This window comes from Perna viridis, chromosome 1 (genome assembly GCF_037379345.1).
Source record: "Perna viridis isolate PV_CMFRI_1.1 ecotype Kerala chromosome 1, ASM3737934v1, whole genome shotgun sequence".
NCBI lineage: Eukaryota > Metazoa > Mollusca > Bivalvia > Mytilida > Mytilidae > Perna > Perna viridis.
The window spans coordinates 16,868,420-16,919,724 of record NC_142445.1 but is presented as its reverse complement, the minus strand read 5'-3'; the positions used below and the strand labels follow the sequence as shown (position 1 = coordinate 16,919,724).

General features: G+C 33.0%; 3 protein-coding genes across 7 annotated transcripts; 2 read left to right on the top strand and 1 right to left on the bottom strand.

Annotated features, from left to right (window-relative positions):
- Positions 1-11,238: 11,238 nt before the first annotated feature.
- LOC148627509 (galanin receptor 2b-like) lies at positions 11,239-31,152 on the bottom strand. 4 transcript variants are annotated; one of them, XM_088574157.1, is made up of 2 exons: positions 26,328-26,486; positions 11,239-13,052 (listed from the first exon to the last, which is right to left on the bottom strand). In XM_088574157.1, exons 1-2 carry the CDS (start codon positions 26,330-26,332, stop codon positions 11,699-11,701), a joined length of 1,359 nt encoding a protein of 452 aa, XP_088430283.1. In that variant the 5' UTR covers positions 26,333-26,486; the 3' UTR covers positions 11,239-11,698. The 4 variants fall into 4 exon arrangements, with proteins under 4 accessions (XP_088430283.1, XP_088430279.1, XP_088430291.1 ...); XM_088574153.1 differs by lacking the exon at positions 26,328-26,486 and adding an exon at positions 16,913-17,002; XM_088574165.1 differs by lacking the exon at positions 26,328-26,486 and adding an exon at positions 13,940-14,457.
- A 3,973-nt stretch (positions 31,153-35,125) lies between these two features.
- On the top strand, positions 35,126-51,058 carry LOC148627507 (peroxisome assembly protein 26-like). Of its 2 annotated transcripts, none has more exons than XM_088574144.1 (5): positions 35,126-35,315; positions 44,705-44,845; positions 45,562-45,887; positions 47,056-47,190; positions 49,077-51,058. In XM_088574144.1, the coding sequence occupies exons 1-5, from the start codon at positions 35,146-35,148 to the stop codon at positions 49,175-49,177; spliced, it is 873 nt and encodes a 290-aa protein (XP_088430270.1). In that variant the 5' UTR covers positions 35,126-35,145; the 3' UTR covers positions 49,178-51,058. The 2 variants fall into 2 exon arrangements, with proteins under 2 accessions (XP_088430270.1, XP_088430268.1); XM_088574142.1 differs by having other exon boundaries at positions 35,126-35,330.
- On the top strand, positions 36,168-39,780 carry LOC148627508 (uncharacterized). Its single transcript, XM_088574135.1, has 2 exons — positions 36,168-36,543; positions 37,670-39,780. Exons 1-2 carry the CDS (start codon positions 36,224-36,226, stop codon positions 39,636-39,638), a joined length of 2,289 nt encoding a protein of 762 aa, XP_088430261.1. The 5' UTR covers positions 36,168-36,223; the 3' UTR covers positions 39,639-39,780.
- Positions 51,059-51,305: the final 247 nt, after the last annotated feature.

Below are 51,305 nucleotides of genomic sequence, written 5' to 3'. Positions count from 1 at the left end.
ACTTTTAACTGGGTGTAGCAGAACATTCAGATAATTAAAGGGTGTTCAACCCAGCTCCCCATTCCATCCCAACCCGCCCCCAAATAAAAACAAAAAAAACGACTGGATCATCAATCACAAACAAACAGAAAATGACATTTTCACACATTTAGAACGTGTCGATGTAAACCTCCCCCTTTTTATGTGTAAAAACACCTGCACCCGAAGTATGCGGATTGACCTTCTCCCTTAGTCTCCCGGCGTTTCCCATTTGATAAACAAATCTTTGTACAGTTGTTAAGAAGAAAAATACATGCAAGTTCGATTTTGAGCTAGTTAAAAAATATTTTTCGAGTTAACAAAACATCTTTTTGATAACCTACTTGAAAGCATTATTGGGCGTAATTCAACAAGAAATTTCCCAGAATAATAGAACTAAATGCTTCGTATTTTCTCGCCATTCCACCCATTAAAAAATACGACCGAACAAGTCCCAGCTTGGGGGTTGTTCACGTGTTTGTACATACATATAAAAAGGGTGGTTACGGAGTGAATGTACATCTGAAAAAACTCTAAAGTCTGAAAAAAAAATCGATACTTTGAAAATAATCGATATCAAGGAGCAGGGCTTTAATGTCTCTTCTGCGTCTTGATATTGTATGAGAGTCTTCAACTATGAAAAAACGTTAAAACACTCAAATCAGACCAAGAAGGTCCCCTTAGCGTGCAGATAAGCGGAATTCTTGATAACATATAAATCGAGGTTACTCTCTTGCTGCCCACTGGCCATGGAGTGAAAATTTGGGCGAAGTCTCAGGATAACCAGCTAATAGCACCAGGGTTACAGGTAGAGACTACTAATCTTGAATTAATTGATCGCTGCAAAAATGCGTCATTGACGAAACACATGTCTGGAGTAGTCAGATTGTTTATTGCAAGTGTATTTTAATAAAGTTTGTTTTTTTTTCCTCAAGGGCCATATCAACTTTTAAAGTCTTCATTTTGCGTTTGTCGGTGTCGCCATCGTCGTCGTAAAACATCAGCTCCCCATACCCCTGGGTCAAATTAAACCTGGGACCTATAAAACAGCTTCTTAGTCCCAGATCAAACCAATTTTTCCAGGCAAGTGAATTGGCATGATGATATAAAATTTTGCTCCGCTGCGCGCGCAAAAAAACAAAAAAAAACAAAAAACAATTCAAAAAGAAAACCAAGTCCCCTGAAAGGTTAATGGTTAACTCCTCTTTAGATGGTAGATGATCGTAAATCTTTTGCAACGATTACTCATTTTGTTTGGATCCGTCAAATTAGTACTTTGTCCAAACTTTGCTCAATCGACCGTGATTTCGCGGGCATCCTCTAGTTGTAAGTTAAATCTTCTATAGATTGTTGTTTAGTCGACTCAATATGTTCATATTCCATACGTCTTTTTTACAACTGACATTGCTTCAAGAGTAAAAGAAGCTGTCTTCGCATTTTTTATGTTATATATATGTATATGTTTTGCTTTGTTTTGTTTTTTGTTTGTTTTTTGTTTTAGGTTATAGACCAGTGACTGACATTACGGAAGTAAAAGGTAAATACAGATTTTAAGAGCCATTCATATCAGCATTATTACTGTAGTCATTGTGCTCTTTAAATGATGCATTAGGTTGAAGATAATTTGTTTTGTATTTTAAACCAAATTTCAGTTTTTCTATCCTGTCTCTTAGATCTTGTAAATTAAATATTACGACGGAGAATAAGTACATGTTTATCAAAATATATGCGTCTTCTATCCTGTTTAAAAATATGATAGAATAAAAAGATGGCTTGGATTGTTTTTAGTTGAATTCGACTAAATTGTTTTACTCATTTCATTTCTTTCCCAAGTTGGATACAGCACTTAAAGGGATTTTTTCTCAAAAAATGCGACTTCTGAAAGAGATAACGTTGATCAGATTTTGTTTTACTTTATGTCGCTTTTGTGCATGATTCTTATGCAAACCTGTATTGAATGCTTCCTCTACGGCATCAAACATGTCAAATTATAAAATTAAGCTGGATCAAACAATAATTTAAAACCGTACATATGCCTTTACAATATACTGATTTTTAGGAGTTATATACATGCTTTCACAAATATTGCTTTTTTCCAATGTAAACTTACCCCAAAAATTAAAAATTCAGTAGTCAGTAGAATAAGTACTTTCCACGACATATTTTCGTCGGAATGTACAATTATTTTTATCGCATGATATAACCCCTGCAATCAAAAGTTTATCTCGTTTGTAAATAGAGATGACCACCTTATGTCACGGTGTTAAAAGGTTATAACTGTCAGTTTCATCCTAAAACATGTTGCCCTGTGTTAATGTCATATCAGCTTATGACTAATGTTGATTAATTTTGTTCATTAAAGATTTGAAATTGCCCTAATAAAAATATAAAACTTTGTTTATCATTTTAATTAAAATTATAATTACAGCGTGGTGTAACATGTAATTATACAATTTGACAAAATCCACTCTATATTGTCAATAGAAATATAGGATTACAGTATCTGTATACCTATATATTAAGACGTAATCTCGTATCAGAATACGTTATACAAAGTAGATGTAATGATAGTTTAGAGTGTATTAGAATATTTATCGCACAAGATTCCATTTAGATTATCTTGTACTAAACAAGCTTTTGGGGGAGAGATGGGATTATGTAATTGTGATAAACAATACTGCCTCTTTCTTTTAAACTTAAAGTTTGCTTAAACTTTAGTAAGAAGGCTTAAGAGTGATAAAAAGGTTTTACGGGAAGGTGAGAATTACGTTGCACTACTTCAATCATTTAATGCAGAAAAAAAACGTCCACACCTCAAGATAAAGCAAATACAAACAAGTTCGATTAGAGTAATTCAAAAACTATATGTGAGCAAAGAGAACTACAAAAGCAATGTATGAAGTACTTAAAATAAGAAGAAAGTAAAAACTAAATATCAAGCTACAAGATTTATTTGATACATTTGATAATAGGCAAGATGTGTGACTGATACATTATGTACAAACTTGCGAGTTTGGTTGATCAGAAAAAAATATAAATAAATCGTCGGTCAACAATTCTATGTAAATTATTTCATATGTATTTTATAGTATTTACGTTGTTTATCAAGGTATGGGAATATGAGGTATAATATTACTATTTTTATGAAAGGGTTAGGATTTAATTCTAACGAGATATGGGATATAGGATAACGGTTTGTAAGGAACTGTGGGATATAGGATAACGGTTTGTAAGAAACTGTGGGATATAGGATAACGATTTGTAGGCAACTGTGGGTCATAGGATATTCAAAACGGGTTGTAGGCAACTGTGGGATATAGGATAACGGTTTGTAGGCAACTGTGGGATATAGGATATTCAAAACCGTTTGTAGGCAACTGTGGGATATAGGTGCTATTAGCTGGTTATCCTGAAACTTCGCCCAAGTTTTCACTCCATGGTCAGTGGGCAGCAAGAGGGTAACCTTGAGTTTTTTATTTTATCAAGAGTTCTGCTTGTGTGCACGTTATAGAGGGCCTTCTTGATCTGGTTTGAGGGTGTTAACGTTTTTTTCATTGATGAAGACCGTCATACAACATCGAGACGCAGAAGAAGCATTAAAGCCCTGTCTTTGATATCGGTTATTTTCAATGTACCGTGCGAGTTTTTTTCAGACACACATTCACTCCGTAACCACCCTTTATATGTATATACAAATATGTGATCAACCCCCAAACTGGGACTTGTTCGCTCATAATTTTGTAATGGTTGAATTGGCGAGAAAAGTCAAAAGGGGACCTTCTAGCATTTTGTCCCATTATTCTGCGAAATTTCCTGTTAGTTATCAAAGAATTACACCCAATTGTGCTTTCAAGTAGGTTATCAAAGTGGTCTTTTGCTAACTCGAAAAATATATTTTTTTATATAGCTTAAAATCGATCTTGCGTGTATTTTTGTGCTTAACAACTGTACAAAGTTTTGTTTATCAAATGGAAAACGCCGGGAGACGAACGGACAGACAGACTGACACTTAACTTTTCTTACCATGATTAAACCACCTATAGTGACACCCTCTTTATTAATACGTTATTAATTCTTCTAATTATTGATATTAATAAATGATTTAATAATATGTTAATCAATATGTACAAATATTTATTAACGTGTTAATAAATTATTTATTGATATCAATATTTATTTATTAACGTGTGAATAAATATGTTATTTTTACAGTCAAACCTCGGTAGCTCGAACTCCAAGGGACCATTGAAATATGTGTTCGAGTTATCGGGAGTTCAAGAAATTGAAGTCCGTATATTTCCGGATTTCTTTCGTTGCCGGTCCGAGTTTGACTTTATCATTAGAAATTGCTTACTTTCTCCGAAGTTGTGTTAGTTCGTGGGTCTTTTTCATTCGCTTTCAGAAGATTGTGTTGATTTGTGGACAATAAAAATGCTGTGTTTTCTTTTAAAAACGTCCAGAGTGCGGGTTCATTGGTCAATAATTTGTTTTCATCAGATTTTAATTCATGGTTTCATCATACTGACTTCTCGAACTTCAATCAGTTTTATCAAAACTACCTTATTAGTGATGACTTAAATATTACCTGTAATTAACTAAAAAGACACTGATTAATGATAGGGTTTCAGTTTTTCACACCTTTTATTACCCAAGCTGACGAGTTCGAGTTAGTGAGGTTTATTCTCCGAGATTTATTACCGAACGGACCGACTAGTCTGTTCGAGTTTTCGAGAAATCGAAGTTCGAGAAATCCAAGGTTATTTATATTGATTATATAGGGGAAAATTTTGGTACTTTGAATTGTGTTCGAGAAATATTGGGTGTTCGAGCCATCCGAGTTCGAGCGAGTGAATTTCGACTGTATTAATATGAATAAATAGGTAATAAATTCCAAACTTGTTATAGGGGTTTATCAGTCATGTCAGTTTACACATAAAAAGGTGGAGGGTCCGGACTTCGGGCGCAGATGTTTACACATAGAAGGGGGAAAGTTTATTTCGACATGTTCTACGTCTTTCCATGTCTGGACAGTTTTGCACCCCAGAAAATGGCGGATGTCGTTTAATTAAGCAAAATAATGAACGTACAATACTCGTGTAACACATGTACACTTAATCCGGGCAGTACGTCGATTGTGCATGTGCGAAAGCCTATTATAACACATTGACCAACGATGGTCTCCGAATTGGGATATTTTCCCAAAAATTCGCGTTTTTCGTAGAGATTTCAAAGACAAATTTAGGAATTAACACATATTTATATTTGATATGTGTGTTTTTGCCCTTTTGATAATAGCTGGAAGTTAAGGAAAATCATCAAACCAGGGCTATAACTCGTTTTTTTTTCGGTTATCGACCCCGGGCTGGTAACCGTTTTTTAGTTCTGGTTATTGATCATGATATGACATGCGCATATCCGGTATAAACTGCAGACGAGAGACAAACAACAATGGAAGAACAGAGGGGAGAGGATCGTTTCCTTCCCGTGTCAGATGAAGACACAATAGCGTTTGTTAATGAAATGAAAAATAACAACACTAAAAGGAAGACCGTGAGCGATATGAAGATTCTGACAGACTGGCTAAAATACAGCAGGAACTCCGCGCAGTGAGTGACATACCGACACAAGAACTTGACCACATTTTAGTCATTTTTTTATAGAGTACACTAAAAAAAACCCAAGGAATATAAACCAGACACCATTCATTAAGGCCATCCATTCGTCAATCAAGCCATCTGATGTGCATTTTAATGCAACTAACCGGGCACAGAAATGTCGCGTCCGTTAACGAATACAGTAGTGCATCACTTCAACAACAGCAGGATTTGAGTAGCATTCTTATTGATGTTGGATCTGGTTTAGCTACCAATAACCCAGAAACCGTTTCACGTGCAAATTTACAAATTGTACCAAGTCAATATGCTCCAGCAAATGTTCAAAATCCTGAAATCGCCGTTCCAAATGTTACGGATGATGTCTTAATGAACCAGTGATTGAGTATGCACCTGACGAGGCAGGCGATAATATACAATTGCGGCCCTCTGAGGAGAAATAAATAGAATAAATCCTTTACTATGTAAGGTATAAAGAAAGGCATTATTATACCTTACATAATAAAGGATTAATTCTGTTGGATGAAATATAATCACGTGACATAGATTAATTTGGATATTTTTTGTTTTAATCGCAAGAAAGGTTGAATAACCCCCAAAAATTCATGCCATCATTGAATAACCCTATTATTCACCGGTGAATGAACCATCAAAAATACATGAGCAGGTGAATAACCCATCTTTAGTATGCATTTTTGTCAGTCCTTTGTTTGTTAGGTATAATAAAACAATTACGGCACACTAATTCGGTTAATTTCCAAAATTGTTAACCTCACTAAAGTTATTTCCCTCGGGCTTAAGTCCTCAGAGAAATAACCCAAGTTCGGGTTATGACAATTTTGAATATTCACCTCCTCAGAGGGCCGTAATTGTATAATGTGACATTGCTCTTGATGCAGTAAGGAGCTCATTTAATGAAATTGAAAAAAATCGTAATAATAATGACATAAATATAATAACCTCTAAGGTTCTGGGGTCCAAGTTCACTATTTTGCCAAATGTTTCTATTGGAAATGTCACAAGTAACATTTACAGCTCTGATAAGTAACTAATAATTAATGAAAAGTGTTAACTTTGTATTTATTAATTTGAAGTTGAGAAAAGCTATTGTGATTTCTTGTTTTGTTGAATATATATAATTACATTTGTTGATTTTTTAAATTGTTAATCACAATGCATTTCTATTTAAAACCAGATGTGGATGGCCTTGATAATGGAGTCTCGTGCTGATACCAGGGCGATATGGAAGATGCCATGTAATAATCTATAAGTACACAACACAACATTTATACCTCATATCAGAAATATATTCGGCCTTGTATGGTTTTAGAGGAGTTGCGGCTAAAGAAATCGGTCTTTTCCTTAGTAGTATAGATAGCGTTCCGAGCGGCTGTAAGCAGATTTAAAAAAATGTTATTTGTATGCGTATAAATATAGAAACTTCCACATAAAAAATGCTTCTTTTCAACCACAATAGTTTTTTTTTCTTTTACTCACGCCTCGAGTATGGATATAGTAAGGAACAATCCTTAGCAGTTGGGACAATAGTCTGGTCTGTCATTTGATATCAATTATTCTAAGAATGTGACGTCAATCTTATAAATTCTCGGTCAATAGCGAACTTTCTTGCGAAAGCCTTAAATCACAATTAATGGGATACGTGATTTAGTATCAATCAATGCATCTGTCTTGAGCAATTATTGATATCTTTAAGATAAAAATGCAACTATAACTAGAGTTATGGATCATCATCAAAATCTCTTAGTACAATTATTCTTGTCACGTACATTATCATTAATCGTAGTTAAAGAGGAGAACGGACACTATGCAGACTTGATATTTCAACAGCGCAAAGGTTCATATTGTAGGCTATATGCCTTATAAATAAGCAAACGGTTCGGTCCAAGCCTATTTGATTTGGATACGATCTACCTTGATTGGGTAGCTATCATTTAAAATCTAACAAATACTAAGTACCGTATTATGTTTGTGTAGTTTCCTTGTGTAAAATTTTGTTCCTGTACTATCTGAAGTTTTTTTTACATTTTAAATTGTATAACGTCGGAACAATTTAACTGTATTCAATTTCTTGCGGTGATTTGAAGGACATTGGAACATGCACTCTGCAACGACAGGCACATGCACGAATATGCCTAATATTGATAACCAAAAGTTTAAACAATACAAATTTTATTTACTCTTTGAAACTACATTGTTTTGATGTTAGAGCATGCGAGGTCACCATCTCATTTTAACTAATTCATATTCAAAATTAGACGATTTATTATTATATTAAACATTATTTTGACATAAATTCTTCAAGATTACTAGACCACCAATGATCTTATGTGATATCATTGGGTATTTTTAAAAACATGCACTGAGACAATTAAATGCACAATATCATAATAGACACTGAGTATATGGACAGATGTACTGGATAGATATGTATACGTATAAATATGAGATTACATGCTCTACAAGAAAATAAGATATAGAATGTCTTTAACATGCATGCATACAGCTGTTGTTCAGAATGCCAATGTCGGTTCATGAAAACGTCAACATAAAATTCATGGCGTAAAGTACACAAAAATGCATTCTTCGTTCATTATAGTTTTTAGTAAGTTACATGCTGTAACTGATTTTAATCATAACTCGGTCATTAAATATGATTCCCATCCATTTACATCTCAATTTGCAGCTGTGTAACTACCACACTACCGGCAAACAGCATGAATAAATACAATTTAAGAAGTTCCGTTTAAATCTGTCGTTAATGTAGCTTCAAACGTTTAGTAGAGAAGAAGAAACAAAATGGATTAAGATTATTATACTTATATATTATATAACAGTATTAACAGACCGTAAGACATGCAAGTCTCAGATCAAAATACTTTACAATACCTATCTATACCTTTGATTTTGTCTGTATTGGTTTCCTCTTCTAGCAACATGAAATAAAAAAAGACTTCAAATAAAAAGAATAAAAAGAATAATTAAGAACTTATTAAGTGTGTAAGTTTAAAAAAATTACCATGTTTTTTTTTTAATTATGGTCTAATTCTAATAGACTAAAGTTCGTCTTACTTGTTTTACTAAGTACTTCTTAGTTCCTTGTGGCTGTGTGCTACCTGTTCGTTGTCTTTTGTTCTTTTAAAGTCCATGGTTGTGCTTTTTCCGCGGATAGCCCCTCGTAATTATCAATCGGTTTTTCTACGTTGTCTTCAACATATTTTATGAGCGTATAAAAGTTGACTTCTTGGTTGTACTTACACGTTTTGATACACGGACATCTCGTTGCTTTATCATCAGGTTCGTTGCCTCATTGATTTATTCCTGGTTTTGATATCTCATTGTTTTTATGACTGTTTTCGTTAAATCTTGTTGCTTTCTTAACTGATTTCGTTATCCCTCAGTTTTATGACTGATTTCGTTATTGTTTTTTTTTATGGCTGGGTTTGGTGTCCTATTTTTTCTGGTTTCATTATCTCATTGTTATTATGGCTGCGTTCGTTAAATCTTGTTGCTTTCCTAGCTGATTTTGTTATCTTGTTGTTTTATGACTTGTTTCGTTATAATACTGTTTTTATGACTGGTTTAGTTGACTTGTTGATTTATGGCTGGTTTCGTTGTTTCATCGTTTTTATGGCTGGTTTCGTTGTTTCTTTGTCTTTATGGCTGGGTTTATTGTCTTATTGTTTATTGGTTGTGTATCTCATTCTGTCTTCATCTTTTTTGTCAACTTCTGCCTTTGAGGGAGTTGATAAAGCTTTAAAGGGTGATTTGCTGGTGAAATTCTCTCAACGCCCGATGTAGGTTACAGACCACCAATTCAACCAATGAGCATTTGGAACGTACGCAAAAATAGTCCTACGCAGAAATTACCCCTATTCCTCATAGTGCTGTGAAAAAAGTTCTCATCTTATTTAAAAAAATTAAACAGTTTCTGATAGGAAAAACATTTCTGTACATTTTATAGGTGCATTTTGCTTCTTGTGATGTGAAGCCTAATCTCCATAATGATTTTTAAATATACCCCTATCTTGTGAAAACACTGGGATTTCCCATGCTATTTATAGACCTTTCACTTCCGGTGACCAGTACTGCACTGCAAGTCTGCTAACCCCACATGCCATTCTGGGGATTGTGAGCTGACATATGTAGAATCATGCTGATATAAAGTCCTCTGCAGGTTAAAGTTAAGGTAAAGTCCAGAGAAGCCATTGAATATTGTGAAATTAGCATAGAAGCCTATGGGAAGTGGAATTAGTGGTTTTTAGCCTGTATGGCGGAACGTGCGGTTTACAAGATTTGACGGTTCGGAATTCAAATATAATTCATGTGATAAACAAATATCTAATTAAAACGTTGTCTCTTATAAAAACCCAACCACTTTTCAAGATGTATGAATAAATTATAACTATTTTACTTCGGTTCAATGCAAAATGTGGATGTCCTAGCTATTTCAATATAGGGGGTAATCCAATCCATTTCTATAAAATGTATATATAGTTCCCAAATCCCATTATACTTCTTATATGTATATTACTTAGTGTGTCTGGGACTGTATTTCGACGCAGATCTCCTACTGTCTTACCCGATGCCATTAGAGGTTCTCTTATCGTAAACGCTATCAAGTCATACATCATGTACTAATGTTCACACTTTAGATTTACTTATATACGAGGAAGTATCATTCGGTAAATGAAAGCCATATCTTGTATAGCCTAGTTGGCAGAATGGTCTAGAGCGTTGGACTTAGTGCAGGCAATGTTGCCATATATGTCAAAGCAGAGAAGGGGTTCGCATTCCGCTGAGGGAGCAACCGAATTTGCATCATACCTAATCTCGTTATATTGAATACTGAATTAAAGTCAAGCTCTTTGCGATGTTCTAGCTATATATATACAACCATTTAATTGTATTGAAACTTACTGCCAAATAGTAAAAATGTGGTTACAATTATTTTAATCCTAAGTAAAGGAACAAAATATTGTATCAACATCTTCCACGTGTTCATTACATACTCGGAAAGACATGGCTACAATGCGTAATTATTTCGAATTACGGTGCTAATACATTCATCAATTTCTTCAGTGCGTTGATTATTCTGTAAATTTTGCTTCAATGCTCAATAAATCGAAATAAAAAGACTTCAAATTTCACTTTAATTATGTTTAAGAAGTCTGGAAGTTTACATGCTGCCAAAATATGTGGAAATTTAATGAGTTTTTCGCCTTTGTGATCATTCTGAATGAAAGTTCATGTACTGCATATTAGAAATTCTCTTGCTGCATGCAAATAAAATAAGCTGCAACCGGTTTGATTTAATTCAGTTATTTTATAGTCGCTTTTATAGGCAATTGAGATGGTAAATATACCCGTTAGTGGCGTGATATCGGTATTCCAGAAGAAGCAAAAAACACCGATTTTACTTTTTTATCCGAAACAGTAACATATGATTGATTGAGTCATTGGTTACATGAAATTTGGATGAAAACAATCAGAAAAGAAACTGCTTTGAACAACTACAAAAAAAGACACTATGAACCAGACCTTTTTTTAAATGAATTCAATTTATGAGTGTGATTAATTCCAACAGTTCTAATAATATTTACAGATCTCCAGTACTTGTATTGTCTTATTCTCTTCCCTTATTGTAAGGAACAATTCCAATACTTAGTAAATAGACCAACAATCAGTTTTAATGAATTTTAATTACAAAATGTAAATACCAACCCTGCGACACTGTTTGCTTATCCTTATATCAACGATTCGAATACTTGTTACCGGTATTTAATGTACACGGAATATGACCACCTTGTACAGATGCGATGGATTAAAACTGTCAAGTTCAGGGGTAAAACATAGCACTGTTGTATAGAAAGCTATGGTGAAATGAAATGTTTGCATTTAAAATATTTAATCAATGACATTTGTAAACAAAAACTTAAAAACATTACGATATAAATATTAATTTTTTCAATAATCTTTCAAATACGATTTCTTAAAGTTTGACGCTTTATCTCTTAAGATGCACATGACAAGTACAATCGATTTTAGTGCTACAAATAAGAGCATTCAGTAACCCGCTTATTGCTTGTGAGGGTAACCCGTATAGAATCGCTTGCGATGGCAAGTGAAGTGTTTGCCATACAAACACAAGACTTCTTAGAGGTAGTCTTTGATATGATAGAACTGAGTCGCTGAAGATTAAGTTCACTTGGCTTTGACAATATTGTTAGTCCTGTGTCTGTCAAATCCGTCTTAAAATTATTGTTAGATTCACTGTTTGATGAAGAAGAACTGTCTACGTCAAATATTGTATTATGATTCCCGTTCAAATGATCCCTCGGCTTTGCGAATGGGGTGTGAAGTACTGTGCTCCGATGGTATAGACTTTGTCTAAGTTTTGTTTTGCCATAGAAACACGTTGTTGCTAATTCTTTGAGCCCAAGTCTGAATCGGTGACCTGTCACTAGGTACACGAAAAAGTTTACACATTTATTTGTATAAAGCATGTAAAACGTCAGAGAAAACACAAAATGTGTTGTTGTAGTTTGATAAAAACTAGAATCGTACCCGAAAACAAACAACTGGACTGAAAATGGAAATGTCAACACGAGCAACACTATAGATTCTCCGATGAGCATAGGTGTGATTGTTTGAACTTGTTTATTCCCTCGCACTGACGACCGGTCAAACTGTAATTTCTCTACCGAGTTGAGAATTTCTCTATGTGATGATAACCAAATGGACCGGATAAGAATAATGTTGCTTACAAACATGAGAATAAAACAAATAACTAGGAACGATAAGTGCAGCCAAGGCCAAATGTTCTTCCAGAAAAATTTGTAAGTTTCCGACGCAGGAAAAACATCACACAATCTTTCACTCCTATCCTCTTCCACCATATCGGAGCCAATGAAAAAATGAAACTCTTTGGCGACTGTTATCACTGATACTGTTACTAATGCTAATTTAGCTCTGCTAAATGTATTCAAATTATTTTTCTTTAAAGGAAACTTAATGGCAATTGCCCTATCTATTGTCATTGCAGTAGCAATTAAAATTCCCAAGTCACAATTTCCCCAGCCGTAGAAATCTAAGAACTTACACAAGTAACGAGTTTTCTCCCTTGAATACAAATCAAACGTGACATGAAACCAATGCGTTGTCATTGAAATCAATAAACTAAATATATCGTTGACGGCTCCGCCAATCATATAAACGGATGACGGTTGATAACGGAAATATCGCGTCCTCATCACCAACAGAACAAGAACGTTGCATGCTACACCGACGATAATGAGAATGGGAGGATAGTATACATCTATCCCATGAGTCAATGATTGATACTGGTTATCCCTTTCCGTCACATTCATTGAGACTCCACCAGTCGATGATGCGTTCAATATTCTGAAAAAGAAATGAGACATTGGATAAAATACTTGTCACCCTATACCCATTTTGAACATTGACACTATCAAGATACAGTTTCAGCGCTTGCTCCGTTCTTGAAAGTACGTGCAAAAACGAATACGTTCACTTTTCCTGATTATAATAGCACCCTTCGATAAATACCATAAATAATGGCCTTCGGCATTGCCTCGAATAAATGAAGCAACCCATCGGTGCCTAATATTGCATTCGATTAGATACATATGTAACAGTGCTATACTAAAAAAAAATAAAACAGACTAATTGGTACGTTAAAAACCTTTACCCTCCCAAGTAGAAGAAAAAGTTTTGCAAACAGCAACGTTAATGGCGTCTTATAACAAACAAGGGTAAAGGTACCACGATAAGTTAACGTGAAAATATAAATAAGCATACAAGATGTTACAAGCCTGACCAGAAGCTTGTTTACATCTCGGCGGTAAACATTTACTATTTTATTTCTAATGTTTACTTTTACTCTTTGTTGAATTATATTACTCGCTTTGTTGCTGCCGTTACTGAATTGGTGAAACTAAGCACATGGTAACTACAGTCGTAAATTAATACTATTTATCGTGAACACTGTTGTTCACTTCTGTTTTGGATACAAAATTTAACTATACACGTTTTATGATCGAACTCATTGATTGGATTTTATCTCTGCTTGTTTATTTGTTAATGTTTTTTTTTCATTAAGGATTACTAAGAATACATGTATAGTAATTGTCACTTAATTAACGAAATACAGAAATCAAGCTCCGCTAAAAATCACAAACTTATATAAAAAATTCGTAACCCTCTTACTGTATGATATGTATTAACAAAATGAAATTTTAATAGAGAGATTGAAAGAAAACAAAACTTACCGAAAACAAAACTATATTCCAAAAACCGACAAATACATGAAGTGACAACACAATAAATTTTCTTAAGTCTCTTTATAAGATTCCTAAGTTGAGTAATGCTGATATAATTATTACAAGTAACATCATCAACTGAATAATTAAATTCAATCAAACGTCAATGACATCGATTGGTCGTTCGATATAAACTTCTGTGAATTAGATATGGGGAACCGAATGAATCCTGTTAGAAACAATAGTCCAAATGTTTAATTGATATCTCAATTTATTTTTGCGACGCAAAAAAGTTTTAATTGATTGGTGCACTGTTGATACGTTGTCTGGCTTCAATAAAACGTTCTATCAAAAGTAGAAAAGGTTTGCTCAGAACTAAAACTTGGTTATCTAAGAGGATGAAGAATCACTGTGGTGTCTGATGTGATTGGAGTGTGCGGTATCAGTAGGAGAATCCCTTCACTTCTAAGGTGCTACTTGAGCATATGCTCGGATATTAAAACCCGTATTTGTAGTTTGACGTTCAATCCATCGACTACGTCAAACTTTGGAAGCAAAAAATTACATTATATAAATAAAACAGACCAAATCGTTTAATCATCCTTTGATGAACAATTTATAGGCTTACGGTGACATTTTTTTTTCATCTTAATCCAACCTTAAAGAAATTATATCCACATTTATTGAGATTATTTGGAAACCAATAAAACTTGCTTCAATTGCAAAATTGACCTTAATTTTCAAAGAGAAAGATTGAAAATATTCTGCATAAAAAATTAGATGGTACCCAATTGTCATGTTCATCTTTTATATTTGTTGATATAACTAAGACTAGCGGTAACGTGTTTGCGTCCTAATAACGTATATAACAAAATGATATACGAAAGTGTCCGTTCCAGGAAATTGTAAATTGACGAGTTTAAATCTTTACCAAACTTTAAAGTCAGAAACATTGTTTTTTCCTCTTCTTTTTCATTAACCTTTAAGCAATGGCGTACAATAATTGCTATAGGACTTCTTTTGTCCGTTATCTTCAAACATTAACAGTAATATTTGAGAGCAACAACCCAATTAGTCCCCTCTATGAAAACTTAGTGAAAAGAAAAACAATGCATTTTTTTTACAAACTTATATATAAAAATATCCAATATGTCAAGCCGCAGTATGTTAATGTATTCGACAACATGAAAATTAAAAAAAATATGTATTTTCATCCAAGTTATCCTTCCCTAAGTATTATATTCATTTTACTTTTGAAATGACTTTTTTCGTACCTGTCTCATCACATCCTGACCCAAAAAATAACAATACAAACTAATGTGACCACGGACCCCTAGCAAGAAAAGACACATCCATGGAAATGGTTATGTTTTTATCCTAACACTGTTGACCTTGATCTTAGAGCAGATGCCCTTGGATTCTTTCACATTAGAACTGGCCAAGCCATTGGTACAAACGCTGATCTGGCAGGATGGTCACAAAATAAACACTAAACAAAATAAAACACTTCAAATTGTATCCATCCTCAAGGTAGATTGAATATCATTGCACACGGCTAGATATGAGAAAAGAAAATAAATAACTAAATCAACTAGGACCAGTTCAAACAAATAATCTGAAGAATACTTCATGAAACCATTACCATAATCAAACAAACAATTTTGCATTTATTTCCTGGAAAAGCGAATAAATTCTAGCTGTTTGTGAAATAGAGACGAAAAATCCATTAGAATTGTACGATTATTAGATGGCATCAACCAGTTATAGGACGAAAATCTTGATTGCCTTCGACAATTTAACCCGTAAATCTTTAAAATCCGTCATAATCAAGAAGTCACGAGTTGTCACAACCGGCTGAATTATTTGTTCTGAACAGTCGTTCAAAATAATACCCCAGTAAGACAAACACATGCATATACAGGTAGATGCATATGTTGTTTCGAAGAAGTTGGGCAAAGAAGCTCCGAATAACAACGTAAGGACGAATTATGCTAAAATAATAATTCATAACTAACTTGCTCGTAAAAGCAGGTAGTTCACAAGGTTCAAAACATTTTAGTTTTCTCAATCCTGTTCGCCGATAAAAAAATATCGAATTCTATTTCATGAGAAGAAACATTGTGAAATGTCAACTGGCTCTCCCTTATTGCATTGACAAGAAAATAACTCAAAGTATCTTCTTGTTGATAACTTTACTAATGCATTTTTAAAGTCTTTCTGGTCTAAAACAATATTTTTTTTAAATTACACGAATTGATTACAGTTCAACAAGTTCATGAGCAATTTGCAATTCGATTGGTAAAAACCACTGTAATTGCGGTATGCAATACATTAATTGGCATAATTAAGACAAAGCATGTTTATTAAACAAGCAGCAACTACTGGAATACGATCAATTTAAGTAAGCCGAGGATTAAGAGAGATTTTGAGAGAAAAAAATGTGAATAGCATTCATTGTCGCAAAGCAGGCTCTTTATTAGCCCAAACATTCAAGGACAGTGCATTTTGTACACGTATAGGTAAACTGCTTATAGATATTCAGTATGCTTGTACTATGTTTCCTCAAATTTAACTTTAATATTTACCAAGTAAAACATAGGAATGAGTACTTTATCCTTTTACTTTAATGCCCAAAACACTTAAAATTAATGTCTGCATGTACTTGTCTCCCGTTTTTTTAATACCAAATAAATAAGAACAAGGCTTATAGGATTTATAGTGCACTTGTAATTTGAAGATTTGATGATTTATTTTCTTATTATTTTATCTTTGCCGATTATTTCTAAGTTTACATATCTCTGTATAAAGCATTCTCTTCAACATTGATAATTGACAAACTGAACTTTTTGACAATTAGCCACCTATTCTTATCGAAATAGTTTAACAAGTAGGTTGAAACGACCAGCATAAGATACTAGAGCTGTCCTGCTACTAGTTACGACAATCGAATACTAGTATTTGTAATACCATAATATTACTTACTGTCTGGACTCGTACGATCCAAAGAATAGCAGTAACATCTAGTAAATTAAAGTTTTAAGTAAATATCTTTGAATTCAATATTCTTTACGAACGATTTATGCAATAAATAAAGTTGAACAACAAATATACTCAGTTAATTTCATTGTCATACGACTTATAATACAATCCATGTTAGACAAAATTCTGTATGGAATTATCTGACCAGTGTAACTCACATTTGTAACAAAACAATTGAATATTCATATATTCATGAACATTCTAAAGCAGTATAATATATAGCTATGTTATGATATTAGGATTGCCGACCAGAACCTGCTATACAAATAACAAGAAGAGTACTTCATAATCAAACATACAGATGAACATTTGTTACTTGTTTGTGTGAAACGTGTCCAAGACCTTGATGGACTTGAGAAGTAGAGTCCATTACAGGGTATCCGGATCTTATCTGATGTCCGCGCTGTTTCATCCTCGGTGCATTTAGATTCTTTAAACTAGTTAGTGGACAAATATCTCCAACGCGAATGATGATTCAGCTAAGTAGAAAAGGTTATGTGAGATGCTCTCTAATGTCCAAACAGATGGTACTGCTGATATGACACTTCGGTAGTGTCCTTCAACGATGGCGTTCGCCAAAACCTTGCATTGTTCCATCAAATTTTAGTCAAATGCAAAAGGTTTTACGATCGGTCCTTCATGGATTTTCACAATGTGTATTAGAGGAAACCTTACCTCTCTTTTTAAAAAGGAAACAAAGAATAAAACGAATGAAGGATATTATTACGATATTGAAACAAAATATTGGAAATAAAAGAAAGAATGCAAACAATGCAAATTTTGTATTAAAACAAACATAAAGAAAAAACTAAAAGCAAACAAAAACTTGTCCAAAAATTAGAAACCTTCAATCATTTCAAGTCACATATTCAGACCATTTTATCCTGGTTATAATTTTACAAATACATCGACATTGCAGAATTTTAGCAAAACCTTAAATGCATTTTATTTGGTTCACACTGCAATGGACAATTTTACATTGCCATTTCTTACTAGAAACATTAGAAGTGTTATTTAAGACATTATTGAACTCTAGTACAGCATTTGCCATCTAGAACCTGCTATACAAATAAATACTTCATAAGGACTCTTCAAAATAATCAACGTCCAAACAAACAATTCAAAATGTTTCCTTGAAATTCCAATCGCTACATAATAGCACTGGGTTCATGTCAAATAGATACCTATTGAATATCGCCAATTCGAAATATAAATTTACAGCTATGTATTCGCACGGTGATGATGACAAAGGATAAATAGCAAAATACGAAATGATTTAATTTACCTGAACAAAACTAAGGACTTTTGTTTGCTTGTTTTTCTTCCTTTTCGATGGACACCATAATTGAATTAAACACCATATGCAGTCGCTGTTTTATTTGGTTTTATAACAATATTTTGATTTATTCATTGAAAACATATATTTACCACAAAAAGCAACCGGAAGTCTGTATGCTCTTGACTTCAGTGACAAAATACGTTTATAAGCTGAATGGCCGATATGGGATGTCCGTTTCCAAATGACAAGCAAGCGCCATCAATTATAGTCCTCTTTAACATGCAAATGTTGAGTGTCTCGCAAGAAGCAGGGATATTTTTTGCTCATTTTTCTCGATCAACTGAGATCACTATCATTTTTATCCACAGTTTTCCCCTTGTTTGTAACTTCGGTATTGTCTTTCCTTTTCATGAAATATAGTTGTTTTACAACATTCAGTGTGGATACAAGTTGCTTTTCCGAAACCATATTATGACCATTACATGTTCCGCGCACAATTCGTGACTGCAATACTTTGCGAAAATATATACTAAATTATTATTCGAAAAAAATTCGTCACAACTCCATCCGATTTGTACCTTTCTTTGAATACAAATAACCGGTATAGACCTTACTACTGAATCCGGTGAATGTAGACACTATTACAAATATTAGTATCGAATCCCTACGCTCTATAACACATTCCCAGTAGAGTAGAGAACGAAGGTCCTGTTTAAGTAAAGTAACACTGTACGGATAAATAATCAACGCTTACTGGTCTGAATTAATGACACAACGAAAACACGGTCAACATATTTCGATTACATGAAGATTCCTCACCTGAGGGAATTATTTTACTCTTTTTCGCAGAGTACGTTCTTTTCGATCAACGATGCACAACGATTCGGTACGAGGAAAACTGATTTAATTGTTTCCGCATGTAAGAGTATATTCAAGGAGTGGAATTGAACAAACACACAACATGATACTGAAGAGAAGTGAGTGCTTGCCTAAGAGTGTCTTAATTGAACATAGCAACCAATATGGTAATATGAGGACATGCCTGCACAGGGTTTACAATAGATACGATAACGTAACCGTGTCCGATGCAACAGGGTTACGAATACAACCCGGTAGTCGCATAGACGCAACAATGTTTTTCGAATGCAAACAAATAACTAGCACGAATTGCATGTATATATTTATATATACAGAACTTTATCTAAATGCATAATAATTATATTTTTCAATTACTTTTCAATTTTACCCCTGTGTTCGAATTCAAATATTGAAATTCATGCAAGTAAATTGATTAATCAAAGCGCCGGTGGCGCTGAACCTCGGACGTCATGTGATATTTTTAGGCATTTTAAAAAATTTATAATCCGCTGATAGTAATTTGCTCTAACTGTATTTCCAAAAAGATAAATGATAAATTATTTACAACGGGATCAGCGCTTTCACCACTACTAGAACTACACATCCACACAATACTGATGATTCAAAATTTCAATTTAAATTTCGTTTTTAATTTCTTTCTCAATGTAATCTTGACAACCTATTTTTAGTTTTTAACGTAGCCAATCACATGGAATCCATATATGGATATCAAAAGCATTACTAAAATATGGTTCAAACTGCTATATATGTAATTGAATTTTTTTTGACAATCAATCATGTAAATTATAATTTCAATCTTATACTGTAAACACGGGCAATGTATATATATGATATAATCAATTTGAAACATTTCAATATTCATTCGCCAGATCTCTTTCGCCTTGGAAGTACTTTTAAGGCGGTTATCGACCGGAAGTCCTTTGGATTGACATCAGATGGTTTTAAGACTCAGAAGTCACATAACTTCCAAGTAAAAACTAAAGACAATGGACAATATATAGAATTGACATCGTTGCTTCAGCTAGGAGATAATTCGACTGTCTTTGTGGATATAAACCACTAAAATCCTCAAAAATCTTTTGAAACATAGTGTTAGCCAATCACTTGCACTATATGAGTGACACTGCCAATCAGCTGACTGTTCCTATACTTGGTTTAATTTTCGTTTTCGTGCTAACATATATACTCAATACTGATAGACCCGGTTTTTACTCGTGTGTAATACATGACGGACTGAGGTGTTTCTTGGCTATCGTTTTGGGTCTTTCACGGACGATGTAAAGCATCAAAGCGTTAACACAGTCGCCGGGCGTAGTCAAACCCGTGAATATGGGTCATTGTGTATTCGGGGAAATTAGTTATCATGTGACCACATTCATTCATTAAATTCATTAAAATTAATGCATTATCACGTGATTTAATGTCGATCGGTGACCTAGTGATTCAATTTGTAATATGCACGATATATGCAGCGTTGTACAGCCTGCATCAGCATTTGCTGAATCTTTGACCCAGTAAAATACTTTTTTGGGATAAAATCGACATTTTCCAGTGCATGTAAGACAGATATTGGTACAAGGCCGAAAAAAATAATGTTATGTTTCCGAGTCTTACTATGAGAAGTTACCTATTAAGTTCGACTTTGGTTACGGTTGAATGATTTTTACGGAAGTTGGACTTGGACTTAGAAAATTTCAGTGAATTTACAGTTTTCCTCACTTTTTTTGCGGGGGGGGGGACATTGGTACGCTGTTCTTTATTTTCATTTGATATTTTTGAAATGAAATAAGTCATAAAGATACAATGAAAACCAAATATGCAAAGACTAAACATGTAATAGACTTAGTCCACAGCCTAATCCCTTTTTGAAATATTGATTTTGAAGTGTTAATTGTGAATCAGTACCGACGGATTTACCCTTAAAGTCCTTTATATATCGGTATTGTATTTTTGTTTCATAAGAATTTCGAATGTTTTTCATTTGAATATTTTCGATGAGTACATGACTGTAAGTGGGAAATTTTTCCATTTTGCAGTTTTATTCTCCATTGCTAGAGAACTGTTTAACTCCGATTAATGTAAAAACAAACTAAGACATTATAGATGTAAATTCTTAGCAAATCATACACTACTTATTTGGTCCTAAAGAAGAGTAATCGACAGGCTTTTTAGGGAATTGAAAATGGAGCATGTGCAAATCCCGAATTTGCCTATATATGTGTGTGTGTGTGTGTTTAATATAATAGTGTCACCGAAGAATGGTGCTGGCAGCGACTCATCATCGGTGGTGTCCGTGTCGTCGTCGTCCATACTCACTTGATTTTCGTACGGTGACTTTATGGTTATGGTTGATCAATTGTTATGAAATTTTGATATGATTTTACTAGCTATTAATTAATGAATGCTCCTATTTAATTTCTTAGTTTATGGTCTGTGCCATTTTAAAATTAGCATCCAAGCAAACCTACATAAAGTGAAATGCCCAATCCTTATTAACATGACATAGTAAGTTCAACACATTCATTGATATCAGTAGATATTAATATATATTTATAAACATGTGAATAATTCAATTATTGATTTCAGTAAATGGAAGAGTTTTCTGGACGATGCAAACACGTTCACCCTACCGGTCCATCTGGGCCATGCTCTCAGTTTTAAGTGGAGTCCGAGTTTCTCATTTACTTTTGTTACTTTGTATGTATTTTTTAGTTACTTTATGTTCATTGTTGTGTTTGTCTGTTTTCCATGTCTGATCTTTGCCCCTTGATTACATTCCTTTGATTTCCGATAGAATCTTGGTTCCATTGGTTACTCTTTCAAGACAAAACGTATGTATGTTCAAATTTGCTCTTTGGGCGATACCGGTCCGCGTTCATACTTGCCCCTCGGGCAATACCAGTCTGTGTCCACACTTATTGTATATATCAAAAATAATCAGTCTTGTGACTCAAATATAGTGTTGAAATGTTTGTGTGCGGAGTCAATGTAAGAGTGTCACCACTACTTACCGATACTTTCAATTTGACAAGAATTTCACGTTGCACGGGGGAAAGCAATGTACTGCTGTTGTATATTAAATGTGACACACCAAAGTAATCCAGTGGATTGATATTAAATGAATCATTTATCATGAGTTTCAAGTATCGTTTGCGGGAACTTCCCCTAGACCTATATTAACTCTCGACCAAGCTCTCTGTTAATATAAGTATTGGGGTAAATTTATATGTAATATATGAAGCATGATATGGAACTATTCTCCATTAACCCAAGATTTTGCAGCTATATTAAGGTGATTTAACACACCTACGTTATTTAATGTGAGCTTTACGTGCCGTAAGAAAATCATACAAGTTTGCCAATTGATCTGGAAAGATGAGATTTTAATTTCCAGATTGCATCTTCATCTTTATATAAACATGAGAATTATCAGAGAACTAAGGTTTTGGGTTAAGGGTATAAAAACGAACATCTTCACATATATATATGTAACGTATTAGGTTTTGACAACCTAAAGATGCTCTACTCTTACTCGTAGACTACCCCACAGTTAGCACAGAAGGATCTATTCTAGTGTTACTGTGTTCATTCATATATTTCTGAACAATTTACCAGAATACCTTGTCGTATATCAAATAATCATTTACGCAACTACATGCGTGCTTCAAAGAATTACTGTTTAATTGATAGGGAACCAGAATTAGAAGACATCTATTGTTTGCATGGGAGACTTCTTACACCAGGAAATCATTAAATATTTACGGTAAATTAAGTCATAAAGCAGGAAATTGCACAATTTTCATTACACCTTGTATTCAAATGTAACAGGTTTTGTTTTGATTGAAGAAGTAATGCTGCCATGAGAGAAATATAAATCGCGCAAATAAACCAATTAAGTATTTGACTACCGGTATTTGACTACCGGTATTTGAATCAAATGGTTCGAAAAATCTGGATTCTAATCAGGTGTGCAAACACAAGAAATAAATTGGGTCATAATTGTATGAAGCATGCAAAGAAAATGTATTTCAATGCATTGTTCACCGAAACGGTTTTAACATTTTAGTGGGAGTTTCACTACATTATTTTCTTTGAACCTGCTATTTACAATGGGGATTGTCGAACTAGAATCGGTTTTCTAAAATAATAAAATGATACAAATGTATCAGGTTTAAAAAATAAATTGGCATTTTTATTCTTCATTCCAATCTTTTATTTAATATTTTTGAAAAAAAAACTGCAAAGATCCTGACTTGCACAAGCATTTGTGATGGAAATAAATGGTTAAATCAGTTTTTTATAGTGTGATAAACCTCCCGCTTCCATGACGATTAATGGCTTCATTCAGAAGCCAACATCCTCAATTCAAAGCACACAGACGTTGCATACGGTATTATTGCTTCTATAATTAGCTTTTTCATTGGCATTTCTTAGTTTTATTCAACCATATAATTAAATAACAAATGATACCAAGAAAGGTAAAAAAAATACGTTATTATTTTTTTTACATAAGTTACAGTCGTTTAATTAACTATTTTTACCCTTTTCTCAACGCAAAAAAATATTGTCCAACACAACACTATTTTTGCGATTTTCGCTCAATTTACATTTTTCACCTACACTGACAAGTTCGTTCGCATGTCATTCCATTGTTCTGTTAAACCGCTTTTATTTCCCAGTCTATTCAGAATATAACTCATAACGGAATGTATCCTTCCCAAGGGCTTGTTAACTATGAGGTTAACATAATATACGAGAAACCGATGGCTTAGAAAAATAGAATTGGACAATACATTCTCTATAACAAGTCCACTCTTCTCGTGTGTAAGACCTTGACAGATGCATTGTCCTTTTGGTGTTGTCCAAAGATTTTTGATTCAATAAATAATTGTATAAGTTTAAACTTTTTAACAATTTAAAAGTACAATCAATGTATTACATGTAATATCTGAAAACTTTCAGTAAATTATTTTCATTTCATAGAACCACACTGTCTGAAGAAAGTCATGGTCATGAAAGGAAAAAAAAACAGTTCATTCTGCATGATTTACGTGTCATTAAGCACCGAAAATACATTTTTGAATCCAACACACTAGAAAAATTATAGGCATAAAGAACTAAAATACCTAGAAAATCTACACGAATGATGTCATTCTGAATAAATATCATACGCCGAAGGTGAATTCAAAAGATTATATCAAACTGGTTATCTACTGTACAACTCGCTGTCTGCGACTGATGCAATATTGATGATTTAAAACAGAATTATTGGAAGCAGGTTACTACTTGATAACCCCTGCCTTTGCATTGAAATCCAAGCACGAATGATCAACCAGTCATAATTCATTCTGGTTAAAAAAAAACAATAACAAAAACGAAAACAAAACCGTTCGTCTGATTTAAGTAGATGCATATTCCTGTATCTAAATAAATGGCAAAAGGCCGTTTATTGGCAATTATTGATAGGAAGGGTTCTTGATGGTAAAAAAGCAATCGAAAGCAACGAATTATTTTGAAATTAGATTACAAAGCTTTTGTACCCAAAACTCGAGTAATGATGCTCGGCAAATAATATTATTCAATCGAGAATGATAAACATTCAGAGTAAATTCGGAACTAGCATTAGTCTTTAAGTTTTGAAAAGTCATAGGCACATATATACAGGAATCGTTTACGTGTGCTGTTGAGTTGTCACTATACGCGTCATAGTCCAGCTATTAAAATAGGAAAGGGCTACAATTTTAAAAAGAGTGGGGTTGCTATATCAAACTGACTACATGTATAAGGCCGTAATTATTATACATTTTGGGTCAAATTGTGATTAAATGGTGGAAAGTTGTTTTATTTGTTGCATTGCAATATAAAAAGAACTTAAATACAAATTTTAATTTAAAAAGCATTTTTTTTTGTCTTCATGAATGGACATAAGGAAACATAAAAAGAAAGGAGTTGTACTCCCATATTTAAAAGTAACTGAGACGCTGCTACATATATTGATAAATTGAAAACGGCTGGAAAATGCATTTTGCTTAAGAAGTAATTTCAAGACTCTGCTAATTCCTATATAATTGTTTAAAATTGAATGAGTGACTGAGGGAAATATCGCCTCTGTGTACATTTCAATATAATCTATATTTTACTATGATATATCGAATACACTCGGTAAGAGAAATTGTGTTGTAACTGTTTATACCCTTTCTTCAGGATAATGCAGATAATTATGCTCTCGAAATGTATTGTATATAAGTATGATGGTCAGTTTAACAGCAGAAGAATTTAATTCAGTACTAATATTTAGAGAGACATCCAGTTGGCAAAATTTGCGAACACACAGTATGTAATCTCAAAATATAGAATGTGGGAAAATGTCTTTAAAATTCATGGACCCACCAAAGCAATAGAAATAGGCCGTAATAACTCAATAGTTTTATAGAGGACCGGAAATTAATAGGAATGTAACCATTGACCTTATAAGCACTGAAAGCCTAATTCAATCCGACATAAAGCTAACCTGTTTTACCGAGTAAGAATCTTTATTAGTTTCGGGTTCGCATCTTTAACAAAACTAAGACGTTCATCTGTTTATAGCTCACGTCTTAAAAAATGAAAAAAAGATAAATCGTGTTTGATGTATAATTGTAAAAGGCATGATTATAAAAAGAATATCAATATTCCAGTATTCAACTAGTTCGTCCACTTACAGGTTACACATGTCTAATATCACAGCTAACAGGTATCGGACAGCTTCCAAAGCAGACTCTTGTTTCTATCAATAGCTGGTTACTATCAAATGTGAATATTTGATAGTAACCGGCCATTGATAGAAACATTGATAGAAACACGTGCCTGTGCTTCCGGGCCACTTTACGACGAACTCTTGATGATAAGGAAAAAATAATGCGTTGGTACTCGCGGTTCTATTTCATATTAAGACTATGACTTTGATAAAAACACCATGGCACCCAGACGTGCAATAAAACCAAAAAGGAAACTGCACGTGTATATCATATCACTCCAAGACAGGTGGTCAACCAATTGTGAGAAACAACTTAAAACAGTTGCACGGACGTCATTTCAAAACTCTTAGTTACTGTTATCTGTGTGTTTACTAAGAAAAGAACTGGGACTTCACTGACAATTATAAATGGCTGGCATTATCACAAGGCGAGATCGTGTAATACCTAAATAAATATAACTTACCTCATCTATTAGAACCTATACACGCATCCTTACTGAAGACAGGGCAGAAGCATATACTTAAAAACAACTTCCTGTTCTATAAGTAGTATATCACTTAAAAGTATCGGACATGAATATTATTTATCAATAATTTTAATGGAACCGCTTGCAACTGCCACATAATAAAAATAGAAACTATTACATTCCTAATTAGAAGAACCGTTGAAGATGTCACGTTCACTTTGGAGTGTTTTCTTGTTCAGTTATAAACCGCTTTAACTGTTATTTGTGTACTTTAAGAGTCACAAACGATTTTTTGGCTAGTCGTCGTTTCCGCAAGTTTCCGGGACTTGCGAAGACAAAGACGTCTATTGTAATCGAGATATATTAATAAACCCAAGTTTTATTTTCTAATTTTACTATTCATTGAAAGTTGCTATATCCCTACTATTTGTTTATACAAATGGAAATAATTTAGTTCAGTCATGAATATAAGTCATTGATGAAGTCATGTCTCGACCAACGGGAATATGCAAGACTTCATTTTAACGCCTGCGCCGTTGTGAAAGGTTCAACAATTATACTTTCTAATTACGTACGTCATTTCCTACAAAATGATTTTGAGCTAAGCATGGCTCATATCCCCGTCATTATCGACGCATAGTTAAGAGCTAATGTTTTGAAAATCTAAATCAAATGTAAAGATTGATATTATATTGGTATACAATGAATCTCTACAGACAGGAAAACTATTTGAACAAGCACGACTGTGACATTTAAACTATAAAACGTTAAAAAAAATAAATGAACCATTAGTTAATAAGATGCATGCACTAAACTAAAACTTCATGCCGGATGCATGTCTTCAATTTAATATCTGTAATGGGTTTTAATGACTCCAATCCATATCTAATTAATTCACAAATGTTTTTGAATATATTCCAGAAATTCTGGCAATAATATATACTTTTTGGTTGATCTGAACAAATGGTACAGTGGTTATTTAAATTTCTAAAAATGTCTAAAAATGTACACCCTAATTCTCCTTTTTCTTAAAAATCAAAATTCGGAATTTTTTTATTTCAGATTGAATCTAACATTGCTGAATATTCGTTTTACAGATTGAATTTCAATCCATTATTGGGTAGGCATAATTTTCAGTTTAAAGACTGAGACGTAGAGTACGGTGTTGGCGTCATATTTGGTAACGTCGAAATTGGCAAAATTTCGACGTCTTTTTTGTATTGCGACGTACATCGTTCTATAATTGTTACATGTAAAAAGAAGTGTGCTTATTTAATTTTTTACATAAAATAACACACACACGACATGTTTCATTATTTAATTATCCGATTCGATATTAATTTTTCGTACGTTTCGGTCAATTGAAATGATCAAATTACATTCTGATATGGGAAATAGTTTGGCATCAACCATTTAAAAAAGATTTGAAGGAAATTTAGTCCCATGAGTAAAATGTTAGGAATTATGAACACAATTTTCGTGACGCGCTAAGAAAAGTAAAACACCCTCACTAAAACAGAAAGCCAACAAACCTACACGCAAAAAAAAGTCAGTAATATCCCCCCGGAAATCAAATTGTGAAAGTGTATAAAGTGAACTTATTTCTTTCCTATTTGGTTTTATATCTCTAATGTAGATGTATGTTGATATTTCCGAATACATGTACTCGTTTCGGAATTCTAAGGTATGTTGCTAAACATTTCGAGAAAACATAACCTTGGCAAAGCTTCCTCTGAGAAAATTTGAGAGCGAAATCTTCCCTTTTTTATACGACGAAAAAGAACTTGCGGTCGTATAATGTTATGGCGCAGTCGTCGTGGTTGGCGGCAACGTCGTCGTTCGCGTCTTCGTCGTGGTCTGGAGACACTTCGTTTCTGTGCGATAACTTTAGTTGTGGTTGACGAATTGTTCTGAAATATTGATATTATTTTACCAAACAACTAAGAAGATTCCTATTTAATTTGGACTTTGTTGCCCCTGCCGCTTTAAAAAAAAGGGCCAAAAAGGGAAAAAAAATTTTATTACAACCCATGTAGATTTTTTTTTCGCATTTTAAATTATTCTGTTTTTAATGTGTTCTTTATTTAATTCGGGTAAACATATGTACAGCAGATTTTATGTCTTTTGGACCGTTTGCAAGTTATAAGGGGTCAAAGTTGAGCAACGCCTACAAAACATTTTCATAACTTTTTTTCGATTTTTTTTCATTATTTTTATTTTTTTTTATAGTTCATTAGATTCTTCATTGGATGCTTCATTAATAATCCTGCCGGCATTTTTCAATCAGTTTTCGGATATCTCTTACGGTTTTCGAGTTATAAGGGGTCAAAAAGGCCAAACCAGAATAAATCATTTTTTTTTTGTTTTTGGTCCGATTTGAAAAAAAAAATGTAGAAAAAAATTGCAATATTTGTACAGCTTATTATATCTCATAGCTAAAATAATTGTCCAAGAGGTACAATGTAATTAAGATGATCATCAAATACGTTGATTTTACAATATTTCACAAGCGAATGTGCAAGCGCGTGTCTACACACTTCAAAATACTTTGATGCAGACACGCTTATCCCGATTTCACCAGGACATCATTGCACATGAACAGACAGGAGTGCGCGCAAGGGGGGTTCTTTTCCTGTTTTCTTTTCAACATTTTTTTCATTATTTTATCATATTCGCTAAAATCGTATTTTTTTATTCATTACATCCACAGTCGTATTGATTTAGTCTAGTATCGACTTTTCAATACTTTTTTTTTGTTTTCAAAAATTGACGTGAAAAGTGTTTTTACGTAGCAAAACAGAACGTTACTTAGGAAAGTCAAAAATGCGCTTTGTGACATTTTTGTTAGACACGGTTTTGTATATATATAGAAAAAAAATTGAAATGATAAAACCATAGAGGAGGATAATACATTTTAAGTATATGAAGAATCGACACAACATCATTTGCCATTTTGAACAATTCGTTCGAATTTTGCATGGTGTACGCGTGAATAAATAAAATATGCAATATACAAATTTTAGATGTTGTGACATTTTGGATAGACATAGACAAAATGCTGCGCTACGATACATATTCAACCAAGTACCATTATTTTTAGAATATACTATTTGCAGCATATATACATGTAAAACTCAAAATTTCATAGTTATTAGTTCACTCAAAGCTAACGAAAAAAAGCTTTTTATAAAGACCTGGTAGCACGCAACGTATAGAAAACGTCGGGAAAAAGACAACGTGACATTACAACATATGTGCGTATTTATCTACTATTGGACAATAAAATTCATTATTTTTTAGAACATGATATTCTGAATATTTATACAGTCCTCTAAGCGTGAATATACTTTGGTAAAAATACTATTCGTTGTTATATTTTACAACAGTATGCAAGAAAGTAGCCCATGGCCAACGCCGAAAAAATTAAGATTTGTGACATAATTGAAATACGGACAGAAAGGCTTTTAACAAAAAGACTGATTGAACAATTTATATATTTTTTTATTGGGGTTATGTAATAAATTTTCAAAATAGTTAATAAAAGTCCCGATTAAAAAAGCTGTTCGCATAACTTTAAAAAAAGTCTAACATTTTGTCTTCAAATCGATTTCTTTCCATTTTTACAATGTCCACATCAAACGGGAGACATTTGTGATATTGTAATACATGTTGATCTTATCATTACGCAATGAAAAATATGACAACGAACGTCTCCAGCACAAACTGTTCTTTCCAAAAAAAGTTTGTTTTTATCAAAATACGCCAAGAAACAACTTAGATATATTGGTGAAATGGGAAGCAAACATTTCTAAATGTTACCCGTCCACATATGAAAATGGACGTTCTTGTGATCGAATAATGCTTTCCCTGCACAATTAATGGCATCTTTCAAAAATTTATGATTATAATCCTAAAACAACAACCATTTTTTAACATTTTAATATCTTTATATATTGCCTTTGATAACTCTACATTATAACAGCAACATTTAAGTTTTCGTAACCAGCCCTGGTTCAGTCGGATGTGACACCAACAACGTACGCAACGTTTGGGCACAGTCATGGACTCCATTTGAATAGGGGGCATTTTTGTAAATCACGGTTTGACTTAACACGTACATAATTTACCGTTTATTTAATTCCCCATGCAAAGCTGAATCAGTACTAAATCTATCTATGTCTGGCCAGATTACTTTAAGAGAAAACACCCAAATTGACCATGCCTTCTCTTCATGAAAGACATGAGACGGATGGCGCACCAAAAAATCGAATTCAATATAAATGCATCATATACAATTATCCGAACTTGCCCACTGAAGTGCTTTTATGCTGATCTACTTATGCTGCTTTGTTTGTTCGTTTGCGGAGTTACCGGAAACTGAGAGGTATACAATTTACAACAGACTGATATACATTGTAGGAAAAAACATTTTTTTAAATTTATTTTCACATAATTTTCAGAATTTTCACCGTAGAAAAAGAGGAATTTCCACCGTAGAAAAAGAGTTAACAATTGTATTACTTACGCTTTTTGTGACTATTGCCATACATGCATTCTTATTTTGTTTTTGTTTTTTTAACACAAGTAGAATCTTTCCAAAAAAAACAGAAACAAAGACATATCCTGCACTTTCCGTGGTGTAGCGCACAAAGCATTGCATGTATGTGTAAATATCATTCTACTTGTGCACCAGCTCCTTGCAGTTGAGTAGTGTTCAAATCCGAGTCTTTTGTAGACAATCTTTGCTCAATAAACAAAGCTGGCTAAGGTACATGCATGTATATGTTTAGTATACACATATTTGGTAAATACTTCCGGACTTATATGGCCATGTATCTCATTATCCAGTTACATGTAAGTAATTACGCACCGTAAGAAGATAAATATATATCAACACATCAAATAACTTCTATAGTGTTATACTAGATCTACTTAAGGACATCCAACTAAACTCTGCATCAAACACATTATTCTAAGATAAACTCTGGCATTATGGTTAAATATTAGGTGTACTTACCACATTTTTTTTGTCAAATTGTTATAATTGTGATGCATAAGTTCTGCTTCATTGCGTCGCTGGGAAGATGAAATATAGCTAGTTTATTTCAGATGACATAGTTTAATCTTATTACAAAATAACTAGTACGTGTCTTTTTAATGTCTGTAAGCACGTGTCACGCTGACTTATCTAAAATTATTTAATGGTATATCTATTATAGTTAAAAAAGATGTTATTTTCGATGAATATGCCTCGAAATGGAAGAAAAAAGATACATGAATAAAGTGATCAATCAATCGAACAGACAATAATAATTATTATCAAGAAAAAGGGTGTAGTACTTGGGAATTCTTAATTCAGTTTTGTGCACAATACCCTACTAAGGGACATTTATACAAAGTTTGGAAAGAATGTGCTAAGCAGTTTTAGAAAAGAAGTTTTTGAAAAATAATGACAAAAAAGTAAATAAAAAAAACAAAAACAAAAAACAAAAACAGTCAACATGAAAGGGCAATAAGTACAACGTGGATCGAGAGATTTTTACGCAAATATCCCCATAGTTAAATTACACCATGTTTTAAACACTTTTATTACAGTCAGAATGCGTCAATATCTACCGGTTTGGTTTTCAAGAAATTTATAAAAATCGATGATAATTCTCCACACCAGTTGTGTGCACATAACTGTATAAAGATCATTTATTTTCAAACTTTGGTAAGATTAAATTTCAAAGTATCAGAAAAAAGAGTTTTAGAAATAATTGCACGAAAAAAGCAACAAGAAAACATGAGCAACATTATCAGAAGAAGGTAGAAATGGATTGGGCACGTCTTGAGAAGCTCTAAAACACCACTTTTCTGGGCACCAGAGGGCGCAGTCACTGTGGTAGACCCAAGATTACTGGGCACCAGAGGGGGGAAGGCGCAGTCAGTGGTAGACCCAAGATTACTGGGCACCAGAGTGGAAGGCGCAGTCACTGTGGTAGACCAAAGATTACTGGGCATAAGAGGGGGAAGGCGCAGTCACTGTGGTAGACCCAAGATTACTGGGCACCAGAGTGGGGAAGGCGCAGTCACTGGGGTAGCCCCAAGATTACGCACAAAGCGACGTACCATTGAGTTGAATATGAGCAAACGTAACCACTCGTCGGGAAGCTTACAGAAGATGTCCAAGGAGAGACAGAAGCGGCGTACGTTTATTTTTGTTGAGGGAGCGAGGGTGGACTCAAAACCCTGACTTGGAGGATGATTTACATTTGGTGGTCTATTTTTGTTTTCAATAATGATAATAGCAATTTCACACTTTTTTGTTCTTAGTATCCATTAATATTTGAATGATTCTTTGTCCGCCAAGGTTAATACAATTTTATTTTTAAAAAAAGAAGGCAACTTGGTGATGAGTAATTCTCTCTTTTTTTTTTAAATATTAACAACATTGCCAAATAAAATGTTGCGAAATTTTCAAACATCCCCTCTCTCGTTTACATTAGGGACTTATCATTTTTTTTTACCAGCAGGGGTGGCTCCTCATTTCTGAGGAGTTATTTTTGCATAACTATTAAGGGGGGTCTTTTGTATGTAGAAAATGATAAATGGGGAATCATTTTTATAAAGAGAATTACAAAAAATGGGTCGTTTTTTGCGTCAAGTTACAGTTGCAAGTTCTTTCCGAAGAGCAAATCCTGTTCGAAGGAAATTATTATTACATGTACCTGTATACATTTTGGTGGAATGATGCGTGGCTCCGCCTTCACGTGGATCCTCTTTCCTCGGCTGTTTCGGCGCTGTCCCTACAACCCCAGAGATGTTCCGACTTGGGTGATCAAGTCCCAGCCCGGAACCACTTGGCTTTTCATCTCAGTAACTGGTCTCCCATTTGTCTGCCCTCCATCTCCACAATCGCATAGATGCTGTCTCTGGCTCTCTACACATACATCATATCATGTCCAACAAAACCTCTGCAACCCGCTTCTACAGCAAAGAACCAGATCTTCCATATCCTTTCTGTTGACAGTCCTTCAACAGCTCTTGGTACTTCAGCTTCTTCCTCTCATATGCATCTTCAATTCTGTCTTCCCATGGCACATCGACCAGATGACAATATCGGGCCTCTTGTTTGTAACTGCTATTTCTATTGGAAACTCCATTCTCTGTCTAAGGTCTACCCTCATCTGCCAATCTGTTGCTGTCCCTGATAGATCATTTCCTTCAAAACCAGCTCTGTGTCCTGTCTCCCGTTCCTTCACAAAGTTGACAAATTTCTTTGGTTTTCCTCGGCTTCTTTACATTTCTCTCTAAAGTGTCAGCCAACACTGCTAGTACTTTGTCGAGTCTCCAAGTGTGCCTTCCATCTTTTAACACTTCTGCATGAGCATGCTGATAGTATGTGTTCTAAATTTGCTGGCTTTCCACATAATACACACTTCGGATTTTCTGTCAGTCCCCAAGTTGCAAGGTTAGTAGGACTTGGAAGGACGTCATACACTGATTTCAGCTTAAACTGCCGTCAGTCTAGAAGGTAACATCTTCAATATATCGTTCCATCCTAACTTCACATGTCTTGCGCCTTCCCAGTTTAGCCAGGTTCCCTGTTTCTTCATTCCGACTGTCTTCACCATACCTGCGTCTTACTCCATTGTCTGCACTTCTCTCTGCACCAAATTTCTTTTCTTCTGCTGATGCTGTTCTCCATTTGTCTGTTGTTGTGACATCAAGTCCCTGCCTTCCGATTGCCACTCTTCCCACTATCTCACTGTGCCTCAGGAGTGACTCAGCTTCATCGATTGCCTCCCTTGTAGTCCATTTCCTCCCTGTCTTGACCTCTACTCTTGCTGTCCGTACTTTCTCATTCTTGCTGTCTCGTAGCATCAGATGTTCCCGTACTTTGGTCACCTTGAACTATCCTGTGATGGATTTAAGATTTAATAATTATGATGGAAAATAGAAACAATAGATGAAATTTTATGAGGAAAAACATCTAGCAAAGCATAGGTGTTATATATTAAGTCTCGTGCTTTTTGCGGCAGCTTCCCGACATTTCATGTAAAATTCGACAATCAATTATGCTAACGTGTCTCTGTCAAAGCAGGAGATTTAGCCACTTTTGCAGAAATTCCATCTGTCATATTTAAATTTTCAGCTTAAAATCGTAATACATTACTTCAAATCCTAATTGTCAAAACATGTCATGAAAACAAAAACTGGGTAAAATGATGATGATTATGATGATGATGATTGAACTTGTATGGCAACTCATTCATTTCATTTAAATATGCTGCAATTAAACAAGAAGAGTGTATAAAGGTTTCATGCACAGGAAATCTACAAAAATAGAAATTAGTGGCATGACTTGAGAGGGTGGGCATTTTTCTTAATCAGCTTTAGAGGAGTGGGCATATTTAATTTATTATCATATTTAATTGATTAATATTATAATTCATTTATTAATTATTTATTGGTCAGAGATGAGGAGTCCCCCCCTCCACTTTTCCTGTCGGTAAAAAACTTCATTAATTGCGTCATTTTTTTTTTTTCGATTTCAAGGTTTTGGGGCTGAACACAAGCCAAGGATCATCTCTTCGATCAAAAGTTATTTCACATCTAAAAAATATTTTAAACAATTACTTACACTCTGTGTGTGTGTGTGTGTGTGTGTGTGTGTGTGTGTGTGTGTGTGTGTGTGTGTGTGTGTGTGTGTGTGTGTGTGTGTGTGTGTGTGTGTGAATTATCATTATAAAAACAAATTACGCGCATTTATAAATATCAGTGTGGCGTTTGTATAAAGGTACGAATGTAAATGAAGTCACATGACTGAAAAATGGCTGCTAAAGAAATAAATACTTCGACACCAATGAAAAGCGAAAAGAGCAAAAATCTTAAATATACAACAACTGCAAAACAATATTTAGATAGTGCATACGACAAACTACTCTTCAAAGAATTTCAAGGATGTATTAGAACCTGTGAAACCGGGATAGTTCATGCAAAGTTAGAAGACAACGGGTATCCTTCATATTCATAAAATCACCTAGCTGCGAAACGTAGCTCTAATTATTTTTTTGTTGTTGTATTTTTTAAAGTCTAGAACGCAAAATAAAAAAAAAGATCAAGAGCTACGATTTTGCAGCTAAAAATCACCTTACCCATGTTTTAGTTACTGGCTTGCAGAGTTTGGTATAATTTAAAGTGTTTGGTCGGGGTAATTATCTTGGGAGGAATACCCTACATGCAATCTTTTCAAAATGTGTCGTGATTACCATTTAAAAATTTACATTGTACTTTAAGAATTTACCAGCACCCACCAATGTATTTTTTTGTCTTTCATACATGTACATGTAATCCGGTACTACGAATCACCGGAATGACCCGTAATCACCGAAATGCCCCTACAAATCACCGGAATGCCACCGAAATGCCCCTTATTTTGTTGTAAAACTATTAAAATTTTATAAATATTGATTCTATGAGATGTTATGAGGTATATCTACATAATAAAATTTTGATATTTTTACACGAAGATTTTTTATTGAAAGAAATAAATATTAGCATCAAAGAAAGATAACTCTCGCTTATTGAAACATGAATGTACTCTGCATAATAACCGATTACATACAGAAAACGATGCAAGTTTTTATCTGTTTAATAAATTATTTGCCAATCAATTGTATAACAAATAATAATTTATTTATTTTTTGTAAAAAAGGACAATTGAAAAATTGCCCTTTTTTTAATCTTGCCGATAATAAGTTCTACCGCTCGTCGTTCAAGGGTCATTTACATAATTATACAAGCTAATTATAAATCAGATCTGAGAATTTAATAATTATCACCAAAATGCAATCTTAATTAGTTAATTTCTAATGAAGAGACAATAATTGTTGACACTAGTTTTTTTTATGATCTTAAACTTGTATTTGATCTTCCGCTTCTCATCATTAAAAAATAAAAATGTATATAAGGTTAAATATATTTATGTTCTACAATCATACCACATTCTGATATTCAGTATGGCTGGGTTATACCCCTGCACTGAATGCAAAAATGAATGTGGTGAAGGCACCATACAATGTAATTTGTGCACCCGATGGTTGCATGTTCAATGTGTACCCATGTCCGATGTGCAGCTCAAGTCATGGTCGCAACCCATGCTGACCTTCCTCTGCCGCAAATGCTGCTTTGTGAATGGCGAGTTTGACCTGCAGAAATCCTTGCAAAGGTAAAATTTCATTTATATATTTTTTTTAAATCCGGGTTCATATATTTATTTATCAAGTCTATCATAATTAGTACCATACTGAATTTTTCCCCACGGAGAATTACACTGTACATAGCTTTAAAGCATAAAGTCTATTCAGTTCTAATTGCTATGAGTAATATTCACTCAGAGTGTCTGATTTTAGATGAATAATTGATGAGTTATGTTCAGCTAAATGTCAAATTATTAGTTTAACGGTAATTACCCGGCTTAGATTGAGCAAGATGCAAAGCCGACTAATTATCAACAATCATTTTCTATGAGTAGAGTTCAGAAAATCACAAATTAGAATAACTGTACGATGCATATAATGTGATAAAAATTATTTTTAACTTTAAGAAAAAAAAAAGCGATGTGTTCATAGACGTGTATTTAAATGTTTATTATTCCTGATTTTAAATTTTGAGAGATTAGGTTTTTTTAATAAAAATTTTCAATACAAACACCGAATTAGTGATTCCTTAAAGATAATAGATGTCAACATTCTGTTTGCAGTGGGGTGTTAATACCTACCGTAAGGAGAACATTACGCAACATTATGCAACAAATATATCTAGCAAAAGATGGCTTCATATAATTGAGCCATACGGTTAATATAATCATGTATACACAATGGCATAACATGTATATACATTGGTATTTAATTAATGTTACAATTTAGCAAACAATCATTTTCTATGAGTAGAGTTCAGAAAATCACAAATTAGAATGACTGTACGATGCATATAATGTGATAAAAATTATTTTTAACTTTAAGAAAAAAAAAAGCGATGTGTTCATAGACGTGTATTTAAATGTTTATTATTCCTGATTTTAAATTTTGAGAGATTAGGTTTTTTTTAATAAAAATTTTCAATACAAACACCGAATTAGTGATTCCTGAAAGATAATAGATGTCAACATTCTGTTTGCAGTGGGGTGTTAATACCTACCGTAAGGAGAACATTACGCAACATTATGCAACAAATATATCTAGCAAAAGATGGCTTCATATAATTGAGCCATACGGTTAATATAATCATTACAAATTCGTTCAAAGTGATTTTTGAGATTATCTGTTTAATACATTTCAATTGTTTTATTTTAGGCTCTTGGCGGTTTTAGACAGCAAACCCAGTGTAGTGAAAGCGGCTGCGACATCTGAATCCTTGTTACTTGAGACTTACGGTGTGAAACTTCCTGAACCGACCGAAATAAATAAAGCTCATTTAACAATCGACTCTGTGTCTGTTGACATTTTAAGGATGTATCATCCTGTTCTGCTTTCTAGTGTGTTCCCAGCAAAGACTGTAGGTGATGGTAACTGTATGTACAGATCTGTGTCAAAAGCTCTAACTGGGACTGAGTCCTTCCATGTACTGTTAAGGTTACTTTCGTCCATTGAGATCCTGACCCATCCACAGTTCTACGATACCGCGCACCGAAAGCACATCGACCTTGTCAAAGACAACAGAATCGTGCCCGGTACATACAAAGACATTATAATTGACTCTCTCAAAATTAACGCATATTCTAGTATGATGCACATGTATGCATTAAGTGCTGCACTAGGCAAACCCATCAGGTCATACTACCCACCTCAGTTGTTAGCAGAGTTTGTGTCAGAACCTCATACGAGGAAAGTAGTTGGTAGGAGTGTAAATGTATCTGAACAACCGATTGTTACTCTCATGTGGACACAAATGATTTTTTCAGGTCATTCATTTTCTCATGGAAATTCTAAAAGAAAAACAGAGTATGTCCGAACGCCCGCCTTTGTTATGAACGAAATGTCCGATTTACTTAAAAACGGCAAACCAACCGAGGTTTATAACAAACTCTCCATTAAATACGACGAATTAAGTGGGCCAACAAGCAAACGACAGGTTTATGACAAAAAATTAAACGACTCAAAGAAAGACAGACGGAATGAGGACGGACATGTGGTTAATAGGCGAAATATAGCTGACCACATAAGCGAGATTGACAAATTAGTTGCAAATGGCACATCAATCGTGAAATCAATTGTTAGGGATCAGGGTAAGGCACCATGCCTTATCTTGTATACAGACGAACAGATGACGGACATTAAAAACTTGTGTTGTACAGGCCAATCAATTTTAGGAATTGATAAGACCTTCAATCTGTGTGATATGCATGTAACAGCCACATGCTACAAGCAAGTTAGCGTAGTTTCTGACAATACGGGGGATGCACCAATTTTTCTAGGCCCATTATTTATACATGACAATAGCGACTTTGAATCATATAGCAATTTCTTCAATCATCTTCGTACAAAACTAGCAGGGACAGACAAATCAAATCTTGTTTTTGGGTCAGACGAAGAACAAGCCCTTGTGAACGCAGTTATCACAGCATTTCCCGAATCTACACATCTGCTCTGCAAACGTCATCTATATCAAAATACAAAGCAGAAGCTGATTGATGACTGCGTTGACAAGGCCGATAGGCAAAGGATCTTAGACATGATTTTTGGAAATGACGGACTAATTAATGCTGACGAAAGTATCTGCTTCGACGCAAAATCTGATGACATAGAAGACGCATCTAGAGAGTTGTCAGGCAAATTTCACAGGTACTTTCAAAACAAATTGAAATCAAATTTGAAAGAAAAAGTCAACAAACCATTATGTACCGGGTTAGTAGAAAACGCATGGACTAACAATAATTCAGAATCTCTCAATCACATCTTAAAGCAAGCTATAAATTGGAAATCGAAACCCCTCTTAGACCTTGTCAACATCCTGACAACTCTCATAGAGGCCCAATTTAAAGACATTAGGAAGGCAATCGTTGGCACAGGACAGTTTAGGCTTGCAAAGACCTACGAACACTTTGGGGTGACAAGGACTGTTTGGGTATCAAAAACGACAGAGGAGCGTGACAGACACTACAAGCGTTTAAGACAATTTATTCCCAAAGACAAAATGACTGTTACTTCTACGGACGGTAAAATGACTGTAGTTCAGCCCAGGTCACTAGGCAAAAAGATTGGTCAGCACAAACGAAAAATTAACGAGAGGACAAAGACATTCAAAAAAACGAAAACAAAGTAAATGTTCAGCTAAGTGAATGTTCAGCTGTTTGATATTAACAGTGCGTACGCCGTATCTTGTTGTTGAGATGCCCAGAAATGGGTAGGACTCCACTGTTACTATTAAACCTCTTCGCATGGACATCTAAATTATTTTTTTCAGTTTATTGTTTGTTTGTATTATATTATATATTATATTATCGTCTTTATTATCAATCAGATGAATTTTAATCATGTTATGTGATTTAAAATAGTAGCTATATGTCATATGCCTGAGACGCTTCTTAAATAGTTGCTGAATGATTTTACATGCTTATTATCATTTATATTTTTATGATGTGTTAATCCTTACATTTTTTTAATAGTAGCTTCATATATTCTGTGTTTTGTAAGAATTTGCTATCTGCTTTGCTGACATATTATTGACTGTGTACCAATAAATAAATATTATGAACTAATTTCAGCATTTAGTTATCAATTAAAGTCTATGAAGTATAAATCATATTGAGTTTCCACCTGATTACTGGTAATTACTAGAGATTGCGCAACATAGTCTTTATCTCCAAGAGTTATCGCTCTTTGAACTAATTGACGCTTCGAGAAACAACACTTTAAAATTAAAATATTTAATTATGGTAGGAATTATGCATTTATGAAAATATTAAGCATTAATCTTTATGAAATTCATCATGTAAAGTCATTTGAAGGGGCATTTCGGTGATTTCAATGGGCATTCCGGTGATTTGTAGGGGCATTTCGGTGATTACGGGGCATTCCGGTGATTCGTGTTACCCCATGTAATCCTTCATTTAAGCATTATTAGTAAATGAATTTTTTTTAAAGACAGGCATTAAGATTCCATAAAAATCCCTGCACCAAACTAGAATTTAGAGAATGATATATATTGGTCCATACAACACTAGGCACACACAAAATTAGGAAATCCTTGAACATAAATGTACAACATCAGACACACATAAACTTTTCGTCATGATAAAAATAGTTTTCTGACATGCGCCATCTTGGAACAAGGATTTTTATAGTAGGCAGGTTTGGAATCTCGCACTTGTTTGTTGTATTTCACACTTGCTTGTTGTATCTCACATAGAAAGATACAATCATACTCCTCACTTATATTTTCAAGAGTGTTTTGTAATTGTTGGTTAATAAACTCAATAAATGGGAATAGAGCACAGCTATAGATGATTTCTTTTATACACCAATAAATGATTTAATTTGATTTGTAACAATCTTCTGATTGGTTGGCTCTCTTTTGGTACACAGGAAAATGTGCCACATATGATAATCATATGGTGCTCAATTCATATGATAATCATATGGTAATCATAAGACAATCATATGATATTTATCATATGATAGTCATATGTTTATCATATGATTCACATGTTAATTTTGGCATGAAAACATGAATATCATATGTAAACTGAAACATGTGATTATCATATGGTACTCGATTTATATGATAATCATATGATGCAAACCATATGATTCTCATGTGTGGCACATTTGCCTGTGTAAACCAAGTTATTTTGTATAACCGGGCTTGGTACTTTAACATTATTAACGTTGATTGGTCTGTACTTGGCAATTCAAATAATCCCTCCCAAACTACAAAATTGTAGCGTTTTGAATAAGAATCAGTTATCAGTATTTTGACTTCCACCAGGTGGTAATGAAACTATACGGAATGTTTCTCATTTTTTAATGTGTTATACTCAATATCCTGGTTTGGGCCAGTTTACACTTTTCATAAACTGTGAAATGGTTTATAAGTGTAAACTGTCGCAAACCAGGTAATTTGGTATAACCTGTAACTCTGTTCAAAAATTAGGAACATTTCTTAAAATAAAATATAATCATAAAAATGTTGACTACAAGTCAATAATTTGGACCAAAAGGAATGAGTTTGAAATATAAATCAGTATTGCTGCCTTTGCTTACAGGACATCGCAATTTTGACAAATAACAATTTAGTATTTTCCCACACACAAAAAATACAAAGGTAAGATTTCATTTTGGATATTTTTTTTCTTACATCACCTACACTATCAACATCACAATCAGACCTTGTATTGTACACTATAGAGGTAAATATGGATGTTTTATGATTTATAAAAAGCCCTAGACTGGCCTCATTTCAATACATACTGTTAGACAAACTCAAATAAATGCAAATTAAGTTCATTGTTCATTGTTCTGACCTATAAATGCCGTACTATTAGAACAAAATCAGCTTCAAGTCAATAATTTGGACCATGATGGAAGAGTTTGAGTTTTAAATTACCTTTTTGGCCTCCCATTTAATGGTTCTAGCTGGGTTTAAAATGGTCAAAAGGGCAATCTGATTAACACTAAATATTGATTACATAGGGATTCTACATTTCATATGTCAGTATTTCATTAAGAACAGGTATATTCTCTTTTTACAATGCTACAACTTTTCATCGTAATCAGATGTTAATCATGATTACTTGCCAATGTAATCATTCATATAATCAATTACTTTTAGAAATGCTGTTATCATTTTTTTAATTTAATCATACATTTCACAAAGTCAATTACATTGAAAGTCATTGGACCCATCTCTGTTTTACATTAAGCAAAGATCAGGTTTTACTTGGATTTTTATCAAAGAGCTCATTTATAAATTTTCTGTTTTATAGTTGCCAAAAATTATATATATAGATACAGGTTCAGGGATATTACACCATATATTTTTGGCTTGAAATCAAGATTAAAAGCATACCAATTCTATGAGTTTTATATTGAAAATAAGAATAATGATGTTTTGCTTATGAAAAATTTTGGGCTTCCTTGCACACTATGTTTCAGCGACACCTTTTAATTTTTTTATGCTAATGAACTTTTTCAGCATGCATATTAATATTTTTTAAGATTAGGTACATGCATACAATGTATGTTTAAAGAAAAAAATATGAAAGTGTACAGTAAATGAACATGTAACAAAGTATTAAACGAATTTGAAATTGTTTTGGATTTAAGAAAAAAAAGTAAAATAAATATTTATAAAACTTACCCCTACTAAGGGGGTAAGTCATGTTGTCATGACTAAGGGGGTTAGTAAGTTTTCCATGCCAATTGTTATCCAATTAACCTTACCCCTTAGTCTTGGCGGTATGACTAATACCATAGTAAGGGTTACATTGTAGTTTTACAAATTATTTTTTTGGTCATTTTCTCAATTCCAAAACAATTCCAAATTCAAATCATGCCTTGTTATGTATACATTTGTAGATTTATATACATTCCTATATTTTTCATATCATAATGATTTTAAAAACAATATTGTCACACAGTTTAAGTTATCTTATCTTCATGTATAACCATGTACACCCTTGTCAGGTGGTGATGTAAGGGTGAAATGTAAAATCCTGACAATGTATACATTGTTCATGTAAAGTAAATAAAAGATGAAAAAATAAATGAACATATTACCCTTTTTTAATTTTTAATAAAATGAAATTTACAGAAAATATCCATAAATACATTATTTAACATAATTTTAAAACTTAAATTTGTTCACAATTTAATACATAAATCAGTTGTTTCTTAGAGTATTTTGTAATTAGTGATAATACATAATGCAAGTATTGCGTGATGTGGGTAATTCTCGAACACCGCCATGAAATTTCAAAATAAATTGGTTTGTTAAGCGACAGCTGCACATCTCTTTAATTACAGATATATGGTAGAAGGGATGTTTCTCATTTTCCTTCAACCGGACAAAATGCTCATAATTAATCAGTTCACCTTGTGATTTCTGGAGAGGTTGAAAAATAAATCTCTGTCTGTTTAACTTCTCCTACAACATAATGATAAGAGGTTGGAATTTCTTTCCTCTATTCTACAAAACAGCTTCCCAGACAACCTCTAGCATTAATGGACTACCATTTAGACAGGCCATGATTCATGTTATTTCATGATAATTCTTGTGTCTGAACTTTCTTCCATGACAACCAGTTATTGCACTTTTTGAACAAGTTCTCACTGCACTCATTTGATATTCTGTTAAAAAGATGCAACAATCATCAAAAAATAGAAATACTAGTAAACATAAAAGTGACATGTAAAGAGACAAACATTAACCTCTTATTAAAATAACTGCCATCATTTACATTTTGTTTAATCTAACAATAGGATATACTACTTACATTTCTGTATATACTCACTGTACACTAGCACTGTTCATAGTAAACTGGAGACGTTTAATGCTTACTCAACAAGCCAGTGCTGATTAGATTTTAGCCTGTGAATGAAAGGCAGATAGCTAAGAATATATTGAATGTCCTTATTTTCCTGGAATCATATAGGAATCATCCTTTAGTCTGTCTGTCCGTCCATCTGTCTACTAGGCACAACTCCCCCTAAACTGCTCAAGGGATTTTGAGAAAAATTCATAGGAAGGTTGGATATCAATGTAGGTGAAAAGAAAGGAATATCATTACTAAAGGGAAATAATCCAAATTAAAGGTTTTACAGCTTAAAACCTTATAAGTGCAACTCCTCTTTTACTGCTCAAGGGATTTTGATGAAATTTTATAGGAAGGCTGTGTATCATATGTTATGTTCATGAAGGAATATAATTGCTGTCAGAGCAGTCTAAAGGCAGATTATCCAAAATAAATGTTTTACATGTTAAAACTTTGTAAGCACAACTGTGCCTTGATTACTCAATGGATTTTGATGTTATTTTATAGGAAGGTTGGGCATCATATGTTGATGTGCATGAAGGAACAGAATTACTTTCGGAGGACTCCAAAGGGAGATAATCCATATTAAGGGCTTTACATGTTAAAACCTCGTAAGCACAACTCCTCCTGAAACCGCGCAAGGAATTTTGATATTATTTAATGAGAAGATTGGGTATCATATGAAGATGTGCATGAAGGAATATTATAACTGTTGGATAATTCCATGGGGAGATAATCAAAATTGACGGTTTTACATTTGAAGTCCATTTGAAGTGGGCGGTATTCTCTTTGTGAGCTTGCTCACAATATTTCTACAATTAGATGCATGTAATTTTAAAATCAAACCATCTTTCAGGAATCCAGACATTGTTGAAGCCCTCTGCATTGTTGGTATTCAAGCCTATGCTGAGTTAAACCATTGGCAGAAAGTTCTACCATTTGTACAGAATGTATATAACAGCATTGAGGATTGTCCATTTAGAGTTGTCCAGTTATGGTACATTTAACTTGCTTAAACTGCATGGATTTTTTTATGTATTACATACAGTAATAAATAATGAATTATTGAAAATTATCTTTTAAATAATGTTTTATATTACCATTGGTGTGAATATCCATGTAGAAATTATACTTATTTTGAAGTACATTTTATGTACATAACTGTATACATTTGTACTCCATTCTACTTTCAATTCAAATGACCTTTCTGATCAGCCAATTAAATTTCATTTGTCATGTTTTTGAAAGCATTAATAAAAGGGAAAACACCCAGGATTATAAAAAGGTCATCTGAACAGAAAGATGAATGGAGTGTTGTTATGTCCTGCATTCATTGACTGAATGGAACAATTGATAGGGTTAATTTGAATTAGATTGACTTGTTATATTCTGTAGTCTCACTCATTTTAGTTTCAGTTTTTGATTTCAACCAATGCATTTCTAAATTGCTAATAATTAGTTTGTACATGTATACATATTAATGTTTCAATGATTTCATCTATAACTTATCATTAACGTTTTAGGTACTGTAATATTTTCACTTTATGTGTCCTTAATGGCATAACTACCAACTTATAAGCTGGTCAAGGCTAGGTTACAGAAATTTTGGACTGAAAAGGGGGTTCCAACTTAAATGTCAATCGACTTATACTCAAGTATATACAGTAAGCATATTGAAAATGTGCGTGAAATGTGTTTTATATATTTTTACAGCATACTTCTTCATGCCAAAGTTGGAGAGTACTCACAGTGTTATGTTATTGCTAGTATTTGGTTGAAAGCTGCAAAAAATTTCAGTGATGTTAACTATGTTTCATTAGTAGAAATATACATTGTCAACATTTTATTACCAAGAAATGAAAGAAATCGTATAGACTCATTCTTGGATGCATGTCCAGGGTTAAGTTCGTCACAGAGAAAGAGAATGTGTACAGAATATGTGGAAACAACAACTCAAGTTGGAACCTCAGCTCAAAATATTGATACTGGAAGACTAACAAGAGAAATTATCAGCAAACAAAAAGCTACAGTTGTGAAAGGTGACGAATAGGAATTAGCAAATCCTTTTTTAAAATAAAATGTTCATTTTGTCAATGTAAAGTATAGATATTTTAAAGCTATACAAAATATTTTATCATTTATAAAAGGAATAAATTCACTCTGGTAGCACATACATATGTAACATATGTTGACCAGGGGTCTAATGACTTTCCCAATTGCCTGATGGCTTTAATTTCTGATAATTTAGTGTAAACAAATTGAGAGATTTATAAAAACAGTGTTTATTCTTTGGATTCAGCAGTCAGTATCTCTATACATAGTATCTAAGCAGTTTTATTGAACTTAAATTTAGAATCTAAAAACAATAGGAATTTAAGGGTAATAACTCTTCTCTTTTAAGCTAAAAATTAAAATAAATTACATAATTGAAACAGCTTTATAATTTATTACCTAAGACTGAAAAATAAAAGTTAAGAACAAATATATTTGAATAAAAATCAAAAGTTTAATCTTATAATTTTAAGTTTGAAAATTTAAATCAACTTAATCAAAATTTACATTAAAAAGAAAAAAAATCACAATAAATGACCTCAATTTAGAACTTAATGATAATGCTTACTTAAAAACAAGGTAAAGCTACTTACGAGAAAACAGAGAAAATTCAAGTTAATGTTACTTTGGTGCTCAATATTAAAAATACTTAATTTATTAACAAATGACAAGTTTTCCCACAAGAAAAACAAAAATAATGATCTCCACTTGAACATAATAAAGTATGAACTTAATTATAACCAGAAACAAAACCTGAACTTATTCTGAAAATTAAATAAAACATGTTAATTATTTGAAAAGCAAATGTAAAATTCACAATTAAACAAGTCAATTCTCCCAGAATAAAAATCAAAATCTTATTGAAATGAAATAAAAATAAATAACAAATGATTTGTATACAGAAATAAAACTAATCAATGATAAAATAAAAAATATATTTATATGGAAGTATTTGTATAAATTAATTATAAATGCATTACTGATTATCTGAGAAAGTGACCTGGTAACATAATGAAAAACAAACAGATTGATTTTCAGTGAATTTAAAAATGACCCAAAGTTTCAGTTGGATTACATTAGTTTTTGTTAGTTTTCAAAGTATACCACTATTTCAATAAATATAACTTTCGTAACAATTGACATGTTTTGTTCCAGATTCCTGGTTACTCAGTGTTATAAAAAAAGTCAAGTTTGCTCTGTTCGGAAGTGCACCAGTTTACAGCTTTAGTCTAGTGAAATTCACCATAATCGCAGTTTGTTTGTATCTCATATCTTTTGGTCATCAAAGAGGTAAATATGTAACATGATTTACTTACCAGTCCATATGAAAAACCAAATGACCAATAAGAGCTCTTTTGGTCTACACATGCTATATCTTTACATAACCATAATACTTTCTTTATTCAGATCTATATATTATGAGAAAACCTTACTCTCATCTCCCACTAAAACCTACTAATTCAAACCAAATCAAGAAAGATAACTCTTGCCAAATGAAACAACAGAATGACCAACTAAGACTGGCTGATCTGCAAGTGTTTCTGAATTAGAAATAAAAGTGAATTGTGTGTTTTTTTGTTTTTTTTACGTATGTGAGTCACCCACTTTCTGTTTTTATTAAGACTGCTACTTAATGCAATACATTTTTGTGAATATTCTCCTACAAGCAAAAACACTAGAAGAATATAATTTTCATTAGGCTATTCCAGGAAAAAATGTATAAGGGGGTTGGATAGCATCTTCTAAAAATTGAATGGATGGGGGTATGTCAAGGCATACATAGTAATACTTTGTTATGAACATTTAATTTTAATTCTATAGGTGGTGGGGTATAAAAAAAATGTACGGTCCAACCCTCCCATACACTTATTCCTGGAATAGCCGGTATTGAGTTGCCAAGTCATTTTATCTGTTTCACCAATGATGAATATAGGTCCAGAAGCCCCTCTACACTGTATGTCCAGCATATTCTGGTGTACATACATGTATGTTGTTTAACCTGTCACTTAAGAAAAGTTTTATCATTATTCATATGTTGCCTTTTGTTGAAATAAATATTGAAGATGTGTACCAATGGACAGATTAGACAACTACTTTCCTACATTTTTAGTATGTTGAACCATGGCTGTATAATACTTCCATGGCTGAACCTAGCCATTCTTGTCACTTTATGTTTTGGAGTGTACCTATCAAAGATGTACACCTACAGTTCTATTGTAAACAAATATGAACATAATAAATATTTTAACTGGTGATATTTTTCAGTTGAGTATTGCTGAAGTAGTATTTCTACAAGTAATTCTTCTTAATTATTATATAGATAGCAGTGATTTACCGAATGTTCCCAGTGTAATTTTTTCGATAATTCACACTGTGAAATAAATTTGGCAATTTCACTCTCACGCTTTCTCCGCCAAAACTTGAAAATATCAATCTGCTGTTCACAAAATTTTAAATTTATGTTGAAAATAACAATGAATAATGGAGGAAATCTATATAATAAATAGGATAATCAATTGGTTATCGTGGATAACCAGAATATGATCACTCGAGCCAGGAACGCATTAAGACTTAACTCGTGCACGGAACAAGTTCCATACACTTGTTATATCTAGGCGTTCTTTGGCACTCGTGATCATATTTTGGTTATTCACTCTTTCTAATGAATTATCCTATCAATCATCTTTTCCTACTAATAAAATTTACTGCAGCAAATTTCATTATTTTTTGTACAACATTAGATTACAGAAAATATCTTCTACTTTACTTCAAAATCACTGTCTGCATATGTCTTTTTGATTAGTCATAAAGCTAAAAGCTGTTTTAATTAGTCTTAAGCACATGAGGATCTTAAGCTTGAGTACTTCAGATAAGGTATTTTTGATTAAGAAATGTCATCATTCATCTTATGCTTATTATCTAAATATCAAAAGCAATGTTATAGAAAATAAATAAAATGCATTTTAATGATATATATTGCAGTAAATTATAAAACATCAATTAAAAATTTTACAATTTAATGTCACTAAAGTAGATAGTCTATTTCATTCATTTATAAATTTACAGAAGTCACTGATATCTGGAAAATCTAATGTTGATCATTTTTTGAAGTAAAGGGTATGATTTTGAATTAATGTCAATTTGAGTTATTTTAATGTAAATTTTCTATTTTTTAGGCTTCCTGACAAGTAACTTTGCCAAAGTGGGAGTGTTATTTGAGGGATTTATTAAAGTTTTTAAGTCTTTGTTTGCACCAAACAGCTATATAATGAGGTGATTATGTTCTTCTCAATGGCAAATTAAACCATACCAAGATCATGATGAGAAAACAGCACACAGACCGAGGAGCTCAAAGAATTCACACATACTTCACCCATCATTCCATGTCAGGATGAAACAGGAAGTGAAATGTCAAAATTCTAAAACTTAATCGTGTACATTCTTTTGATCACTATTTAATCTGTTATTTTTCATAATAATCTTAGTATAATGATAGTATAGTGAAAAAATGTTTTGAGAATTTACATTTTTTTGGTCGTGTAACATGTGTAACAGAACTATCAAACAAGTGATGATTACATCTTGAGAAAAAATGACTAAAAGCAAGACTTTGGTTGAAAAAATTTTCAATTAAAGGGAGGCAACACCAATCTTTTTAAAACATTCTATTATTATTTTCTCTGCACATTCAGGCATCTTCAACTAGGACAATTCATTTGAAAAATCATTGTCCATGCCATGGAAATACATGACTTATTGAACTTATACAGTCTACTTGTTTCTCATACTTTCTGCTTGTTTTTATTAATTTAAATATAGGAGAAAATTGAAGATTCTGTATTAATAGACATTTAATAGGACACTTGAAGGTGGTTAGATAATTCAAAATAAAATCAACATGTAGGGCAAAATAATGGATTTCCTCTATCCTATATTGATCTGTACTTCTTCGTTGGTTGACTTGGTGGATGATTGTCTCCCTTTTTTTATACTACAACAGTGTGCATTTGATGTAAGAAACTTTGTTTTCCTTGTATCATTTAAATTTGTTTCATTTTAAAAAAATGACATAAACATTACAGTGGATAAGGTCATATTGGTATGAGAAGGTGATGGTCATATTTTAATCTGATTTTGCTGTGTCCCAGTAAATACAACAGTCACATTAAAAGGCAAATTGTAGAATGATGGTGTTCTTTAATACATGTAAAATGTATATTATCATTATAGATAGAGATTGTTTATCTGAAAATGTTCATAGTTGTCAAGGTCATTAGCAATGTGCAATAGGGCATTATTTTCATTATTGTTATGGGTGTTTTTCTTTTGCACGAGTTCACTTTTTGATTTTCGTAGTTAAAATGTACCATTAAATTAGTGATCCTTTTGCACCAGAATTCAGGTAAATTTATATTTGATATTATTTTAGTGCTACATTAGATGTGTGGTATGGTTATTGTATGTTATTCACCATTTAAAGAAAATCTCTTTGTAATTGGTTGTTCATCTCTTTGGCAAGTATAATTATAAGACATTTAAGACTTTTATTTTTGTTAAATAATGTAAATTTAGACCCTCCTCCTTTTTCCAGGCTTTGGACAATCAGGTTTTCCTGGCTGAATTAATGTTCATATTAAAAAAAGTTATTGTAAAATAGCATACAGATAAAAGATTAAACTATTTTCACTTTATCAACGGCTGAAATTTGTATCTAAAAGTATGCACAAATTGTCGCCTAGTGAGTTCTCCAGACAACAACAGATTGTATTTCTCAATGAGGAAAGCTTCCTTCTCAGTAATTTTTCTCATATGAACTGCTGGTGCACTAGTTACTTCTCAGCTTCATATATGTTGTTGCTTGTATTATTCTTTAGATTTTTACCTTTTTGGCATTTAATTTCCTTATTTGTATTTGGCGCAAAAGCATTACATGGAAATTTTTTTGCACAATTCAACTACGATTTTGTATCCAATTTGTGCAAAAGACTATGCCCATTGTTATGTATATATATTTTGTAAGTTTTGTGTATACAAGTGGATTTTGTATCTTTTAGACAGAGATAAAATTATATATATTGAGTGCTATCATACCAAATCAAAAGAATTGAAGAGAACTTTAAATTGATTTATAGGTGTTTTAATAAAAGATTTAATTGGTTTTTTTTTGGTTTTTTTTATCTTATTCTGTTTTTATTTGGCCAGACTGACCTGAAATATTGCACCTACACAGGCCTTTGATTAAGCAAATTTCATGAAGTATCATCACCTTCAGGTATCCCTTTTCAATGCTGAAAGTATTTCAGGTCACGTTGAGCTGATTTTAGTTACAATTAAGGTTCTATTCGGTACGCGTAATTTCAACTTAAATGTCGACAATTAAAAACAAGTACTATCTTTTAAAAATG

Coding starts and splice junctions, on each gene's coding strand:
- LOC148627509 (XM_088574153.1), bottom strand. CDS start 16,950: ATGTTACTGCTATTCTTTGGATCGTACGAGTCCAGACA. Junction 13,053..16,912: donor GGATCGTACGAGTCCAGACA/GTAAGTAATATT, acceptor TTTCTTTTTCAG/AATATTGAACGCATCATCGA.
- LOC148627507 (XM_088574142.1), top strand. CDS start 35,146: ATGGCTGCTAAAGAAATAAATACTTCGACACCAATGAAAAGCGAAAAG. Junction 44,846..45,561: donor TTTAGAGTTGTCCAGTTATG/GTACATTTAACT, acceptor ATATTTTTACAG/CATACTTCTTCATGCCAAAG. Junction 45,888..47,055: donor AAAAGCTACAGTTGTGAAAG/GTGACGAATAGG, acceptor GTTTTGTTCCAG/ATTCCTGGTTACTCAGTGTT.
- LOC148627508 (XM_088574135.1), top strand. CDS start 36,224: ATGATCTTAAACTTGTATTTGATCTTCCGCTTCTCATCATTAAAAAAT. Junction 36,544..37,669: donor CTGCAGAAATCCTTGCAAAG/GTAAAATTTCAT, acceptor GTTTTATTTTAG/GCTCTTGGCGGTTTTAGACA.